This window comes from Schistocerca cancellata, chromosome 1 (genome assembly GCF_023864275.1).
Source record: "Schistocerca cancellata isolate TAMUIC-IGC-003103 chromosome 1, iqSchCanc2.1, whole genome shotgun sequence".
In the NCBI taxonomy this organism is placed as follows: Eukaryota; Metazoa; Arthropoda; class Insecta; order Orthoptera; family Acrididae; genus Schistocerca; species Schistocerca cancellata.
In genome coordinates, this window is record NC_064626.1 from 1,033,637,166 (window position 1) to 1,033,709,254 (window position 72,089).

The 72,089-nt window shown below is 40.2% G+C and overlaps 1 protein-coding gene across 1 annotated transcript; it reads left to right on the forward strand.

The window, feature by feature from the left end:
* The first annotated feature begins 743 nt into the window (after positions 1–743).
* On the forward strand, positions 744–57,048 carry LOC126089661 (elongation factor Tu, mitochondrial). The gene is made up of 11 exons (XM_049906928.1): positions 744–886; positions 2,518–2,570; positions 7,514–7,676; positions 7,761–7,927; positions 30,907–31,047; positions 32,438–32,582; positions 32,687–32,800; positions 32,892–32,996; positions 35,052–35,203; positions 39,090–39,235; positions 56,158–57,048. Exons 1-11 carry the CDS (start codon positions 850–852, stop codon positions 56,342–56,344), a joined length of 1,410 nt encoding a protein of 469 aa, XP_049762885.1. The 5' UTR covers positions 744–849; the 3' UTR covers positions 56,345–57,048.
* Positions 57,049–72,089: the final 15,041 nt, after the last annotated feature.

Genomic DNA, 72,089 nt, shown 5'->3' on the forward strand with positions numbered 1-72,089 from the left:
TTTGGAAATCTAGAAAGATATCTTAATGCTTAAACAACAAATACCTGACCCTTAACTAAATTTACTATAGATCGTCGTACTGTTATACATCCAACTATTCTACATACTTAGTCAAATATTTTGAACTAATGCTTTCACTGAATGAAACCACAGAACCTTTCGTGTTTCCTAATACTCTCTTGACATCGTCTACATATCTATCAGCCTCAAAATATCCTCAAACGCACAATTTTACCTTTCTGCGTGCTTATTGCTCACTTTAGAAGCGCTGTTTCTGCAGACGACTCCTACAGTAATATGAATAATAATATAAATAAAAATAATAAATATGAAATAACGTACACGAAAATACTCAGAGTGCTCTTCAGTTGTTGCTAGCTTACTTCGACGGGAACGCTATTCCGGGAATAACTAACCGGGGAATAAAGTGGTGTCAACAACGCGCGCTCCAAGTTAGCTAGTGGTTAGCCTTTTCCACGGTTAGCTATTCCTGGATTTAACCAGAGATTGTACAACTGACCCTTTTCTTGTAAAAACGAGTTGTCGACTGACAATTTTTGTCAATGTTATTGAGAGTGAGATGTCGCTTCAATATATCGAAGGTTTAACAAACTAGTATTGGCAATAAATATCTGAACGTGTGCAGGCCCCTTTTGAAAGGGTGTATTGGATGCCAAAGAGATTAGAATCGTAAACTTCAACTTCTTGTTGGATGCAGTGAGCTCAATACTGAAGTACCAAATATCTTCCTACAGCATTATCATTGGTCCAAGGAGCTTAGATGTGTAATTTCCTTGCGTTAACAAACAAAACAGGAGAACTAAGAGATCTGTGGCAAAGTACCTGGAAATGGCGTGGGTTACGACGAGAATTATTTTTAGTCCAAGTGAGTTGGTAAATGATGTAGTATGAAAAGTGTTTTTCATGACTGTAATCGAGAAAGACAGACAAATCGTGCTGCGTGTTGTAACAACCCACAAATCCAACAATCACAACACAATTTTAGGTTATGTTCGTGGAAATATACCGTTTAAATTAAGTAACTACAAAATGTTTTTGTTGTAAAGAGAGGTGTGAGACATGCACTTAATTCAATATACTAGGGCAGTCCCATTCTTCATTTGTTTCTCCGAAATCACGTTTGGCTACAATGGCTCTGCCGGTGTCTAAACAATGCAAAATACCTTAAACGGTTCTGGTCGTTGATTTGTTATATATAGATTCAATAAACACGGGAACAGTATTACTACATATTTCGTCGTTAGATATTTGATCAGTAGGACGGACAGTATCAAATTTCTAATTCGTTTTTATGTTCGACTAATCTATTTTTCTTATCAAGTGGAATGAAGATATTGGGTACCGGTAACAGATACATCATGGACCCTCTTTGCAATTTTCGAAGATTATGTACGTAATTTGTACATAAGTCATCGAAATACTCGTCGGAGACCTGCCCATTATGTAACGTAGTTTTTCTGAATTTATCTTAATGTATCACTTGCACGAAGTTTGGTGCGACCATAGACGTCAGTTTACGCCGCAGGTCAGTTAGTTTCAACAGCAAAGAGGAACGTGTCCACCATTACACACAATATACAGATGTCGATTTCCTTTAGTTGAATGAAGCGTATACTGTGTCATTTAGTATTGTGCTGCAGTGTCAGTATTCAAAATTTATAACAGTAAAAATTTGCAGAAATTCCTGCCTGACTACAGCATTAGTAATACATCCTGGTGCAAGGGTAGAATGTGTTCTTTCATGATTGTTGTTTCATTTTATGGAATAAACACATCATTTCTCAGTTATGGGTGCATTAGAAATAGGAAAACACCAGTTCATTTAGTTATGCTCAGAGGTATAATACATCAATAAACCACAATCCTGGTCACTACTTTGTGCACTGGTAGTGACCAGTAATACACCAGAACAACTCACTAAATTAAATTGCTGACTGCAGGTTATTTGGGCATAGTAACGTATACTGTCCCACACGTATCACACACATTTGATATGATACATATAATGGTCATATCAGCAGATGAAGTAAACATTATGGTGACAGTGATTAAGACACTGGACTGCTCCACACCAACAAGGAAATGAATCTCAGAGCAACATACTGATGTTTCCGTGTGGTTTCTTACATTAGACAGATGTTTGGATAATTTTGACATGGCTGTGGCTAATTTCATAACATGTGAAATAGTTCACTTTCTCAGATGACTTTGTCCGTGAGTCAGATTGGTCTTCCCCCCCCCCCTCCCCCCCCCCTTATGCAAAAAAGTAAAATCTGCCTTTGATACATAGTGTAAGTTGCCACACTCTCATGTGTAGCCTAAAGATTGACTAGTTAAAGTTTTTTCAACTTTTTGTTAGAGAATTCATTTACTACATGATCAGATTTACTTTTTAACTTTTTTGTTGCCTTTGAAATTGCAAATTGTCTCTTAATTTTATTATAAATAGCTATGTGATTGTACTATATTTAATATTTTACTATTTTATGATTTCAGTTCTACGACAGACAGTCAAGAAAGTTCTATTTGCAGCAGAAGCACGTCAGTTGGTATGTGAATTTTATAAACCACGATTAATATGACTCAACTGTATCTGTAACGTATTGTTATATATACCTTATTTTCATCGTGCAAGATTCAGTAGCCTGTTGAGTACCACGAGTTTGTATCCATTTATATGGCAGTTTTAAGCTGAAAGTTATCTGAGTTACATGAGGGCATTACAGGCAAATAATTATTCAGCCCGAGTGTCAGGAAGGAATGTAAATATAATTGTGACTCACACTGTATAAAGTGGTTATTTTTGGTCTTCAGCGCATACTGGTTTAATCAGTTCCACCATGCTAGTCCATCATATGCTGTGTTGTTCATATCTGCACAACTACTGAAACATATCCATTTGGATCTGCTTACTGTTGTTAGGTTGCTGTCTCTCTCGACAATTTTTTGCACCCCTCCCTCGGCACTTCCTTTTATTACCAAGTTAACTAATCCCTGATATGCCATATCAACCCCTCTTCCTTTAGTCAGGTTGTAACATAGAACTCTTTTCTCCTCAATCTGATTCTGTACCTGTTCATTAGATACTTGATTTATAGACCTATATCTAATATGCATTTTCCTGTAGCACCATGTGAAAAATCTTCCCTTTTCCTGTTGTGTCTGCTGTTTATAATCAATAATTCACTTCCATATCAGACTGCACTCTGTCAACTACTTTCAGCAAAGACACCTTAAGCCTTAACTGTAGCCTATGTTTGATATTAACATATGTCTGCCTGTTGCTATAATTATTCTTTTTACTGCCAGTCTTTGTTTAATATACTTTGTTTCTGCCACTGACAGCTATTTTTCTCCCTAAATAACAACTCATTCAATTTGATTTGTGTGTGTGTGTGTGTGTGTGTGTGTGTGTGTGTGTGTGTGTGTGTGTGTGTGTGTGTGTGTGTGTGTGTGTTTTCTAAGAAATATTAAAAATAAAAAAATCTACTTTTAATACTTATACAGTTACAAATTGTTGAAGCTTTTGTGGTCATTACTTGACATTTGTCTTGGGATCTTCAGTTGATGTTTGATGATTCTTCTGGTATTTTGTCAAGATGAGCAGTAGGTTCAATATCCACAGCTGGCGGGGAACTGTAGTTAAGCCTGCGGCCAGTGATGATGTGTACTTCTGCCAATTTTTTTAGGACCTTGCCTGGTCATTACTGCTGTGGCTCCTCCCCCCACCCCCCTCCCTCCCACCACTCTCCCTGTCCCCTATTACTTTCAGTGGTTGCTTACTGCAACACAGCAATTTAGTATCCTTTTACCTTGAGACTTTCTTCTTTATTATTTAATCTTTTATAAATTTGTTAATTTCTATGGCTTCTTTAATAAGTTGGCTCAGTAGCTCTTCACCACAGCGAAAACTGTCATGTTGGTAAGTTGTATAATATGGTCAGTCTCCCACAGCACGTACTCTGTCAATGGCAATTTCTCAACCTGGAAGGCCATTTATGTTTGATGATCTTGGTCTTGATGGAATGTCCAGTCATTCCAACATAGATCTTTCTACATGTATTAAGGTATGCAGTATATTCTGTACATTGCGATTGGCTCCTTTCTGCACTTTGAAAGTCTGCGACAGCTTGTCTCCCCCCCCCCCCCCCCCCCCTCCCGTATACAGCCAATCCTGTCTGTCACCCTGGAGATGTACAGCAGGAAGGCTGTATCCAACATTTCTTCATCCCACATGTCACTTCACCACGTGTTGTGTTTTGTGACTTTTTTTTTTATGGAAGTGGTGGAGTGCACATGCTCCTGAAAACACAGTACAGGTGTTCCATCTTGCATCCAAGATACTACAGTTGACATATTTGTCTTTCATGCATTATAAGCATATTAATTCTCCAACTGCAGGTAATTTTCATTCAATAATTAAAATAGCTATAAAGATCGTATGAAAGGAATGTAACAAGAAAATTAAAATCTGAATTTAGAAGTGATTTTTAATTGACATTTAACAACATATATAATGTGGGAAATATGCAAATTTTGTTAATCATCATAAGCACAAGAGAAACTTGCTGATAGTTTCTCTGAGTGTGGTATATCTTGAAGCAAAATACACAAGTTCAAGTTTCATCCTTGCATCAGGTTTTCGTTTCTTTCTGCATTTTTTTTTTTTCGCATCAGCATTTTTTCTGGAACAGCACACATTATATGAGGTTACTTTTTTATTGGATTTAGTGGTATGAGGGATATTAACGTGATTTTCTATCAATCTTGTTGCACTTGTATCTCCTTGTACATGTTGAGATAATGCATGTACGTATTTCTCGAAAATCACTTCAGTTACTTCCTTTATAAATTCCGAAAATGTTTTCTTTCTGTTTGAATTTTTTTTATTATAATAAATGTGTTGAACAGAAATTGATCAATAAGATGTTGAAATAATATACTTTCTTGTGATATTTCTTCTGCTGTTTCCACATGGTCTCATAGTAAGAAAGTTCTCAATCCGCTTTGTCAGTGCTACCCACTGTATTGTTATAGTCACATATCATCTTAATTTCATTATTCGTCACTTCTTTTTGCTTTGCCTTTGCCTGATTGTCCATCACTATCATGGAAGATTTTCTCAGAATGTTACTCTCTCTTCCCAAACTTGTAGAATCTTCAGTGGCTGCTCTATATTCAGTATCGTCAGTCTCATCACCAGAATCTATTGCACGTTTTGACATGTTGAGAATACAGGCTCACTGTCAACACCGATGCTGCACTGTTGAATATAAATTATTCTTTTCCATTGTTGAGATTATGCAGCTGTTGAGTGATAATTGAAGGAACATGTGAACACAGCTGCATTAATTTGTCATTTGCAGTTTGTCGACTACATTAATTTTCAAGTGACATCCAGTAGATGAAAATAACATCATTAGTTATACAGCAAGTGAAGTAATTTGACGCAATGTGCATGCAAATACGCTCTTACTAATGAGATGACTGACCGTGGTTTAGTGAGAAATCGTGTTAAGACTTTTCTTGCTGCTTTGCTGTAAATTTCATATTGTTAGCAACAGTTTGTTGCTTAAAACTGCGTGGTGCCTGGTATATATCCTACAATGTGATCAGACATATCATAAATTGTCCATTTCCACCGGCCGTGAATCCTGAGAATGTTAAAATGCAACTCCTGATGCTCCAGAACAACAGAAAAATATTCGATGGGTTATAGTTACTTCTTACATTCAGATATCCCAGAAATTGTACCCGACATAACAGCATGCCACACAGATTCATGCAGAAAGAGTTGAATGCACATTGCATGCTGCTCATAGGTGATGGTTTAATCATGCCCATTACCTGGCTTGGATAATGATTCAGGAGTTTGTAAAGATATGGCTCCATTTGTGTCGGATTTTGATAAATGCTGTGGCCCAGATTCTCACAATTCCTGGTAATGAGCACATGTAGAAAGGGGTAATTGTTAATTCTTTTCTACCCCCATAATAATCTTGATTGTTGGCATGGAGGCTGTTTAGCTGTCTTAGGAAGTCTCCAACCATCAAAGCTGACAAGGATTTCATCAGTCCAAGTTTTAGATTCTCCAGCTTCTCGAGGAAACGTCTAGTCTTTTGTGGATATGACGATCTTTCTCTGGTGTGGCTGAAACCAACTGACCAAGTTTGTCATCATTAACACTTCTCGCTCTCTTATGTATAAATTGGCAAGATACTTCACCACTCCTTTTCAGCCAAACGTTAATTTAATGTACGGTACTGGTACAGTGAAATCACTTTGCTCATGGGAAAAACTCAGTGACTCACTAAAGCATTTGAACAGTCTCTACGCCAACAGCAGACTTGCTATGGCACTAAGACTGGATCAACAGCTACCTCTTCTAAATGAACACATCGTGTATCGAAAACTAACACACATCGACCAATGTCTGCACAAATTCTCAAATCGTTCCTGGTGCCAGAAAAGAGGAATGATTAATATTCTCAAAACCTGTGGAAGACAAATGTATTAGCTGCAGCACCTCAAAAGCGAGATGCAGCATCTGGGCCGTGTTCTGAGGACCAGCGGGTACTACATCAGTGCTACAAAGCCTACAGAGTGACACATATGAAGACTACATGTTGGTTACAGGCGCTCTGCCTTACATCCCTAGGGTGACATATAAAATCAGTGGTATATTCAGCAAACAAGGCATAAAGACTATTTATGAATTGACCAAAACAATCAAAATGTGTCTCAGGCTGGCAAAGCACAAAATGGCCCACTGGCAGTGTTTGAAATATACTGCGTACCTGAGTACATGTAGAAAGCTGTGTTGAAATGACTGGACAGTCCATTGACACCAGGACCATTGAACATAAGCCGCATTGCAGGTTGGAACAGGTGGAAAAATCTGCCATGCTAGAGCACCCACTGTGTGAGACTAACCACATAACACAGTTTCTCAGCCATTTGTTCAGGGAAGCCATAGAAATTGACAAACATGACAACAGTTTCAACAAGAAAGAAGAAATCTCAGCGTAAATAATCATGGATTTCTCGTGCTACAATAAATGAGCATTTTATGTAACAAGTAACAATATCAAACGTACGGAAAAGCTCTTGGAGATTGGTAAGACAGGTACATTTCATCTCTGGCTGCACAGTGGACTAGTCTGTCACCTGCAATGGAGGTAGAATCTTCAGTTAACCATTCATGTTGGCACAACTCAGGAAAAATTATTAAACAATTTGGCCAAAGTTCCCGAGACAAAAGTCAACAGATGATACATCACTTACACATTTGTTGGGTTGAATATGTATCTCTTCAGTAAGTGGATAATGAATGAATGAATGTGAGTGAGTGAGTGAGAGAGAGAGAGAGAGACTAAATGTTTGACTGCTGAACAAAGAGCATCAGGAACGTTGTCAATAAGACTACTGTACAAATCTTACTTCTAAAGTGTTACATTATTTCAAAATCTGAATCAGTGTTGTTATTTTTCAGCATTGCCAAGTCAGTGTCAAGAAACTTTTCTTACCATCAGCACAGTTTACTAGGTCATATGCTGAGAAGAAAGTATTTACACGTGACAAACCACATTGTAATGTGGGAACTATTGGACATGTTGATCATGGAAAAACTACACTAACAGCAGCTATTACAAAAGGTTAATGTGGATCTTGAAATTTTCGATTTACTTCTGTACAAATATTGTTATATACTCATGTGATATTATTGCTCTCTCTTCTAGTCCTCGCTGACAAGAAATTGGCTCAAGCGAAAGGTTATGCAGAAATAGATAATGCCCCAGAAGAACGTGCGCGTGGTATCACCATCAATGTTGCACATATTGAATACCAGACTGACAGTCGCCATTATAGTCATACAGATTGTCCTGGTCATGCTGACTATATCAAGGTATAGTGATAATAGTTGGATTACTCACCTCACAGATATTATTAACAAGCAGAAGACACTGGACATGCCCAACTGATTTGGTATGTGGGTAAACATTACATAGTGTACACCCCTCGCATTTTTCATATATTATGCATGATATTTATAAATAATATGCATCAAAATATTTGTCTAAGACTTATCTATTACCTAATGTAGATGTCCTGACTTTACCTGCAGTTTCAGCTTTCATTATGAAGAGAATGTTAAATATGGTATTAATGTAGACTATACGCTATGCTACAGATTAATCTTTATCACTACCTTTATTTTGCACACATTTTCAATTCCAAATTAAGCTAGACCATGGTTGGTAAGTTCCTTTTGTACTACCTACACTGAAATTCTGTCATGATGTGCAATCAACTCAAAATTAACAGGACAGATAGATAAATGAAATCATTTACACCATCATGTATATGCGGTGTGCAAACCCATATTTCTAAGAAATCGAGAAAAGAGACTCTTACAACTGTCCCTTAATATTCATAAGATTAGTGCTCCAGTCATAGATGCATTCTGCAGTTTTTCCTTCATATTGATATAGATGAGAATAAGAGGGATAATAAGTTAAACAAATCAACAAGTAATACTAACGAGGTAGGCGAATAAATTCTGGAAACAAACAAGAAAAATCCAGGGAGGAATAATGACAGTGTTAGGAAAGGGATAGATAGCTACTCACCAAATAGAGGAGATGTTGAGTCGCAGACAAGCATAACAAAAGACTGCTAAATATGCTAGCTTTTGGCCAAAACGCCTTCTTGTAAAATAGACAAAACACACACACACGCTCACGCAAGCACAACTCTCATGCACATGACCACTGTGTCTGACTACTGAAGCAAGACTGCAAGCAGCTGCACATGATGAGAGAAGTAACCTGGCTGCTGGGGGTAAGGGTGGAGGCTGAAGCAGGAAAGGTTGGCAGGTTAGGAGTGGGAGTCAGTGAATTGCTGCTTGTAGGTGTATGCACGAATATATTGCAGGGAGAATTCCCATCTGCACAATTCAGAAAAGCTGGTGTTCGTATTATAAAGGATCGACAGGGTGCAGGCTGTGAAGCAGGCATTGAAGTGAAGAACGTTGTGATGGGCAGTATGTTGAGCAACTGGGTGGTCCAGCTGTCTCTTGGACACAATTTGTCTGTGGCCATCCATGCATACAGGCAGCTTGTTGGTTGTCATGCCCACATAGAATGCAGCACAGTGGCTGCAGCTGAGTTTGTAGATCACATGACTGTTTTCACAGGTATCCCTACCTTTGGTGCGATACGTGATGCTTGTGACCAAACTAGAGTAAGTGGTGGTGGGAGGCTGTATGGGACATGGGTATGAGTCTTGAGGCAAGGGGTTTGGGAGTAGGGATGGACGAGGATATTGCTTGGATTTTGGTGGGCGGCGGTATATAGAATGATAGTGAGTAGTATATTCCTCATTTCAAGGCACAACTAGACGTAGTTCAAACCCTGGTGGAGAATGTGATTCAGTTGCTCCAGTCCTGGGTGGAACTGAATCACTAGGGGAATGCTCCTTTGTGACCATACAGAGGGACTCTGGGAAGTGGTGGGTGACTTGAAGGATACAGTACTGGACACTTGCTTTTTACAAGGTTGGGAGGGTTATTTCAGTGAGGTTCTGGAGGAATATGGATTGGGTGACCTCATCTTCAATCCAGATCACAAAGGTGTCATCAATGAACCTAAACCAGGTGAGGAGTTCTGGATTCTGGGTGGTTAGGAAAGATCACTCGAGATGGCCCATGAATAGGTTGGTGTAGGATGGTGCCATACGGATGCTCGTTGGCGAACCATGGATTTGGTGCCTTGAAGACATCACTTACAAACAAGGGCTACTTTTGAAAGCAGTCAAGTGAATTACAAACGAAGCTGCAACCACTGTGCTGCATTCTATGTGGGAATGACAACCAACAAGCTGTCTGTCCACATGAGTGGCCACCAACAAACTGTAGCCAAGAAACAGCTGGATCACCCAGTTTGAGCATGTTGCACAACACAATGCTCTTCATAGCCTGCGGCATGTGGATCCTTACTACTAACACCAGCCTTTCTGAATTGCACTGGGGAACTCTCCCTGCCATGTGTCCTACATTCCCGTACCACTCTCTCCCTGTGCCAGTGTTCCTTAATTCCTGTCCTTCCCCTTCCCTGCCCCCATTCCAACACTACACATTTTTGCCAACTCACCCACAACCTTTTTTCCCTCCTCTAGTTCTCTTCTGGTCCCTTTTGCCCCTCTCCTCGAACCTCGTGACTGCACCTAACTGTCTTATCCCAGCCCCACCGCATCCCTACATCCTCCCGTAAGCCGCACTTTACTGTCCCTCCAACCCTACCCTTTTTGTCCCTCCCCTTCTCCAGTCCAGCCTTTCCCCTCACATGCAGTTGCTCATAGTCTGGCCTCAGTGGCCAGAGACAGTGGTCATGTATGTGTGAGCTGTGCTTGCATGAATGTGTGTCTGTGTTACCTACTTTAGAACAAGACAATTTGGTTGAAAGCTTACATGTTTAGCTCTTTTTTGTTGTGCCTGTTGTGGCAGAGTGGTTCTAGGCGCTTCAGTCCGGAACCGCGCTGCTTTACGGTCACAGGTTCGAGTCTTGCCGCAGGCATGGATGTGTGTGAAGTCCTTAGGTTAGTTAGGTTTAAGTAGTTCAAAGACTAGGGGACTGATGATGACCTCTGATGTTAAGTCCCATAGTGCTTAGAGCCCTTTGAACCTTTGTTGAGACTAAACTTTTCTATATGATGAGTAGGAATCTATCCTTCTCATAATATCAATTCATGAATCAACTTGGATTAGTGGAGAAAATTATAATTTTAGTCCTGCTTGTTTACACTTGCTTTTTCACTTCGTTACACATCCTTACATTTCTTTGTGTGACTAGCTGGATGACACTGTCTGTATAAACACTTGAAGCAAATACAGGGTGCCCATAATTAAATTTACAGTTTCAAAACACTTTAAAAAGAGAACCACTGTTCAAAATGACATCAAGTTTGAACAGCATATTACTGATGCAGAGGGAAAAGTTTTTTTTTTTTTTTTTTTTTGCAAACTTTCAATCAAATCACAACTAAGTCATCCGCATATGCAAGACTGCTTATTTTGTGTTCACATATCTTAATCTCACCCCGCCAGTCTATTGTTTTCAACATATGATCCATAAATAATATGAACAACAGTGGAGACAGGTTGCAGCCTTGTCTTACCCCTGAAACTACTCTGAACCATGAACTCAATTTACCGTCAACTCTAACTGCTGCCCGACTATCCATGTAAAGACCTTTAATTGCTTGCAAAAGTTTGTCTCCTATTCCATAATCTCGTAGAGCAGACAATAACTTCCTCCTAGGAACCCGGTCATATGCCTTTTCTAAATCTATAAAGCATAGATACAATTCCCTGTTCCACTCATAACACTTCTCCATTATTTGCCGTAAGCTAAAGATCTGGTCCTGGCAACCTCTAAGAGGCCTAAACCCACACTGGTTTTCATCCAGTTGGTCCTCAACTAATACTCGCACTTTCCTTTCAACAATACCTGAGAAGACTTTACCCCCAATGCTGATTAAAGAGATACCTCTGTAGTTGTTACAATCTTTTCTGTTTCCATGTTTAAAGATTGGTGTGATTACTGCTTTTGTCCAGTCTGATGGAATCTGTCCCGACTCCCAGGCCATTTCAATTATCCTGTGTAGCCATTTAAGACCTGACAATCCACTGTATTTGACGAGTTCAGACTTAATTTCATCCACCCCAGCTGCTTTATTGCACTGCAATCTATTGACCATTTTCTCCACTTCCTCAAATGTGATCCTATTTCCATCATCATTCCTATCCCATTCTACCTCGAAATCTGAAACATTACTGATCGTACTTTCACCTACATTGAGCAACTCTTCAAAATATTCCCTCCATCTGCCCAAGGCATCCACAGGATTCACCAGCAGTTTTCCTGACCTGTCCAAAATACTTGTCTTTTCCTTCTTACCTCCCTTTCGAAGACTGCTAATTACACTCCAGAATGGTTTTCCAGCAGCTTGACCCATAGTCTCCAACCTGTTTCCAAAGTCTTCCCAAGATTTCTTCTTGGATGCTGCAATCATCTGTTTGGCTTTGTTCCTTTCAACAACATAACTTTCTCTGTCTACCTGAGTTCTAGTATGTAGCCATTTTTGATACACCTTCTTTTTCCTTTTACAGGCTGCCTTGACTGTGTCATTCCACCAAGCTGTTTGCTTCATCCTACTTTTACACACTACTGTTCCAAGACGTTATTTAGCCACTTCTAGTACTGCGTCCCTGTACCTTGTCCATTCCTTTTCCAATGACTGTAATTGACTACATTCAACTAACTGGTAACCTTCTGAGAACGCTGTTATGTACTTGTGCCTGATTTCCTTATCCTGAAGTTTCTCCACTCTTATCCTCCTACATATGGACCTGACCTCCTGCACTTTCGGCCTCACAATCCCAATTTCACTGCAGATTAAATAATGATCAGTGTCATCAAAGAATCCCCTGAATACACGTGTGTCCCTCACAGCCTTCCTGAATTCCTGATCTGTTATATAGTCAACAACAGATCTGGTTCCCCTGCCTTCCCAAGTATACCGGTGAATGTTCTCTTATGTTTAAAAAAGGAGTTTGTGATTACTAAGCCCATACTGGCACAGAAATCCAATAGTTGTTTCCCGTTCCTGTTAGCCTCCATATCCTCTCCAAATTTACCCATAACCTTTTCATACCCTTCTGTTCGATTTCCAAACCTGGCGTTAAAATCACCCATGAGCAGAACACTGTCCTTGTCCTTTACTCTAACAACTACGTCACTGAGTGCCTCATAAAAACTATCCATCTTATCTTGATCTGTCCCTTCACAATGCGAATATACTGACACACTCCTGATTTTCTTGCTAGACACTGTCAAATATATCCACATCAGTTGTTCATTTACATACCTTATTGCAACTACGTTGGGTTCCATTTCTTTCCTGATGTAAAGCCCTACACCCCATTGTGCTATTCCTGCTTTGACTCCTGACAGGTAGACCTTGTATTCTCCCACTTCCTCTTCTTTCTCACCCCCTTACCCGAATGTCACTAATAGCTAAAACGTCCAGCCCCATCTTACTTGCAGCCTCTGCCAGCTCTACCTTCTTCCCAGAGTAGCCCCCATTGATATTAATAGCTCCCCATCTCATTACCATTTGTTTGCCAAGTCGTATCTTAGGAGTCCCTGGTTTGTCAGTTAGAGGTGGGACTCCATCACCTCCAAAGGTCCGAGGCATTTTGCTCTGATTGTTGCCAGCATCATATTTAAAGTACCAGGGAAGCAGGTTACTAGCCTTACTTGCCCCGAGTCCCATTGGGTTTTACCCCTAACGGTTGAGGGACTAACTGGTGGATTTGGTAGTCTTTGCCGTATGAGCATAAAGGTGACCACGACTCAGAATATGTCAGAGATGCCCAGCCTTATTCCAAAGTAACTAGTATCCCAACTGTCGGGACCACTTACTTGGCCACTCATACGTTGCCCATGGTTCATGAACTAAGACATGACTACAGGAACCCACACCATGAAGGTAGAATACATGTAAAAATGAAAGGTCTTTCGCTCTCCAACCAGGTGATTCCGTCAAAGAGCCAGCACTGCTTTCAGTGGAAAGGATTAATCTAATGCATATGTAAGTGGCAGTTGTATAATTTTTTTTCTATAATTCTGAAATAATCTTAGGGGTCTCATCCGAGATGTGGAGGAGGCCCTACCGGCGGCAATAGAGTGCACTGGGTGCACCCGACTGCAAATTGTTGCTCATGTCGGCACCAATGACTCCTGCCGTCTGGGTTCAGAGGTCATCCTCAGTTCGTACAGGCGGTTGGCGGAATTGGTGAAGGCGAAAAGCCTCGCTCGCGGGGTGGAATCAGAGCTAACTATTTGTAGTATCGTTCCCAGAACCGTTCGCGGTCCTCTGGTTTGGAGCCGAGTGGAAGGCTTAAACCAGAGGCTCAGACAATTCTGCGGAGATCTGGGGTGCAAATTTCTCGACCTCCGCTATCGGGTGGAGAAATGTAGGGTCCCTCTGAATAGGTCAGGCATGCACTACATGCCGGAAGCGGCTACAAGGGTAGCGGAATACGTGTGGAGTGCACATGGGGGTTTTTTAGGTTAGAGAATTCCCTCCCTAGGCCCGAAAAGACGCCTCCTGAGACGCGGCAAGGTAGGAGTAGGCAAAATGCAACAGGGAATAACAATATTAATGTGCTAATAGTAAACTGCAGGAGCGTCTATAGAAAGGTCCCAGAACTGCTCTCATTAATAAACGGTCACAACGCCCATATAGTACTAGGGACAGAAAGTTGGCTGAAACCAGACGTAAACAGTAATGAAATCCTAAACTCAGATTGGAATGTATACCGCAGAGACAGGCTGGACAGTGAAGGGGGAGGCGTGTTTATAGCGATAAGAAGTGCAATAGTATCGAAGGAAATTGACAGAGATCCGAAATGTGAAATGATTTGGGTGAACGTAAAGGTTAAAGCAGGCTCAGACATGGTAATTGTATGTCTTTATAGGCCCCCTGGCTCAGCAGCTGTTGTGGCTGAGCACCTGAATGATAATTTGGAAAATATTTCGAGTAGATTTCCCCACCATGTTATAGTTCTGGGTGAAGATTTTAATTTGCCGGATATAGACTGGGAGACTCAAACGTTCATAACGGGTGGCAGGGACAAAGAATCCACTGAAATTTTTTTAAGTGCTTTATCTGAAAACTACCTTGAGCAGTTAAACAGAGAACCGACTCGTGGCGATAACATTAGACCTTCTGGTGACAAACAGACCCGAGCTATTTGAAACAGTTAACGCAGAACAGGGAATCAGCGATCATAAAGCAGTTACGGCATCGATGATTTCAGCTGTAAATAGGAATATTAAAAAGGGTAGGAAGATTTTTCTGTTTAGAAAAAGTGACAAAAAGCAGATTTCAGAGTACCTGTTGGCTCAACACAAAAGTTTTGTCTCAAGTACAGATAGTGTTGAGGATCAGTGGACGAAGTTCAAAACCTTCGTACATTATGCGTTAGATGAGTATGTGCCAAGCAAGATCGTAAGAGATGGAAAAGAGCCACCGTGGTACAACAACCGAGTTAGAAAACTGCTGCGGAAGCAAAGGGAATTTCACAGCAAACATAAACATAGCCAAAGCCTTGCAGACAAACAAAAATTACGCGAAGCGAAATGTAATGTGAGGAAGGCTATGCGAGAGGCGTTCAATGAATTCGAAAGTAAAGTTCTATGTACGGACTTGGCAAAAAATCCTAAGAAATTCTGGTCTTATGTCAAAGCGGTAGTTGGATCAAAACAAAATGTCCAGACACTCTGTGACCAAAATGGTACTGAAACAGAGGATGACAGACTAAAGGCCGAAATACTAAATGTCTTTTTCCAAAGCTGTTTCACAGAGAAAGACTGCACTGTAGTTCCTTCTCTAGATTGTCGCACAGATGACAAAATGTAGTTCCTTCTCTAGATTGTCGCACAGATGACAAAATGGTAGATATCGAAATAGACGACAGAGGGATAGAGAAACAATTAAAATCGCTCAAAAGAGGAAAGGCCGCTGGACCTGATGGGATACCAGTTCTATTTTACACAGAGTATGCGAAGGAACTTGCCCCTCTTCTTGCAGCGGTGTACCATAGGTCTCTAGAAGAGCATAGTGTTCCAAAGGATTGGAAAAGGGCACAGGTCATCCCCGTTTTCAAGAAGGGACGTCGAACAGATGTGCAGAACTATAGATCTATATCTCTAACGTCAATCAGTTGTAGAATTTTGGAACACGTATTATGTAGTATAATGACTTTCCTGGAGACTAGAAATCTACTCTGTAGGAATCAGCATGGGTTTCGAAAAAGACGGTCGTGTGAAACCCAGCTCGCGCTATTCGTCCACGAGACTCAGAGGGCCATAGACACGGGTTCACAGGTAGATGCTGTGTTTCTTGACTTCCGCACGGCATTCGATACAGTTCCCCACAGTCGTTTAATGAACAAAGTAAGAGCATATGGACTATCAGACCAATTGTGTGATTGGATTGAGGAGTTCCTAGATAACAGGACGCAGCATGTCATTCTCAATGGGGAGAAGTCCTCCGAAGTAAGAGTGATTTCAGGTGTGCCGCAGGGGAGCGTCATAGGACCGTTGCTATTCACAATATTCATAAATGAGCTGGTGGATGACATCGGAAGTTCACTGAGGCTTTTTGCAGATGATGCTGTGGTGTATCGAGAGGTTGTAACAATGGAAAATTGTACTGAAATGCAGGAGGATCTGCAGCGAATTGATGCATTATGCAGGAAATGGCAATTGAATCTCAATGTAGACAAGTGTAATGTGCTGCAAATACATAGAAAGATAGATCCCTTATCATTTAGCTACAAAATAGGTCAGCAACTGGAAGCAGTTAATTCCATAAATTATCTGGGAGTACACATTAGGAGTGATTTAAAATGGAATGATCATATAAAGTTGATCGTCGGTAAAGCAGATGCCAGACTGAGATTCATTGGAAGAATCCTAAGGAAATGCAATCCGAAAACAAAAGAAGTAGGTTACAGTACGCTTATTCGCCCACTGCTTGAATACTGCATACTGCTCAGCGGTGTGGGATCCGTACCAGATAGGGTTGATAGAAGAGATAGAGAAGATCCAACGGAGAGCAGCGTGCTTCGTTACAGGATCATTTAGTAATCGCGAAAGCGTTACGGAGATGATAGATAAACTCCAGTAGAAGACTCTGCAGGAGAGACGCTCAGTAGCTCGATACGGGCTTTCATTAAAGTTTCAAGAACATACCTTCACCAAAGAGTCCAGCAGTATATTGCTCCGTCCTACGTATATCTCGCGAAGAGACCATGAGGATAAAATCAGAGAGATTAGACAGAAGCATACAGACAATCCTTCTTTACACGAACAATACGAGACTGGAATAGAAGGTAGAACCGATGGAGATACTCAGGGTACCCTCCGCCACACACCGTCAGGTGGCTTTCGGAGTATGGATGTAGATGTAGAATATGTTGGAGGACACTCTATATGATAATTAAAAATGCTTAATTTTAAATTATCTATCATCCCACTAACTTTGAGCTGATTGCGTGTCATGAACATTAGAGGTGGTTTCCTTGAAATAAGGGGTGGTGGGCCAAAATATCCCAGAGAACTTCACTTAGTCACCTGCCAAACACGAATTGAATCGGCTGGCTGCTTCTAAGGCCTTCCTCTTGTAATAATTATGCCATTGTATTTACTATGCCAACATATTTATGAATGACCTCTTTTGATAACTGTTGTTACACAGGTCTAAACATGTCACAAAATGCATGTGTTATGTTGAAGTACTAAATGGAACAGAATGAAAATTTGAAATGTATGTACAGTGTTTGGCACAAAAAATGCAGCACCCAATAAGGCTGTGTAATTATCTATTTAGTCAACGTGAAGCACTTAACTTTTTGAGGTGGGGTTATTGGCATTGCTTTGCGATCAAACAACGAAGTGTTGATTGTTTATTGCACTATCTTCACTTAATTTCCCGTGCAACGTGGAAAACACATCGCTGAATGTTAGCAAATAACGTTTTCCCACTCTTGTAGAGCTTACTCTTATACTGTGAATTGTTCCTCTTTCAGTCACACTGTTTGTAGGATCTTTCTGTAATTGTTGTAATCAGCTTTTTGGAGGAAATATGCTGTTAAGCTGAACAAGCTGTGAAAGCTGTTGCTTTGGTGGAAAATGGTTGCAGCATGCATTACGTTGCAGAAGTGTTGAGGACCATACCTTCCAGGATTTCCAGAATCATATGAAGGTACACAGAAACTGGAGGCTTTGCAAGTAGACCGGGAACAGGTCAGAGAAGAGCAACATTGGAGAGAGATGACTACTTCTTATGACTTCAAGTTCTTTGCAACTGTCACCCCACTGAACTGTCACCCCACCGCTGCTGAAGCACGAAACAAACTCCACCAGGTTAGAGGGGTGAATATTGGCGAGAAAACAATTTGACAACGACTGGAAGAAGATAATATTTAGTCCAGGAAACATTCTACAGGTTTGGAACTCATCAGAGAGCATTGCACAACTCGACTACATTTCATGAGGGAATATCTTGGCTGGACAGTAAAACAGTGGGATCAAGTGATGAGTCACAATTTGGCCTCCTGTCACCAGACAGAAGAGAGAGGAGCTGGAGAAGGCCAGGTAAAAGGTATTCCGCCTTGCACATTCTCATGAGGGCCCTTTTTAGGGTGGTTCTTTGATGGTGTGGGCAGGAATCAGTGCAGCTGCATGGATGGATTTGGTCTTCGTGGAGTGTAGGAGCCTTACCACACATCGGTATGTGGAGGAAATCCTTCTGTAGCATGTTATACCTTTTGCTTCATTTCTTGGTAGTGATTTTATACTATTGCACGACAATGGATCCCCACATGTTGTGAGAATTGTGCAAGGATTCTAGGATGAAATAGGGATTCATACTAGGGGTTGGCCTGCTCGAAGCCCTGATTTGAATCCTATTAAGCATGTTTGGGGCTGGCTGGGTAGAAAATCCCATCAGCACTATTCAGAGACCATACAGGACCTACAGAATGTCTGCCTGGAAGATGGGATCTGATTCATCAACAGGACATGGCCGCATTAATCAGGATCATGCCTGAAGGTTGAATGCTGTCATTGGTGCAAGAGGTGGCAATACCAGCTTTTGAAGATTCGAACAGAGGTCTCAGAGATCGTCTCAAAGGCTTGTGAAGGAAAGTGTGAAGTGTATAGTGTCAAAATAGACAGACATTACCTTCATGAGCATAGTCATAATTTCCTAGAAGTGTGTGTAAATTTGCTACATTTGTATATAATTGCCTTTCTTTTTTCATTGTTGGACACTTCAATGGGACCGTACCACAATATTCTGTCATAAGATAGTGGATTAGTGCCTTAAGAATGTTATAGATTTAAAATAAATTTCAGGTTTTGTAAGAAATTGAGGTGTTGCATCTTTTGTGTGGAAAGCTTTGCAAATACTGTTCTTTGAGCTTCAAGGACTAATTGTTTCTTTCTCCCTACACTGATTCACAGGGTTGGGCACCCATTTTAGATCAAACAGAAAATACTGCACACTAAATACGAGAGAATGCAAACAGAATGTTCCATCTCATTTTCTGTTCTTGTCCTTACTTTCTTTAGACCATATCATGCCAGCCTTATACCTTGCGTATTACTTTACATATTTTACTTCTAGGCCAGTATTCTTTTTCTCATATTTACCTCCCCATATGTAGTTTCATTCTGACTCTTGGTTTATCTTAGCTAGTATTTGTATATCCTCAAACTATGTGAACAGAAAGGAGAAAGTGTGCATTGTCATGTCATTCAGTTTACAAGGTAAGTTTAGTTAATCTGGCAGCTGAAAAAATCTATTGGACCCCTTCAACATTTTCTTTCCACTATGTAGAATTCCGTATGCCATGTAAATCTTTTGTCAATAATTGCCTTTTTCAATCAGGATTTCATTTAGAAGTAATTTCTGTTGACCACAATATTTATTGACTGCAGCCAGTTCAGATTAATCAGAATTGTGTGGAAGAGGCCTAAAGTGTTGTACGTTATTTAGCTTCAGATGCTTACTGCATCTTTGCATCACAGAAGTCATTAGGTCCTGATACATGTATTATGCTCAAGACCAAATATTTTTTAGGGTAAATTATTATGGAATAATTTTATTGTCAGTCATTTTGCTCCTTTTTTTTTTTTACCCCTTTGTTCAGACCTGATGTTGAATGTGTAGTCAGGTAAGTAGTGTGTGTACCTTATTTTTGATTAAATTCAGTTGTCTCCTAAGATAGGCCACAACATTTTTGATGGTTGGATTATTCTATGAAAGAAATTATGCTGGTTTTAAGATGAGCTTTTGAAGATTTGCACCATTTTATACAGGACATGACAATCTGCTGAAACCAGTGTGTGACTAATACATAACTGGTTGGCCTTGAATCAGGAGAGTGATATCTTGTGAGAGGCGCAAATTTTGCACACGCAAACATGGGAAATTGTTGGCACTGAAGTAATACTTATACGTAGCCCCTCCCAGTCCCTCCAAGACTAGAATTACCTAAAGGAAGGACTGAGTCCTTACCTCAGCACCCAACACTCTCACCTGATACAAAGTCCTTAATATTTGTTTCTGTTTGAATACTCCATATGTGGATCAGTCCATGTCAGCTCACCTAGGCCTCCCTGCTGGACCATTAAGGATTTGGATGAAATTTTATGTGAACATTCATCCATGTCCCCAGTGAACACTGGTAAAGTTTAAAGTTTGTTGAAGCAATACTGGCTGAGATATAGCCAATTACATGACTGTGTGACTTCGCACAGAGTGATGTGGATTTCTGGAAACTTTGTGTTATATCTCGGGCAATACTTCATTGAAAGGAATTAAATGTGCTCATCTTGTACAACTTTATGCATTCTCTAAAGAATGATAACGAGAACAGTTTTACAGGCCATTATCACCAAGAAAATACAAAATCATCCTAAAAAATCAGTGTTTGGCTTCTCATATTTGGGGGACTGAAAATATGAGTAACGGTGCAACTTGATATGTAGTAGATTAACAACACAAGGTTCTCAAATATAAATTTTCATTTATGTACTGCTTTCAAATACTCTGTAAATGAAGTGCAAAGTTGAAGTTTTTGTAAAAAGATAAAAAAAATGTATTTTTGACCTGATTTTACAAAAAAAACTTGCATAAAACAAATTCTATTCAATTGGCATGTTAGATTGCCGGAGTCCCAATGTGGTTGGAAGGCCCTGCACATAATGCTCCAAACATATTTAATTCGTACATGCCCTAGAATTTGTCCTTCATATTCAGGTATTGCTAGTTCACGTCAGAAAATTGAATGTGATTTCTGAATGCTTGAAAACATGCTCTTTCCAACTATAATAGATTTGATATCAATTATGGAAACCAGATTTTCTAAAAGTAAGTTGAATGTGCTGTGGTTTTGCCATTTTTACAGAAAAAATCAAGTTTGAACTGATTTTGTAAAAATTTAGAAAGCAATAAGGGATTGATACTTTATATTGTAAAACCTTATGTTGCTAAGTTATTGTTGTTGTTTTCCAAAGATTTAAGTTTATCATGCCTTTAATCAATGAGATGTAAAAAACAACGGTCAAAACTTTATTCACAATGAGATTTGTCCTAATGGTTTGCTTAAATTTATGTAGTATTGTTTGCCCATGTTGGAAATTACACGTACTGTTTGGGGGGGATGGGGTGGGGGAGGACCTTAAAACACAGTTTTAAATTAACCTGTTTTTGAAGATTTTTGCTTATAAAAGAAGTGTCGAATAATTTGTATTTTCATCTTTTCACAAAAATCTTCATCTTTTGATGAATTGGTAGATTACTGGAAAATAGTTCATGAATGAAATTTTGTATTCTACAACCTAGTGCTATTGACCTGTTGCATAGTTAGTTTCAGGTTCAGTATGCATTTACTCTGAGATATATAAGAATCCAAAGTTTACATTTTTTCATGCTGCTGTTTTCGTGCTTAACATTTTCAAATTATCTAATCTTGTTACAGCCTGTGTTTGATAGTCAAATGCCTTTTTTTAGTGGTTAAAACTTTGGTATTCCTAATGAGTGCAGTTTGGAAAGTTTTCTAGAACATAGTTTTTTTTTTTTACAAAATCAGGGCAAAAGTACCGCATTTATCTTCTTAGAATATCTTCAGTTTTGCACTTCTTTTTTTTTTTTTTGTATGGGAAAGTGCTATATAAATCGTTAATTTGTTTGTCATACCTTTGCTCCCCAAGATATAGGAAGCTAAATTTTAAAATTTTTTTGGGCACCAATTTGTTTGTGCAATTCCGTCTAAAAGTTTCTGGGTGAATATAGCTTGTAAAATTCTTTTCGTTATTATTCTTAAGGAAACACACAAAGTTGTACAAGATGGCCAAATTTTATTTCTTTCAGCAACCTGTTGCCTGAGGTACAATAGCTCAAACTCACCAGAAATTTGTGCAAAGTCGCACGTTGAGTAAAACAAGTCACTACATCAAGCCATTATTGCTTGGTGAACTTTAAACTTTACCAATGTTCATCAGGGACATGGACAAATGTTCACATAAAATTTCATCGAAATCCATGATGGTAGAGCAAGGATATGTTCCGAAATTAGGTGATTTGACAGGGAATGACCCATGTATTACCTACCTCTGGCTTTTCTATGATTACAGTTACTTTCTTTGTGAAGTGTACTGTAGCACATGTTAATTTCTACTGCTTCTTTTACTTACATTATCCCTATACACTGGATTGTGGAATAGGACCTTCGTATCTTCAAAACTCATCTTAAAACCTTACTGGTGCAAAATTTTTGCACATCTCATCTTGTATTCTGTCAAATCATGTGCACATGTCACTGAATGCACCATTTTCATTTTCTGAAGAGTTAGAGCACTGATCTAATGTATTGTTTGCCTAGTTTATGTGCTGTTTTGCTTGAGGTAGAGTCACAGGGTGGAAGGAGAGCTGTAGATCTCTTTTCTTTAGCTGAATGGGTCTACACTTTGATTTACCAGTAAACAGAGGTCTAATACAATTATATTTGTATCTGTTCTTCCTGAACACAAGCTCAAGTATTTTCACTGAGATTGTTGTGGTCTTGAATAGTCTGAGCTTTGTATACTAAAATCCTTAGCAAGGAATTATTCTGACTTAAAGGTGGCAACCTGCTAATACCAACTTTCTGCTTTAACTCGTGATGTTATCAAAAGGTACATTCACCACAGCTAAGTTTTCACATTAATATTTGCTGGCTTTGCCAACTTGTAATAAAACTACTGTTACTTGTTAACATAACCTAGATCTTGGGCTACTCTGCAGACCATTCTATCAGTACAGCTGACATTCCAAAACTAATATAAAAGCTAAATAAATATAGTAAGTGTTCTGTCCTATTTCTGAGTAAGAGCGACCTCATAGACCCAAACATCATTATGTAACAGGTGAAAACTGACATCTGGTATTGGGAGATTCAACCCACCCAATGCATTCATTTGTCTAAAGATTGCCACATGTTGACCTCTTGTGCACTTAATTGCTTAACCCACTGCCTAGTTTGCATTCAGTCAAAAAGGGAAACTTAGTTACTTTATCTATTTCCTTTTAAAACTTCATGAATGGATGTGTAGCATAAACGTAGTCCAAAAATTAGTGCAGCATATCTATTCCATTATGCCACATTGACATCTGTATGTAGGTACACACTGGCTGGACAGAGGGGAGCAGACTTTTAAAGCTTGCTTCTTAAAGTCAGGTGTGAAGTAGCCATCAGTGGCTGTAGATAACGCAGAATTCGTGGCTGTTATAGTAAGTCATTGTGTATTAAGCAATTTCTGCTGCACGAAAAATAGTCACCAGAACATGTTAAATGGGTTTGGTGAATCCAGATGTTAAGTGGTTCACTGATAGGTTCCCACTTGCTAATGACATCTTAGTAAATAAAGACACAATATCTAGGCTTATGGTATGTCGTTCAGAGCTTGATGTACATCTTAAAGCTATGGATATGATGGTTACAAAGGCCAGTCTTAAGCACCATTACATTAATAAAATACATCGCCACTCAGAAAGTAAGCAACCCATAGCACTGATGGAGGGTCTTATAAAATATGTAATTTTGGCAAACAATAGTCTTGTTGGCATGGGCAGTGGGAGCTGTGTATCGGGTAGGGCCAAAGATCTTAAGCTGTTCTGTAATTCTGAACATTTGCTAGACAATACACACCGCGCCTGAGTGCTGTGTTGAACAGACACAGCACGTAAAGTTCAGATACTTCAGAGAGTCCACAGTAGTGAAACATGAGACTATGAAATCTGGTCAGGGATGATGTGGCATGTTGTGCTACCTTCATTCTGATTTTCCATTATTGTGCTTGTCAATCACACGACTCTAGGTGATGGCATTCCATCTGCAGTAAGCTGGACTTGCTTGTGTACAGAGTGAGGTATTCGCGAGTCCAATCTTTTGACAATAAAATTGCGCAAATCCTTGAAAGCTTGTACTCAGATGTATGTTATCTTGAACATACATGGAGTTTTGCACGTAAAAAATACATCTTCAGTCAAAAGCTGCTATTGTACAATATTTTTTGTTGACCACTAGTTTTGATCTTTGGGATCATTTTCTTCTCAACATATCAATTTAATCATTGCCTGTATGGAAAGTTCTTCCATGTGAGATACATAGAGAGGTGGTGGGTTGCCATCATACTGAAACTGTGGATTTGATACACAAAGGCATACAGTAAATAACAGCGGAAAAGTTTTATAATAATGAAATGTCAACTGGTCATGTATTCATATGGAGATGTCAATCAAATGAGCTCACATCGGATACAATAGATATAAATGAAGTGAGGAAATGTTTCACATTGTATCCAAATTATGCTAAAATCGAACCAAGCAGTTATGAGACCAATATGGTTTATGTACTGATACTGTGCTAGAGTTGCGTAGCTGTTGATGGTACTCAGTTACAGTAGTGTCAGTTTGCGAAAGTGTGGCCTGATAATGTGTGTCTCAAAAGAATGTTGTGAGATTGAATGAGGTGCTTAATTGCAAATGCGGTAGCTTCCCTCTCCATTAGTTGTGGCAAGTCTAAAAATGATCACAGAAGCCATGTTATTGATATCACAGGTCACCAAAATAATAGTGTGCAATTTGGCAGTTAACTTTTATAGAAATTATCATGCCAGAGAGGTATAAAATTTGATGAGTGTTCCTTCCAGTACCCATTTTGCTCTGTACATCTACATCTGTAGTTGTAGGTCCCTGTACAGTGTTTAATATATGTTATGTAGTGCACTAGAATATTTTTTTTCCTTGACATATTCACTTCATGTAATTTAACCAGCTCTTTTTTGAATTCTCTCTCTCTCTCTCTCTCTCTCTCTCTCTCTCTCTCTCTCTCTCTCGGTGAGGAAGGCTAACTTCAAAGAGGGAGTGGCAGCAAGAGAATGCTAAAGAAGTGTCTCTGGTGATTTCATTCTGGTGCAGACATGGGAAGTACTTTGTGTTACCCAGTGAAATGAAGTTACGTGAATTGTGAGAGAGTTGGGTTGAAGAGAGGAAGAGGGAGATTGCAGAGAGAACACTGTTAGTGTAGATAAATGGAATGAAGTGAGAGGCATGGGGACGAGCTAGTGCACCTTGAGATCAAGGAGAAGGCAGGATCGAACAATATGCTTTAAGACAATTCCCACCTATGTATTCAGAGAAGCAAATACTGGACTGGGGAAATACAGATATCATATGATGAACATGTGCTGAGTCACTTGTTCTGCCGTTGGGTTGTTAAGACACTTTTGACCACGGTTTGGTAATGGCCATTTAATCAGCTTAGCAGCTGTTTGGGCACCACACCCACAAAAAAAGAGCTCTGCAGAGGTTGGGTTGCAGCAGGGTTGGTATATGACATGCCTCTGATATGATCAGATTGGGAGAGGTGGGAAGGATGTTCTTCACCTTCGGGGCTTAATAAAAAGTTGTCAAAGTGCTGGTGGACAAAGTTTTGCCTGTGGGGGGGGGGGGGTGGGGGGTGATACCGAATAATGAGTCCCAATCTCACACTATTATTCAGTAATTTGACAAATAAAGGTTTTGTAACCAACTTCCTTTATGGGTAAAATACATGCTTTGGAGGATTGTTCTGAGAAATTTGTCTAGTAAAAAGTCTCCCCAAGGTTATTTTTTTATTTTTTATTTTTTTATTTATTTATTTATTTATTTTTTTTTTGTGTTAGCAGAAGAGCCAACACCGTGTTAAGAGTGGAGGCCGAAATTCACGCGTTTTGGCTCATGCAGGCTAGCGTGAGAAGGGAAGAACTATACTGATGTGAGGTCAGGAACATGACAAGGAATGAGAATTCAGAAAGCGGACGTACTTAGTTTGATACTTAACTATAATCCATTAATGATGAATGAATGTTGCTCTTGATGGTACATGATTCAAAATATTATCTGTTCAGAATACATTCTTGAAGATAGTAATTATAGTAACTGAATATGGTGCCTTGCTAGGTCATAGCAAATGACGTAGCTGAAGGCTATGCTAAACTGTCGTCTCTGCAAATGAGAGCATATGTAGACAGTGAACGATCGCTAGCAAAGTCTGCTGTACAACTGGGCGAGGGCTAGGGAGTGTCTCTAGACTAGACCTGCCATGTGGCGGCGCTCAGTCTGTATTCACTGATAGTGGCGACACGCGGGTCCGACGTATACTAATGGGCCGCAGCCGATTTAAAGGCTACCACCTAGCAAGTGTGGTGTCTGGTAGTGACACCACAGATTTATGTATTGCTTTCACTTCTAATTACTGTGAACAGATATTAGTAGATATTTATAACTGATCACACATTGTGTAGACAAATGAAAAGGCACACTCACATTTTAATCTACCTGGCATCTGTTTACCAAACACTGAACATCTGCAAGTCTTCCTGCATTTCTTAACAGTCCCGTAACAGTGTGACCTCACTCTACACAACTGCTCAAAGGAAAATAATGTGCTTAATAGAGCTAGGTATTTGCTGAACGAACAAGTCCAAGGGAACAGCTCACAAAAGTGAACAGGGGGACTATGGAACGAATTCCAAAGAATGCTGATGCACCATATTTGGAAAGTCAGGGCAGCAGAAAAAGGGACAGGAACCATAAATGATACTTTGGTTTTCCTAAAGCCACATGTGGGCTATCACTGTTGGCAACCTGATATAGACATATGGAGTTTTGAAAGGATTCTGAAATCCAGATTCAGAGTTTTGGCTTCTGAAGTTACACAGGATCATGCTTCAACATAAGGAAAATGCAAACATAACAAATTACAGTCTGTTCTTGTGGTTGCAGTTCAGCTTCATCGAGGAACATTTAAGTTTTTGAATGCATAAATGGTTTTCGCTATCCACCTTGCATGAGGAAATATGGTAATGTACTGCATGAGGTGATTCTTCAAGAAGAGAATTCGGTTAATTTAAAAAATGTCAAAATAATGATCTCTCATATCTTTTGCCTGCAAACTAAATACAAGAGATCTTTTTCTAAAATGTCTTCAACCAGCACGCACACACAGCACACGCCTCTAAAAGTGGTAATATTTTATGCCCTTGTGACAGAGACTAATGATTTAGCAGAAAGCCATTCAGTGCAAGTTCCATGGACAACTTTTCCTGCCCTTTTCTGTAGTAAGTTAAATGACCGAAATGTTCATAAAATTGGCGGCATTGGACCAGTAGTGGATGAGGGTGTAGATGCCCTGGGACAGCCAGGAAACACCCGGAAATTTTTCATTGTTTTAGTTTTCAAGTAAATTTTTTGTGATTTTGACTGGTAAGAACTGATGCTCTAACAAAGAACATTACTACAGCAAGGAAACATAAACGAGGAAAACAGATAAAACTTTAGTTGTGAATTAAAGGCACCATTTACAACAACAGAGCACACTGCACACACAAGCGTCTGCCAACAGCAAATTGTGTCAAAGGCTGTAAGGTGAAGACTACATAATACTTCATAACAACAAACTGCTTCTGATGAGCGTGACATCATAACTGTTTACATTAGGTTCATTTGAGCAGTTACCAGTGGGCTCATGCACATGCATAGTTGACTTCTCCCGCTTCTGGCTTCTTGAGCGTGGCTGTTAGCTTTATCAGCAATAGCAACAAGAAGCCAGATGCTACCCAAAAAATTTTTCTGACAAGCATGAGCTGCCAGATTCGCTCATGCACAGAGCAATCTGGTTTGTAATGGGAGGGCGGCACACACTGAGAGACCCATGTTAATGTTTAGTGATTTTCCTGTTTCCCATTTGACACCACAGAAGCAGAATGCAGAAGATAACATGACCCAGCTAGCATGAATGTTGAACGACAACTATGGAATCGGACAGGAATACTGCTGGTCGCCTGTGGATATCCACAGGACCATTGGTAGCAGAACCGGCTGACTGTAAAAGCTGTCATTAGGACTCTGGCACCGGCCAGGCTGTGATGGTGAATGCCGTCTGCAGTGCCCCTGCAAAATGACACTGTAGAGGCCGACGACGTCCATAGACCCTGTGGAAAGCTGAAGCACGGTGGGATTTCACGTCTGCAGTACTCAAGGGGTTAATATGAGGTTGGGGTCTACTTCTTTGTGAATCTGGACATACTAATGTGCACTTTAAGCAAAATTATGCATTTTTAATATGGTTTATGAAGTTCCGATGCTCGTGAAGTATCCTATGATGTCCCGTTTCTTTCACGATGTAATGCAAGATCTCTTAATGCTTCTCTTAAAGCTTTGCACATACCAACGTATGGGCTTCCCACTTCATCGTAGCTGCACACGTACAGTGACTGACGCTTGTTTTCTGGCACACTCTAGCAACTGCTTAAATGAACCTATTTCTAACTGGTCGCGGGAAAATATTGTGGATTGAAAAGTGTTACTTTCAAAGGAAATTTCTTTAAAAAAAAAAAGGAATTACGTTACATGTGAGAACATGCGATGACACTCTTAAACCACAGTGTGTTTTGACTCTCATTTAAAACTTGAACACTTTGAGGACCAGCCACTTACAAGAATTTCAAGCCCAGAAGGCTAGAAATTTGTCATTATTTAAAATTTTATTGGCACATTTGTGTGATGTATCATAAAATGCTACCTATGTAAGAAAGACCAATTTAAATGTGAAAGCTTAGCTTTTCTTTAGCTTATTAATCTTAGTGACCAGTATTATATGTGAAAGTCAAGCTTTCCTTGCAGCTACACTGTACATATTAATTTAAACCATTAACATTTCCTGTTTGTGTGTTAGTGCTACTTAACAGTGATATTGCTGTTGGATGAGTACATCACGTGTCCTATGGTCTGAACATGTGTTGTCATTGGCTTGTGAGATCATGTGACATGACCCATGATTGGCTTACAAAGGCACATCACAATTTGATGTCAGTGCTTCAAAAATTAACGTGCTTCTGTGTTTGGTGGGATTCGAATGTAGACATTTGTAGTATGAAAATATGCAGCATACTTGTTGCTGCACATGGAAGATGTGATTTATTGGTTTGACTGCATATAAGATGGTATATTGGTTTATCATTTTCTCTTCCCAGTTAAAACTTCCTCTCTCTGCCATGGTCACTTCTTAAGATCAGTACTGCAACTTATGTTAAGTCTAATCTCTGTGTGTTGTGCGTAATGTTTTATGTTGCTTGTGTACTGTGTGCTATGGACACAGGCGGGAAACCATGTTGGGCATGTGCCTGGTCTATGTTGTTAATTGCCCACAGTGATGCAGCTCAGACTTTCTTAGGGGGCAAGTATTACTTCATTATACTTTATGGGCACATACTAGGAATTAGTCATCTCATGTTTTGTCAGTGTTATTGATCAATAGTGTGCTTCCAGGTATACACTGTCCCCATTTTATGCACAATTTCGGTGACCAACCCAGCCGTCTACTTCTGGTGCTGTGACTTTGTTGTTACATGTACTTGCTGCCTGAACTCCAACAACATCATGAAGTTCTGTTGCCATTGCACCACTATTTATAGCTGAGTTTGATTCCCAATGTCTACTACTCCGTTTCATGCTCCTTTGTTTTCCAGAACCTGCATTGACAATCTGTGAAGCACAAATCATCTCACTGTTTTCCAGCTTTGGTGAATGTGATGGCTAGCGAGATTGTAATAAACTGAGTGCTGAACCCCAAGTCTTGTTTAAATGGAAACCTCTGCTCCTGTGTATTGGGTTTTCTGATGTACTTACCTCTATAGGCTCCTTAATTCTCTGTCTCAAAAACTTGGCATTTGCACCTTAATACTGGTGTCATCATATTTCAGTTTATGATTATATTCAAGGTATTGCTTGGAAATAGCTGATTTGCCTAGTCAAGTTTGTCACTGATGTTCCTTGCATCTCTCGACCGCTCTGATAGCGTGCCCCATGTAAGACAAGTCAAATTGTCATGGAGTGGACCACACACACAGAGCTGTTGGAGACCTCGGTAATCTATAACATTACAAAGAAAACTTTACTTCTCAGTTGGAGTGAGTGAAAGGCACTGGAGTCTTCTGATCTTTCTAAATTCTGGGCTAGCAACCAGGAGATTTTTTGTGATTTTTGACTTCTCTTCCTTGCTCTTAGTTTCAACCTCTTTCTCAAGCAGTTCTTGATTTTGACTGCAATGCATGTTCAATTTGACAATTTAAGTACTCACTCCTTCAGAATACTATTCATAGGTCTTGTAATTCTTCAGTGGCTCTTCTTGAGTGAAAGTATTGGGGCTCTGTAGACTGGAGTCTTTTGCATCAAATTTTTTTTGTGGGGTGTGGTGATGCCTTGAGGCATCACTGTGCGTATGTCTTCTGTATACATTGTGATTCAATAACACATCAAGGAAAGGTAGTTAGCCCTCTTTTTCAAGTTCCATTTTGAATTTTATATCATGATGAATGAAGTTTATATGGAAACAGTAACTCAGCTGTATGCTTGGAAGTTCACCATTAATTAATTAATCATTCATTACCCAAACAGTGAATAAGTTCAGAGGACATTGGAAAAACAAACCCTCTGTTACAGATAACTTGCTGATTGCGGAAGTTTAAATAGGACTGTTTATAGTTGAAAAGAAGGGATTCCAATTAAAAAAGTTGCGAAATATTTTGCTGCCTTTGAGAGAAATATCTCTGGTACACATTTCATATTTTGCATTTCAGGCCAATGCACAGAGAAACCATCAAATTTTGTTTAATTAGTGTTTTACACTCTTTCATACTGAAATTTCTTCTTACAATATTTCAGAACATGATCACAGGTACAGCGCAGATGGATGGAGCAATACTGGTAGTTGCTGCAACTGATGGAGCCATGCCACAGACAAGGGAGCACCTTCTTTTAGCAAAGCAGATTGGTGTAAATCACATAGTGGTCTTTATAAATAAGGTCAGTTCTATGCAAATATGCCAGAAACATCATTGAGAGAAGAAAACTTTCCTTTCAGGTGCTTGTATAATTTCTGTCTTAAATAAATAAAATCGTAAAAGTGTGGATGTTTTACATCATTAATTTATGTAGTCAGTCAGTTTTTGTCTTGTAAAGCCACAGTCAGGTTATAAATATAGTAACAAGTAATTTTTTGAGAACATTTCTCATGGCAAACAGCGCTCTTCTTAGTACTTTAAAATTAACATAAACAGTTTCGACCACAAGAAATCTTTATTTTTGTTTTACCGGTTTTGGTTAGCTACTGACCATCGTCAGACCTTATACCATGATGAGAGGTGATGACAGAGAACGGCACAGGCATTAGGAACTCCATGAACGTCAGCAGTAGACACTCATGGAGTTCATAGTGCCTGCTCCATTCTCTGCCACTGTCTACCATCAGGATATGAGGTATGAAGATGGTCAGTAACTGATCGAAACAGTAACCACAAAAATAAAGGTTTCTTGCAATCAAGACTGTTTTATGTTACTTTTAAACCGCAATAATAGTTTGATAGTGAGCTCGCAAGCCCATAATCGTATTATTATTATTATTATTATTATTATTATTATTATTATTAGTAGTAGTAGTAGTAGTAGTAGTAGTAGTAGTAGTAGTAGTAGTGTACAATACACTTACACTGTCGCGCTTTATATTTATCAGGTGATACTTTTCTACCAAGCAGTGATAGAAGAATCAGTTAACAATAAGTCTATACCATTTACCAGAATTGTACATTTGTATCAGTAAAATTTGAGTGCTGTGTAGGTATCTGTAGTGTGATGTGGTGATAGTTTGAAAAAGTATTTTGTTTTGGAATTCTTGTTTATGTATTATTATATGGGATGTTCAAAAAGTCTCTCCGCAGTGCCGTATGATTGTTAGCCGTGCGTGCCATATGATTAGATGAATTGAATTGTGTATTGAACAACAGGGGGGATACTTTCAACATTTAATGTGAAAATTTGTAAGTAAAAATGAATATTCAATAAATTAATAACTTTTATTTCACCGAGTTTCATTTCAGTATATTCACTGCAGCTTACGGCAGGCATGGCTAACAATCATACGGCACGGCAGAGAGACTTTTTGAACACCCCGTAGTAACATAGAAAAACAGTTTTTGCAACTAGATATACACTGTACATCTTGTGGAATGTTTCATATTTCAGGAAGTAGTAGCCTGGAGAAATTCAAATTAAAAATTTCATGTAAAGATTTGTTCAATTTTCCGCAAATTTTTCCCAGCTTGCAACTGAGACTGTTAAGATAACTATTTATAAATGCCTTTATGTATTGATACACATATATGGCGTTTTGGAAAAATAAGCTTTTAAAATATTTTAGGTTGATGCTGCAGACAAGGAGATGGTAGAATTAGTTGAAATGGAAATGAGAGAGCTCTTGACTGAAATGGGATATGATGGTGATAACATACCAGTGATAAAGGGTTCTGCCCTCTGTGCACTTGAGGGCAGAAATCCTGAAATGGGTAGGTAAATGCTAATTGTTGTAGGAAGCTTTTGGTATGAAACTCTCCATGCTTCAGTTTGTTGTTAAATCATAAGAACTGAATATTGAATTGTAATGCAATAGGTGCCGAGCCAATTTTGCAGCTTCTGGATGAAATTGATAAGCACATACCTACACCCGTAAGAGAACTGGATAAACCATTCATGCTTCCGGTGGAAAATGTTTACTCTATACCTGGTACAGAATTTGTTTAATTTCATACAGTTTGCTTTAATTATTCAAATTGCACTTTTTACTTTTGTCAGTAATTCTCATTTTCTTTTCTAAGGCCGTGGCACTGTAGTCACAGGACGGTTAGAAAGAGGAACTCTCAAGAAAGGCGCTGATGTAGAATTCATAGGCCACAACAAAAGTGTCAAAACTACTGTTACTGGTATGTAACTGAACAAAAACATATTACACCATTAGATTTCTAATGTCAGTAGTGCTGCATTTGTGTTGGAATGAAGCCTATGTAAGGTGACAGTGAAAATTCATAATTATCTTTTGGGCTGTTGCAATTGAAAATATTTGCAGTATGTAATCAAAAGTCCTAGTGTGTGTGTGTGTGTGTGTGTGTGTGTGTGTGTGTAAGCTCTTTACCATTTCAGCATTTCAGTTGCACTCATATTTCATTGTTTTATTGGGCACCAAAGACCCAGAGAATTTATGTTGTCATAATCGATATTAAATAACAGTCATGTTGTTTCATTGTCGTACACCTGTGATTGGGTGACTCAAAATTAAGCTTTTGCGTGTACGCGAATCACTTTAAGGTAACTTGCCTGTGAAAGCCTGTAAAAGTACTAACAATTTTTACAAAGTTTACACGGCTCTAACATAAAAATATAAAACCTTAGGAGGATGCAAATTATAGTACAACATGAGAGTTCCTTGTTGAACATTTTGGTACACAGTTAATCACATTAGTTCACATATCCAATTCACTTTCTGTAAAGAACAGTGAATTCATTTTTCATTTGGTGGTCCCTACTTGAAATCCATGCACTGAATATATATCTTATTTAAATGAATAAACTTTTAAGTACACATTAACTACTTGATTGTCTAAAACGTAGACTACAATCACGTCATTTCAGTCACAAGTTTCTATTCTAGAAGTATTTACATCAGATAATCAAAATTAATGTTAGTTTTTTTAAGTAATCAGTATGTATTTTTCTTCCTGTTGATAGTACATTGTTGGAAGTCTGCTTTCATCCAAAAGGTATCCTAAAACATCCCAAAAAGTTTCAGAATTCTAGCTCAGATAAATTTTTTATGCATAAAATAAACAAGAATTACATTTTTTTATTTAATTCTTGGGAAATTCAATTTAGAGTTATACTCTTGCAACTATGTAAGTTTCACGTTCATTGCACACCACAGTGTTTTCATAGACAGATATCACTTGACTAAAGCTGTCAAAAAGTAACTGTGTATACTTCATAAGTCTTGGAGGTGATGGCAAATCTGTGATAGCACAAAATGTTTGAGCTGCTCTTTCATCCTTCTCAGTATACTTCATTCCTTATGCTAGTCTAATGTTTGTATTATTAACTCTTCCTTTGCACAACCCAGAATAATACCCAGTTTTAGTTACTCCACAGAAATAGCAAAACATATGAAGTTTACTGGCCACATCTTTCGTGGCTCATGAGCTTGTAAATTCTAATGGCACCGTTTCCACAGAGTGCACGCACAGCAACATCCTTTGGTAGCCTATACAAAGCATTTAGTTAAGCAATCATGGTACCACATTTTGTTGCATTATCTTGATCATTTCTTGTAGAAGTGTTGGCTTATCTCTAAATATTCTATCTTGAGGCACTCGATGGTGTCACTTCACGTCCATTCGGTTTGTAGATGTACCTACACAATTTCTACTTCCTGGGAAAATAAACTAATTCCCATAAAGTGTAAGTTTTCCATTACCAAAAATACTTTTTTGAAGCCCTAATAACTTTCGAGGATGACAGTGTGTAGCAAGAAATTTGAGGATGATAAAATATAGCAACAAGTTAAACTACAGAAAAGCTTATAACCAGAAAATGCTGAAGAGCCAAAGATATAAAAGGGAAGAAATAAGGTCATCACAAGTTGGATCTGCTAACAGGACTGCCAACTGTAAATACAGTAACAACTATACCTAATCTAATAACAAAAATGACAACATGTTACATGTGAAAGCAGTGGAAACATGGATGTGGCAGCACATCAAGAGATCTTTAAGTTGTTTTTCAAACTACTTTACAATGCCCAAAACAATTGTTTTAACTACCATTTTGTTAAAAAAAACTCTAAACATCAATTTAAGGTGAAAGACAAATGAAATTGATTTTTGAAGTGGATTGCTATTTTCTTACTACCAATCAATTCCTCATCCTCATACATTTATAAAATTTGATCATTCATATTTTAATTTTAGTCAGTACTTGTTTGTTTGCAGGCATTGAAATGTTTCATCAAATACTGGAAGAAGCTCAAGCTGGAGACAATCTTGGTGCATTGGTAAGAGGTGTGAAGAGGGATGAACTTCGCCGTGGGATGATAATGTGTAAACCTGGTACTATGAAAGCTGAGGATCATGTGGAAGCTCAGGTACAGTAACTGATGTCAGAAAAATGCAATGATAATTTCAAGATAATAGTCATAATCAGTGTCATGCTTATCAGTACAGCTAGACCCCATACAAACAGATACATTATCTGCATTTTTTTATTTTTATTTTTTCATCTATGCGAATTAAGTTTTCTGCATTTTTTTTATTTTTATTTTTTCATCTATGCGAATTAAGTTTTAAGTCCAGTGCTGCCATTTGTCAACAGTACACAAAAGCTGTAAGTAAGCCCTAATGCGTTAGTGCAAGTTGTGTTTGTCAATATGTAAATACTCAGCTCAGGTTAATAGTGTTGTGAAGTTTCACATGACAGGGTTTGTATTTAAAGTATCAGGTGAAAGGAAGGAAGGTGTCCCTGTCAAGGGAAAGAAGCATGTACAAAAGTCTTACTCATTAGAAATAAAGTCAAAAGTTCTGGATTGCTGTGAGAAAGGAGAGCTTATTATTGACATTAAGCTTGCTTTTGGACTAAGTGAATCCACAGTGAGAAATATTCATTACTGTGAAGAATGTGTTTAAATAGTGATCAATCTTCAACTAACGTAAGTGCATCTCGAGTGCCCAAATCTCGCCCAGAAGTGATAGAAAGACTGGGAAAAATGCTAAGCCATTTATTTGAGCATCACGTCCAACAGCACATTCCTCTCCTTGGAACTGCTACTCAAATTACAGCCAAGGGCCTGTGTGTGGATTTAACGCAAGAAGAGGAAGATCCAGCACATGTCGTGGCCAGCTCATGTTGGTTTGATCGTTTCCAGCAGTGTTTGGCTTTCACAGCATTAAAATAATAGGACAGGCCACTATAGTGATGAAGTTGGTGCTAAGGATTTTAAAGAGGCTAAACTGTGAGGCGTGGTTTAAACCTTGATGAAATGGGTGTATTTGGGAAGTAATGCCTAGCAGCACATTCGTTTCTATTGAAGAAAAACATCACCTGGATTTAAGGCTGCCAAGGTCTGATGCAACCTTGTTTTTGGAGGAACTGTTGAAGGGATTGCAAAGTCAAGCCCTTCATGGTCTTCTGCTGTCAGAATCCTAAGATTGTGGTGGGCAAGCTGGGATGGAGCAAAATAGTTTGAATGATTTCTGCTAATTTCGGTGGCTGTTTTGTTAATAAACTGAAGAGATAATTGAGAAAGAAAAAATCTTCTTCAAAATTCTTCTCATTTTTGATAATGTTCTCAGTCACTCACTCTCCATTATTGGTAGAAATCAAAACAGTGAAGTCCATTTCTGCCACAAACACTACATATGTACTGCAACCCATGGATCAGGGATTTATTTCTGCATTAAAGACATACTATCTGAATAAAACTTTCTCCAGTCTTGTAGAAGGATGTGATCTTAATGTTGAACTTACTGTTGAGATTTTCTGGCAATAGTTTAATATTAAGATGGCAACTGATGCCATTATAAACATATGAACTAATACCACTCCAAAACTTGTGAATGTGAAAAAAACTATGGCCTGATGCTTATCAGACCTAGAAGATGAAGTGATCCCACTATTTCAATGAGAGAAATTGCAGACACGGCACAGCAGATTGGATCACTGATGACGACGAAGAGAATGTCAGAATGTCTGTGACCTTGGCCTAAATTCCGAGGATCAGAGCAACTAAGATAGCCATGTAAGGAAATCCATTACGGAGAATGAATTGTCCACAGCACTATCAGATTCTTTGAATGTAGATGATCCAGAGGCTATTTAGGTTGCAGATGGACTTAACGGAAATGAATTACTGTGTGTCATATTTTTAAGTGTGTTAACTTTTCATTAAAATGGGTTGCAGAAAGTTGTAATGGTTATTGTGAGTAAATGCGAATCAAACCCCTTAATATACGTGTATAATTACTCTAGATTCACGTGAACTCGGTATGTGTGGTGATTCTGCAAAACATAGCTGGTGCATATAACAAGATTTACCTGTACCACCAAATCAAGTGGTGCATTGTTAAAGCTCCATACTTGTAATTTGAGGCTCAAAATCTCAATCTGGATCCCATATTTTATTCTTTTTGTTTGTTTTTTTTATTTCTGTAAGTCTGTTGAGCAGCTGTTCAGATGATTTATTTTGTGTAGAGCAAAGCTAGTTGCTTCCCACATCATGGCCTGTTGAAGCTTTCTAAGTATTGGGATTATATGTATGGATTCCTCATAACTTCACATACAATTTTCCTACTTGAAAGTCTCTATAAACAGTTAAAATTATTGTATTTCTACCGTTTGCCCTGCCCCCACCCCCTCCCCTTGTGTCTGTGTCTGTGTCTGTGTCTGTCTGTCTGTGTGTGTGTGTGTGTGTGTGTGTGTGTGTGTGAGGGAAATGTTTCTTACAATTAGTACAACTTTCTAATTTGTTCTTGGTATCCACATGAAAGCTGGAGGAGACATAAAAGAAGTTTCAAAAGACTTCGTATGGCACAGTTTGCAAGGGAAAGAAGAAAATAACAGCTAACATTGTTTTGTAAATTCCAAAGATAGTGTTTGCTTATTGCTATAGCAATTAAATACTGCATAGATAAAACATAATAAGCTGTTCTCAAGATGTGTGGTCAAGTTTCCAAAGACTTTGCATTACTGAAAAGGTCCCCAATAATTACCAGAGACCAACACTCTGTAGCAGGGCCTTTGCTGAAGTCACAAAAATTCTGGAAGGAAATAAGTTACTTGTAGAACCTCTAACTTGTGACCATTTTCTGAAAGCAAAATCTGTAACCTTCAACAGTTCTAATGTATACAAGGTGTGATTCAGAAGTTTCTGCGTAGGGGAGTGCGTGTGGACCGGTTCCACCAGGTGGGGGGTCTCAGGGAATGAACTGATGCTGCGGCAGTTGCTTTGGGAACCCTGGAGAGTGCGCATCACTTGCAGCATGAGTGTGTGTCATTGACCTCGGTCAAAAAGTGGGAGAGGCGGAAATGGAGCAGCATTATGCGAGTAAATTTTGCGTGCGACTTAAAAACTGCCACGGAGACTCTCAGTATGATTAAAGAGACCTATAAAGAAGAAGCCATGTCCCGTGCAATGGTTTTCATGTGGCACAAACGTTTCAGAGGTGGCCGCGGGAATGTTGAAAACGATGTCCACTCTGGGAGACCATCGTCAAGCCGAACAGATCAAAATGTGGAGAGTGTGCAAGAACTTTCAAACAATGAGTGTTGTCTTAGTGTGAGTGCTCTGCCCGCTTGAGGGATCAAGTTCGCTGCATCCGCCCGGCGATCAAGGGCGATTGGATTCTCCACTACGACAACACGCCCGCTCACACGTCGTGCGCCGCTGCTGAAGTTTTGGTCAAGTTCAACGTTAAGACACTGCTGCCGCCACCCTACAACCTCGACTTGCCTCCGAGTGACTTTTTCCTCTTCCCCAAATCAAGACAGGCCCAAAAGAGAAGTGATTCAACTCCATCGACGCCATCCAGCAGGCTCTGACCAGAGCCCTAGACAGCATGACATCCGAGGCCTTCCAGAAGGGCTAAGAGCTGTGGAAGACGTGCTGGCAGTGCTGTGTTGATGCTGAAAGATCATATTTTGAAGAATTTTAGTCTGCTGTACTTAAATGTCCAATAAATTTCTTGTTCTGAGTTAAGTCTTGAAACTTTTGAATCGCACCCTGTATAACTTTCCAAAAGTAAAAAGATCTCATGACAGAAGTTCTTCAGAGGAGCTAGCTTTTATTTGCATCAGCTTTTTATGACAGCTCATTTCTGCAGGAGATTGTGAAATGTATGATTGGATTGTAACCACTTTTTATGTTTGATGCTTGGCCAGTTGTTCATCAGTTATCTATCAAATACCTACATTTAGTGTGGATATTTGTTTCTTTCTAATATAGTCCAGTTGGTAATCGAATGAACTTTGATTTCCAGGTTTACATTCTGAGTAAAGAGGAAGGAGGAAGACATAAGCCATTTATGTCGTATATTCAACTGCAGATGTTCTCAAAAACATGGGACATTGCATCACAAATTGTAATACCTGAAAAGGAAATGGTAATGCCAGGAGAGGACGCAAAGTAAGTAATAAGTGAGAATGTTTGTTCAGTGTTTTCTACTTTGGTCTTGTGATGGTAATGGTGCACATATTCTGACAGTGATGAGAGAAGTGTTTTTCTACAGCATTATATAAAGTCATCGTTTTTATCCGTAGAGGTCTGATAGCCTGTGAGAATTTAAGGAATAATGAAAAGTAAGCAATTAATCACGAACGATTTTGTTTATTCTCATGTTATGACAGCACATAGCAAATTTGTAGTCTAATTTCTCAGTCTGTTACCAGACAGATTCGGTCACATTCACTCATGAAGGAACTGCACGGGCTCCATAGATGAGTGATGTTTAGACCATATGTCCCAATTCTGCAGCTACAAGATTTACCTAGACTTTGCAGTTCTTGATGGTTCTGGAGCATAGATGATCGAAAATAAAGGAAATGAAAGCATTAGAAGACAGCAAAACTTGGTTTTGATGATCAGCTGGATTGGTTGGATAAGGAATGAAGACAATGAGAAAAAAGCATAATAAAGAATATAATTAAAGAAATGAAATGTTTGTGCACATATTTGTGTGTTGCTGTTGAAAACTGTAAATGAGGGAATGATGGAAGGAAATAATTGTGGGAATAAATTTAGAAATGAGTACATAAGGCTTGTAGTTGATCATGAAGGATGCACCAGTTATTCTGAAGTGTAGAGAATAACTAGCAGGTGGGAGGTCTTGAATGCATAGTTGCGTATAAATGTCTTATAAAGAGAACACTGTTTTGCTGTCTAATTAAAGTTAAATTTACTGTTACTTTGTAATGTAAATATCGTTTACATGCAAATTTGCATATTAGCAGAATTTTGTTTGTTATATTGGGAAAGGTGGAACAGTTTTTTATTTCAGATGTGATGTAGTAATGCAAGTAGTATGGAGGTAGACTTAGAGGAATTCAAGGGATGGTAATTGACTCTTTCAAAGTTCTTCACTATTGAATAGTTTTGGCAAGATGTTCAGTGACATGGAAACTGTGCAGTCATTGAACGGAGGCAGTAGGTTCACACAATCTCAAACAATTGTTGACCCAACACCACTGTATTACGTCTCAGTAATAGTAACTCAGCTGTTTAAGCTGATTCTTTTAAGCTGTGTGGGTTGAGCACCTAATTACATCTTAGTGAAGACTGAGGGAAACAACTAGGTAGAACCCAATATACAGTCTGGACATTCAGACCATGTATCCTTTAGAACTGCAGTGGGTTGAGAGGTTGCAGTGACTGCTATGGAGGGATGGAAGACTCTTTTCTTCTAGTGGTCGGGATACTGATGGTATCCCATCTGGGCATTGAGGACTTGAAGGTTGTCAAGGGCTGCAGGAGGCCAATATGAGAAGAAGGTGATGGCAGCAAGGCAGATGGTGTGCATGTAAATGCTTTATTAATCCAGTAAGTTAGAGCAGTTAAAAGTGCTTGCCCTCGTCCCATGGCTGCAGGGCACTGTAGATCCTGACATCCACGTTCCATAGTTTTGATTTGTGATCAGGCATCGATCACACAGCACAAGGGAAGCGATATGTTGTCTGGGGGCAGTATGATGACCCGGTGATGTTGATGCACCAGGAACTGAGTTGACTGCTGGTAACTAAGGGCATCCTCCCTGAGGAGGACTGGCGGTGGCTAGCGAAGCCCATAGTGCCATGCAGTGTAGAGACAGTGGAACAGCGCCCGAACTCAGGACCTCAGCATACAAATGGTGGGCAGATAACAGCTGTCCAGAGGATGCTGGAGCAGTCCAGCAGTACAGTGGCTGTTGGTTAGTCACCAGTTTTAACTTCAGCCTGGTCGCTCCAGTGGTGACTATCATTAGCTCTCCGGTGACTGTTTGGCTGTCTGGGGGGTGAAGGAATGCAACACCAGTTGGTACATAGCCGTGTCAATGTCTTGTTATGAGAGACTAGTCACACATTGACATAATGTGTGGCGCATTCTTCGTGTTGATTGTGTCATCAGCTGTGCTCCTTTGGGACTGTAATTGGAACACCAAGTCCCAAATTTCGTTGATGTTGCAGTGTGCCACAACACATCTTTCCTCTTCAGAGAAATCGGTCCTCAAATTTAGTTTGGCTTCACTGGCTCATTCTGAAAACCATGCACAATTCCTGTAAGGTGACACTAGGATAGTTAATGTATGCTACTACACATTACGTCCAATGCTTACTTTTGACCACACCGTTTATGCTTCGGTTTACTTTTCAAAGTCTGCTCACTGCTTTATGCAATGTTTCCTTTACTGTCCCACTGCATCTCTAGGCGAAGCTAGTACATAAAGCAGTTGCAATCCTTGACAATCACATGTCCATTTGGCAAAGCGGTAAACAATATCATAAGGGCAGCAGTGGTGAGCTTTGGTAGGCATCATACAACATTATGAAGCTACGTACCCACTCTTTGCCGTGTGCTACCGTTTTTGACTCTTATACTTCCTGCAAAAACGTATCACTTAAGCTAACCTAGTTATCACACTTCGCAAAATGATTGACTTGTTGCAAAATGTAACATCAGTACTTCCCTACCAGACAAAATTAAGCATGCCAAGTTTACACTACACATATTGCAGTACTATGCATTCCCCATAACTGGACGTCACACCAAGCATTTAGTTTAACGTACTTTAACTGTAGGAAAAGTCCCCTTTATGCTCCTAGGCAGGCTTCTTGCGTTAATGCAACACAATCTACAGTTTGAATCTCATCATTCTTAAATGCATCCATAGACCTACCCATAACATATACACACACATTCAGAAGAGCAGCTTAATCTAAACTAGCTACAAGAATTAAGCGAGCCATAAAAAAGTCACTACAGTCACGTTACATTGCCCATAAGAACAGAGAACTATCAATTAAATCTTAAAATGTACCTCACATCTCGAAAGACTAATCCAATGCATCGTGTTGCAGGAGATCTTTGATATCATAGACTTACAGATCTACTGCCTCTCTTAGCACACCTATCATACTCCATAAAATTCCCTAGTACATGGTCTGTTCTCCTTATACTGTTTCTGACAGTTATCCTAGGCAGATTTTCTGTTATCACGGGCACTGTTTCACGACAGACCTGGAGCAGTTCAAATGATTAAGTCCGGGCCAGTGACTCATTTCGGATCCGCATGGTGCCTTCAGTGTCTTTGCTACTTTCGAGTCAGTGTCACATGACACAGACAAAAAACCCAAACCATAAGATAACGTTGTAATACTGATGTACATTGCACTTTCAGTGCTGTCCTACAGTTTGCAACTGCCTTAAAAGAAAGTAGTATAAGTTGCAGGAGTGGAGAGCAGAAACAGAAAGGAAAAATGAAACTTTAGACACAACTCGGGCACTCTGTGGACATCAAACCACATGCCTGCTAAAGACCATAGGAGAGCTCTTAAACTAAGAACTTACATGACAACATTAAGTTAGGTCTACAGCTGCTGGAATGGTTCTGCAGCTCACTGGGCACTGATCAGTTGCCAGCTTGACTCTGCCTGGTGGCTGCAATGATGCACATAGTCAATGCCCCATTGACTATTTGTTTGAATGTCTGAGGCTGAAGGAATGCAGCACTGGTTGGTGCGTTGCTACATCAATGGTTTGTTATGGGAGACTTACCACACATTGACATATTGTTTGGCTTAATCCACGTGTGGACTGGGTTACAGCTGCCTGCCTTCAAGATGTTAATTGGAACACTTTGTACCAAATTTCCTTGTCATCATAGTGTGCTGCAACAGAATGATGGGCAGCTATATGGAGAACAAATACGGATGTGCTTCTCACCTGTTCATGTTACTTACAAACCATGTATCAGTGTGATAGCTATATCACAGGTGACAGAAATACTGAGTTACTGTTGAATGACATTATTTATTGGAGGCTTGACTCATGATCAGCATGTGAACTGGTTGCGTTGATCCGAATCTTTGAGATTTAGGACCCCCTCAGACCAGCACAAAGACAGCTGTGAGTAGCTCTGTCAATGTTTTAACAGTCTCTTTCCATACTCTTTCTGGCTCTAGCAAGGTAGTGTACCATAGATAGGGTTGCCAGAGGCCCTGCAAATTTCTGGGAAATTAGTATTCCAAGCTGGCAAAAAAATACTGGAGTAATGGACTGAGAAAATTGGAGAAATGACTTACGCCCATGGGGCCTGCCAAACTAATATTTGGCTAAATAGAAATTGAGACCTATGGAAATCCGGTGGCTTCTGTTTTAAGGGAAATAAATTGTTGTACTGTAAATACCGAAAATAGGTTAGTGTAGTTGAAAGAGAAGTTAAAATAAGATTTAATAGAGTGGAGTTATCAGAAGTGCAGTAAACATTCATTCCAGATGTAATTAAAATTGTGACGTGTTCTACAGCAGAGGAATAAGGTAATTGATGTTAATCACACTAAAACATAATGATCAATTTTTATGCAAGAGCTGGACAAAAGGTAATGGAAGCTTTTTCAGTGGAAAACTTGAGATATAATACCAGAAATGTCACATGACATGTCAGAAGAATCTTTTGAGAAAAACAAAACAAAACAAAAAAAAATTGGCGTTAACACATTTCTCCTTACAAAAACAAATAGGTGGATGAGGCAAGGAACAAATGGAAATGAAAATTAAGTTGACTGCATTTTATTGGTCAGTAAAAAACAATTAGGGTACCTAATCCATTTTTTAATTTAAAATGATCATAAACTTACAAGATACAAAGCTAGCAAGAAATAAACTTACTAGACAGGAACAGATTGAGACTTTCTGTAAGAATAGGAGGGAATAAAAGATTAAATTCACAAGTTCAGCATCTTAGGGAACACAGTTTATACAAATGTAGATAAAAGGAGCAGTTATAAATAAAAAAGGTGTTTATGCAAACAGAAAAATCTGGAAGGAAGCAACAGACTAGAAAATCTCAAATTGAACAATGTGGGTATTAGAGGAAAGCTTCAAGCAAATAATAATGGAAATATGATAAAGTATACTGAATTTGTAAATATCTTAAAAAATATGTGAGAAGATCCATTAAAATTTGGGAGGAACAATAATTGAAAGCAATAAGATTATGAACACAGTTATGCTGGCTGGACATCACTGTTAACCATGTAAGAAGGCAAACGTCACAGCAACTAAGAATACTGTCAACATTGTACAAACATGCAACACTCTAAATAAAGTTTTTGTGGTTGAAGATATGAATCAGAAACCACAGATAGTGAATAATCAGAATAACACAATTCCAGAAATTTCATAAAAATTTATTTGTCGTTCAAAGATAGTGAATACTCTTGAAGGTGATACTGTTTTAACAGAAAAGATTAAAGCTAAAGGCAGAGTAATATAAAAGGAAGAAAATTTCCAATATCTCAAATGATGCTGTAATTATTCTAGTTCACAATACAAAGGAGACAATTTTAATGTAAGAGATATTGTACAATTTTCACCATCTGCATACCAAAATGGGATTATCAGGTTGTAACAGGCAAAAGGGGCAATCCAGTTTTAGAACAGTTATAGCGTCATGGAGTATTTGCAAATAACTACCATAGTTATGAGTATACATCACCATTTTGTCTGAGATTCATATATTTTGAAAAAGGCTTGCAACTCAATTCAGACTGTGCTAACAGGCCTTGAGAAACAAGACACTGACTGAGCACAGACCAGTATATTAAAGACTTGTTTAAGAAAGTTAGAGAATAAAAACTGAAAATGGATTCAGACAAGCACATTCCATACCACCAAAATCCTTCTGAGCAGTCCTTGTGGATTTCAAATCCCTAAACTGGGAAAATTAAGAAGGGAAATGTGTTAATGGAACATATCTGAATCGTCTTCACCATGCAGATGATGCTGTACTGTTTATTTTTAGTTCAGGTAAATTTCATGAATGAATAGAAAAATTCAGTAAAAAAAAAAGTATGAAAGTAGGCCTGAAAATAAGTTACAGTTAGATTAAAATGTACAGTAAGCACATTGAAAAGAAAATACAGTAGTACAGATTAACACTGTGAGATTACTAGGGCACACAGGAAAACCAATATACACTCAGGGACATTGAAAATAAACACACCCAGAGGGAAGAAAGGTACAAACACGAAACTTTGCAAATAAGTACTGTGAGATACAATTTGCAATTTATCCAAGTTTGGTGCCAGTGTGCGTGCCCACAGATCGTGCAGTGATACTGCAATCGAGCAGGGGCGCTATTTAAATGGGTAGTGGACAAGTCATACATGGCACAATTGCACCCAACTTGAGGAGGATGTTAGTGGTGCACAATGCCAGGTAAACATGGTAGATTACATTTCTCACATATAAGCCAATTTGATAAGGGCCTAATCATTGGCCTGAAACAGAATGCTGCTTGACAAGTTATGTGGCTCACCAGGTCGATCATTTGGAGCGTTTCTTCAGACAAGTTGGTTATTGAAGGATTGTGCAGCAAGTGATCAGGAATCCTACGGACTTGCTCCACAATACAGGCAGCTGTACGGGTGCTAGTTGTTCCACAAACCATTTCCAGACACTTGCAGATGCAAATTGGCAATCCAGGTGCCCTTGTCGTATACTGCTGTTAACATTGAGACATCAACAACTGCTGTCTAGTAGTACCACAGCAGAATGACTTGGACAGCCACAGATTGGTAATATGTGGTGTTAAGTGATGAATCCCGATTTATTTTGGGATGGATAATGACTGCATATGGATGTGAATGCAACCTAGTGAACAGTACAGTTCCACCCATGCTGTCACACATCACATGAGCTACACAGCTTGAGTAATGGTCTGGAGGGCCACAGCCTACAGTAGCTGGTCCCGTCTAACTGGGGTATGTGGAGCCTTAACAGGCCAGCATTATCCCCCCAGGGGGTCCACAACTCTTTTGTGGATATGTGCGTAGCGAGCACGGGACCCCGAGCTAATGTGGCCTTCCTTCCTTTCCGGGCTGCATACCTTCCCTTTCCGCATCCTTCCCCATCCCTATCTTCGCCCCTCCTCCCCTCAACTCTGGCGCTTTCCTTCCCTTTCTCCCCATCTGGGAGTATGGTTTGTGCCTACGTCCGGAGACGGACGCTCGTAAATGTACTGCATTCTTCGCCTTCCTTGCTTTTATGTCTTCTTCCTTCCTTTGTCCTTCTCTTTTCCTTACCTCTTCTCTTTCCCTTTTCTCCGCTGCAGCGTTTGAGACCTCTCTTCTTTCCTTTCCCTTTCTCTTTCTTCCTCTCTGTGCGTGTCTGAAGGCCGACCCACGCCTTTTGTGCGTAGCCGGTGACGGGGTAACGCGTAATTCCCCGCCCCGGGTAGACAGGTAGGACACGTACGTACCCCCTGGTAACGGCCAGGCCCAGGGAAGGGTGATTACCCGAGCTGATACCTTCCGAAAGTGCCGATTGGTCCCTCCGTCCGTTTGTCGGGAGGTGTGACCTGAGGTGTGAACAATCACCTAAGGCGGGAGTGCCCTCAGTGAGGGCCCCCACAAGGGAGGAGCGCGCCATCGGAGACGCTGGTAATCATGGGGGATTCTTCCGCAATGGTTTCCTCACCTTCCACTATGTCTGCTCACAAACGTAAGTATACTGAGTCTCAGCCACAGACAGTTCTTCCATCGTTGCCACAGTTCCTTGTTGTTTCTCGGTCTGACGAAGGTCACGACTTCTCCACTGACGAAGGTCACGACTTCTCCACGGTCAACCCTTTCATTATTCAGAAAGGTGTTGACGCAATTGCAGGTCCTGTAAAGTCTTGTTCCAGATTACGGAATGGCACCCTGTTGTTAGAAACAGTCAGTGCCCTCCAGGCACAAAAATTGCTGCGTACTTCTCTGCTCCACACCTTCCCTGTCCGGGTGGAACCGCACCGTACCTTAAATTCCTCGCGTGGAGTCGTTTATACACGCTCCCTCGATGGTTTGTCTGACGAAGAAATACAGCACTACCTGTCTGACCAGGGCGTAACGGCTGTTCATAGAGCTATGAAAAGGGTTGACACGAACATCATTCCAACCTGCACTGTCTTCTTGACATTTGACAAAGTTCAACTCCCATCGAAAATCAAAGCAGGCTATGAGATTATTTCCGTTTGCCCTTATGTCCCAAACCCTACGCGTTGCTATCGGTGTCAGCGGTTCAATCACACCAGCCAGTCCTGTTCCAATCCGGCCAAATGTGTTACGTGTGGCACGGATGCCCATGAGGGTGCCTGTCCACCTCCATCCCCTCGCTGCATCAACTGTATGGGTGACCACGCTGCTTCCTCTCGAGATTGCCCCGTTTTTAAGGACGAAAAGCTCATCCAGGAAATAAGAGTGAAGGAAAAGGTGTCGACCTTTGCTGCTCGAAAATTATTCGCCAGTCGCAAGCCCACCGTGCCTCAGACAGGAAAATACAGCACTGTCCTTGCTTCTCCTCGGCCAACAAAGGAGGCGGCCACGCAGACTTGCGACCTCACCTTTAGTGCCACGGTCGTCAGATCGGCCAGCGCAAAGATCGCTCGTTCAACCTCACCACTTTCGCCTGCCCACTCTATGGCTCACCCTTCGTCGGGTTCTGCTAAATCTCGAGCCCACAAGTCAGACGCCAAGTCTTCGAAAAAAGAGCATACTCGTGAAGAGTTTTTACGTACCGCAACTTCACAACCATCGGTTCCTCCTTCATCTAAACATCATACTTCCAAGAAGGCTACAAAGAAACCCAGTTCCTCTCCTTCTCCGCCAAGGCGTGTCCCATCTACAGCACCACCTGGCGGAAATCGCCCTCGGCCGTCTTCTGTGTCGCCGAGGCGCACTGCTGGTGGCCGGTCAACCGGCCGATCGCTGGTGGCAGGGGCTGCTCCTGACCAACCTATGGATCAGGATCTTCTGCCTTCGGCTGAATGCCATTCCATGCTGTCGGTCGCAAGCTCTGAGCAGTCGTTGAGTTGACAGCACCCTTGGTCACATTCCTCCATTTTCTGTTCACCCTATGTCCATTATCCACTGGAATATCTGCGGCATTCGAGCCAATCGGGATGAATTGTCGGTCCTCTTACGATCCTACTCGCCGGTCATCTTCTGTCTTCAGGAAACAAAGCTGCATCCCCATGACCGCTTTGTTCTCCCTCATTTTCAGTCCGTCCGATATGACCTCCCCTCTGTTGAAGGCACTCCAGCCCATGGAGGACTCATGATTCTTCTCCATGATACTCTCCATTATCACCCAATCCCCTTAAACAGTTCCTTCCAAGCTGTCGCCGTCCGTCTTTCCCTTTCTGGATACACGTTCTCTCTTTGTACTGTATACATTCCATCATCCACACCCATGGCACAAGCTGATCTCCTTCATCTTCTTGGTCAGCTTCCACCCCCCTATTTGCTGGTTGGGGACTTCAATGCCCACCACCCGCTTTGGGGATCTCCACATCCTTGTCCACGTGGCTCTCTATTGCTAGACGTCTTCCACCAAGTGGATCTAGTTTGCCTCAACACTGGGGTCCCCACATTTTTGTCTGCCTCCACGACAACTTTATCTCATTTGGACCTTGCGGTCGGTACTGTTCCGCTAGCTCGGCGCTTCGAATGGTTCGCCCTTGATGATACACACTCGAGTGACCACTTTCCATGTGTCCTTAGACTGCAGCCTCCACTGCCATATATGCGCTCGCGACGCTGGAAATTTGCCCAAGCCGATTGGACACTTTTTTCGTCTCTAGCGACATTCGATGACCGTCGCTTTCCCAGCGTCGACGATGAGGTCACACATATTACCGACGTTATTCTTACAGCTGCGGAACGTTCAATACCATGCACCTCCGAATTGCCCCGGCACCCCCCAGTTCCTTGGTGGAACGAGGCATGCCATGACGCAATACGTGAGCGGCGACGTGCTCTTCGCATTTTCCGTCACCATCCTACTATGGCCAACTGTATCCGCTATAAGCAGCTCTGTGCGCGATGCCGTCGCGTCATCCGCGATAGCAAGAAGGCAAGCTGGAAATTCTTTATTAGCTCATTTAACACCTTCACTCCCTCTTCGGAAGTTTGGAGTCGGCTTCGACGGTTCTCAGGCGCGCCTAGTTTCTCCCCGGTCTCTGGGCTCACTGTCGCGCATGATACCTTAGTGGACCCCGTCGCAATTTCTAACTCGTTGGGTCAGCACTTTGCTGAGATTTCGAGCTCTTCAAATTACCCGCCAGCGTTTCTCCCGAAGAAACGTGCAGCGGAAGTGCGACATCTTGCTTTCTCCTCTCAAAATCACGAAAGCTACAATACTGTTTTCTCCATGCGGGAACTCCAACATGCCCTCTCTTCTTCTCGCTCCTCCGCCCCAGGACCGGATGGTATCAATGTCCAAATGTTGCTGCATTTATCAACCCATAGTCTGCGTTACCTCCTTCGCCTTTATAATCGAATTTGGACAGACAGTACCTTTCCCAGACGGTGGCGGGAAGCTATTGTCGTTCCCGTTCCGAAACCTGGAAAGAACAAACATCTCCCCTCTAGCTATCGCCCCATTTCTCTCACGAGTAGTGTCTGTAAGGTTTTGGAGCGTATGGTGAATTACCGTTTAGCTTGGTGGCTGGAATCCCGCAGTCTTTTAACACCAGCCCAATGCGGATTTCGGAAGCATCGTTCTGCAGTTGACCATCTTGTTGCTCTCTCCACTTATATCATGAACAATTTTCTCCGGAAACGCCAAACGGTAGCAATATTTTTCGATCTGGAGAGAGCATACGATACCTGTTGGAGGACAGGCATTCTCCGCACACTGTTCTCTTGGGGCTTTCGAGGCCGGCTGCCCCTTTTTCTTCGCGAATTTATGGCAGAGCGCACTTTTAGGGTGCGGGTGAACACTACTCTCTCCCGTACTTTCTCCCAAGAAAACTGGGTACCCCAGGGATATGTGCTGAGTGTTGTACTGTTTGCCATCGCCATATATCCAGTTATGGATTGTCTCCTTCCTGATGTCTCGGGCTCCCTCTTTGTGGACGATTTTGCGATCTGCTACAACTCTCAACGGACCAGCCTTCTTGAACGACGTCTTCAAGGATGTCTCGATCGCCTCCACTCGTGGAGCATCGAAACCGGCTTCCGTTTCTCACCCAGTAAGACCGTTTGTGTCAATTTTTGGCGACGTAAGGAGTTTCTTCTGCCCTCCTTACATCTAGGTCCTGTCAACCTTCCGTTTTCAGACGTCGCTAAATTCTTGGGTCTTATGTTTGACAGAAAACTGTGCTGGTCCTCCCACGTTTCCTATCTTTCGGCTCGCTGTCTGCGATCGCTTAACACCCTCCGTGTCCTGAATGGTACCTCCTGGGGAGCGGACCGAGTGGTCCTTCTCCGCCTCTATCGCGCCGTAGTGCGCTCGAAATTGGATTACGGAAGCATAGTCTACTCCTCTGCTCGGCCGTCTATTCTTCGGCGTCTCGACTCTATCCACCACCGTGGATTACATTTAGTGTCTGGAGCTTTTTACACTAGCCCTGTGGAAAGCCTTTATGCTGATACTGCTGAACCTCCGCTGTCCAATCGGCGAGCAGTCCTCCTGAGTCGTTATGCTAGCCATCTGTCTTCCATGCCTGCTAATCCAGCCCATGACCTTTTTTTCGACGCCTCCTTTGATGTAGGGTATGCAGGCCGCTCCTCCTCCTCCCTACTACCCCCGGGAGTCCGCTTCCGTCAACTGCTCCATTCTCTTTCCTTCCGCTTTCCTAAAACCTTCTTGACAACTTGGGGTACGGCACCGCCTTGGCTCCGTCCCCGGATCTGCCTGCTCCGTGACCTTTGTCACTTTCCCAAGGATGGTACCCCTACACTTGTTTATCGTCGGGTATTTGCTGCTCTATGTGCAGAAATGACGGACGCCACATTTATTTACACCGACGGCTCGAAAACATCGTTAGGTGTAGGGAGTGCCTATATTGTTGGCGACACCCCAAATCGCTTTCGGCTTCCCGACCAGTGTTCGGTTTATACTGCGGAGCTTTACGCTGTTCTCCAGGCTGTCCACTACATCCGCCGCCATCAGCGAATACAGTACGTTATCTGCTCAGATTCTCTCAGCTCTCTCCTCAGTCTCCAAGCTCTTTACCCTGTGCACCCTCTGGTCCACCGGATTCAGGACTGTCTGCGCTTGCTCTGCCTGGGGGGCGTCTCGGTGGCGTTCCTCTGGCTCCCGGGACACGCTGGTATCTGTGGGAATGAGGCGGCCGATATAGCGGCCAAGGCTGCAGTCTCTCTTCCTCGGCCAGCTATTCAGTCGCTTCCCTTCACCGATCTACGGAGCGGTTTATGTCGCAAAGTTGCTCATTTATGGCATGCGCATTGGTCAACACTTCCCAATAATAAATTGCGGGAAGTGAAAGCCCTTCCTTGCACTTGGACCTCTTCCTCCCGAACGCGTCGTCGGGAGGAGGTAATTTTAGCTAGACTCCGGATAGGGCACTGTCTTTTTAGCCATCGACATCTTTTAAGCGGTGATCCTCCGCCACTCTGTCCCCACTGCTCTCAGCTGTGGACGGTAAGACACCTTTTAATTGAATGTCCCTATTTTAATCCGTTACGCTCCCGTCTACAGCTATCGCCTGATCTATCGTCGATTTTAGCAGATGCCACGCGCTCAGCCGACCGCGTTCTCCAGTTTATTAGTGACAGTGAAATGACGTCAGTCATTTGGAGCTTTTTTTGGGGACAACCACCCCCTTTCTGTAGTGGATTTTTAAGCATTCCTTCTACTTTTAGTTTCTTCAATTTTATGACTTTGTTCCCATTGCTGCTGGTTTTCAATTTCGGTTTTTTACTGTCTTAAGTCACGGGCTGGGCGCTAATGACCATGGAAGTTTTGCGCCCTAAAAAAAAAAAAAAGAAAGGGGGGCCGCCAGCATTATGTTGACAATATTCTTCAACCCGATGTGGGACCTTCCCACACAGTCTATCAGCGGCACTTTTCCTGCAAGACAATGCTCGTCCTCATATAGTTAGAATTGCTGAAGACTTCCTATGCCATATTCCAACTCCCTGGACATGTCCCCTATAGAGCATGTGCAGGACCAGCTGAAATGCCAGATGAAGCGTGTTGCGGCATGTATTGCAACAAAAGATGGTGCAGCCAGTTATTCGTGTTGTGCTGTATCTGTCTACTTGTATGTACTGTACGTTTTCATGTCTTGATTTTGGGATCAAGTCAACGTTTCATCTGTATCATTATATGTAGTAAATTTAATATTAATTTGATGCTCCCCTGTCTGTGTGCTGTTTTTGATGTTAAGTGTATAAAGAAACAAAGTGCATTGGAAGACCTAATTATGACTGTAATGAAAATTAAATGGAAGCAAGCATGATGTAGCCGTATAAATGTATGGTAGGCGTTGCAAACAAGTAATCTGATGTGTTACCAGAGATAAGAAAAAACTATTGACATTGTAATGGGTGGTGGGCAGAAGACAATAAATATTCAGTGTGCAGGAGCAACATGGATACATATTGTTAAAGACCATAATGCATGGTGAAGGCTAAAAGAGGTCTTCATCCAGCAGTGGATATCAAGTGAATTACAGTTAACTTTGTCTGTCAGAATTGTGAACAACCTTAAATTTTCCAGTAAATGGTAATTATAGTGCAGCGTACAGAGCCTCACAGAATATACAGACCGTCAGTACTACCCCATGTGATAACCCTCTCTTCGACCTGTCCCGCTGTTGCAACTAGTTCCTGTTTTGAAACTGGTAGTGATTTGTTAGACATGTTTGCCTTGCTTCTCCAACATCAAAGGAAGGTGCTTAAGGTAACTGGTAAAGTACCTGCCTGTTACTTATTTTGAAAGTACAGTTGATTGCGTTTATAGCAACGTCGCTTTTAACCATGAGTTAACATAACAGTGAAATCCAAACGTCCCGTCTAAATCATTTGTAAATACTATATTTAGAATAATAATTTAGTACACCAACAACTTATTGCAACTTCTTGTATAAAATCTTTTTTACTACATAGTCAGAAACGTATATCGGCTATAACATCCACTGTTCATTTTTATTTGTTACGTATTCGGGGATTACTAACAATAATATAAAACTTACTTTCAAACTCGTTTTCTGTAGATTCTTGGTTTGAAATTGATGTGTGTTAAATAGTCACTCCAAGTACCACCTTCAAGATGTCGCAAAAAAGAGGAAAGTACAGGGTTATTACAAATGAGTGAAGCGATTTCACAGCTCTACAATAACTTTATTATTTGAGATATTTTCACAATGCTTTGCACACACATACAAAAACTCAAAAAGTTTTTTTTTAGGCATTCACAAATGTTTGATATGTGCCCCTTTAGTGATTCGGCAGACATCAAGCCGATAATAAAGTTCCTCCCACACTCGACGCAGCATGTCCCCATCAATGAGTTCGAAAGCATCGTTGATGCGAGCTCGCAGTTCTGGCACGTTTCTTGGTAGAGGAGGTTTAAACACTGAATCTTTCACATAACCCCACAGAAAGAAATCGCATGTGGTTACATCAGGAGAGCGTGGAGGCCATGACATGAATTGCTGATCATGATCTCCACCACTACCGATCCATCGGTTTTCCAGTCTCCTGTTTAAGAAATGCCAAACATCATGATGGAAGTGCGGTGGAGCACCATCCTGTTGAAAGATGAAGTCGGCGCTGTCGGTCTCCAGTTGTGGCATGAGCCAATTTTCCAGCATGTCCAGATACACGTGTCCTGTAACGTATTTTTCGCAGAAGAAAAAGGGGCCGTAAACTTTAAACCGTGTGATTGCACAAAACACGTTAACTTTTGGTGAATTGCGAATTTGCTGCACGAATGCGTGAGGATTCTCTACCGCCCAGATTCGCACATTGTGTGTCTGTTCACTTCACCATTAAGAAAAAATGTTGCTTCATCACTGAAAACAAGTTTCGCACTGAACGCATCCTCTTCCATGAGCTGTTACAACCGCGCCGAAAATTCAAAGCGTTTGACTTTGTCATCGGGTGTCAGGGCTTGTAGCAATTGTAAACGGCAAGGCTTCTGCTTTAGCCTTTTCCGTAAGATTTTCCAAACCATCGGCTGTGGTACGTTTAGCTCCCTGCTTGCTTTATTTGTCGACTTCCGCGGGCTACGCGTGAAACTTGCCCGCACGCGTTCAACCGTTTCTTCGCTCACTGCAGGCCGCCCATTGATTTCCCCTTACAGAGGCATCCAGAAGCTTTAAACTGCGCATACCATCGCCAAATGGAGTTAACAGTTGGTGGATCTTTGTTGAACTTCGTCCTGAAGTGTCGTTGCACTGTTATGACTGACTGATGTGAGTGCATTTCAAGCACGACATACGCTTTCTCAGCTCCTGTCGCCATTTTGTCTCACTGCGCTCTCGAGCGCTCTGGCAGCAGAAACCTGAAGTGCGGCTTCAGCCGAACAAAACTTTATGAGTTTTTCTACGTATCTGTAGTGTGTCGTGACCATATGTCAATGAATGTAGCTACAGTGAATTTATGAAATAGCTTCAATCATTTGTAATAGCCCTGTATATAATATTGAAGAAAAGTCACATACTGTAATATGACAATTAGAAAATGGGGAAATATATGTCAGTATCGTAAAGGAAATGGGTGGTTCACTCTCAACAATTTCTACAGTTTGGATGGACAGAGAGGAAATCCAATCTTTTTTGAACACAGTTCTTTAAAAATAAAGTAAGTGATATCACCTGAGCACAAAGATACTGATGAAACTTTACGTAATGGTTTAATAAGCAAAGATCAGATAACACACCATCAGTGGACCTATTCTTCAAGCAAAGTCCAGTGAATTTGAGTGTCTGTGGGGAATTCGAAATTCAGTTGTTCTGTATCTTGCGATACATTTCCGAGCTCGCCGTCATAATATCGCTGGGAAAATTTATAGCAAAGCTGCCAGTGTACGAGATGGCATAACAGATTAGTGGCTATCTAAGAAGTGGGCTGCTTTGTGAGAAGGTTACTAGACAGATGATACATTCATTGCTGATGAAACTGGCTTGTTTTGCAACATGGCACCAGATAAGGTATTGCAATTTAAAGGGGGACATGTCTAAAGGCAGAGAATCACAGTTATGGTTGCCCCATAAAATGACAATCGTGTAAAGAAAAGCTTTTGGTGATACAAAAAGCAAGAAAACCTCAGTGTTCAAAAACATTCACACCCTAGTTGTGCCCCCCCCCCCCCCCCCCCCCCCCCCCCCCCCCCCCCTGTGTGTGCGTGCGCAAGACCGATTTGGTTATTGTTACAATGCCAGATCAGTCGATCATCCAGTCTGTTGCCCTTGCAACTACTGGAAAGGCTGCTGCCCCTCTGCAGGAACCACACGTTTGTCTGGCCTCTCAACAGATACCCCTCCGTTGTGGTTGTACCTACAGTACGGCTATCTGTATCGCTGAGGCACGCAAGCATCCCCACAAACGGCAAGGTCTATGGTTCATGGGGGGGGACATATACTGTAAGTGTACTGTATTTCTGCTACTATTTGAAGTGAATGACAGTTTAAATTTGGAGATGATGAAATTCCTATTTTTAAAAAAATGGGGGGAAAAGCAATGGTTTGTGAGACTGTTGACTGTAACGACTGTAAACAGTTCATCTCTTTGATGTTATCATCGGTTTTGACTGTATAACTATTCTTATCGTTAGTTATAATATTAATGTTTTGAGTCTCCCACCCTGCTGAAGGTCTTTGACACCATTTTGGTAGCTTGTGTCATTTACACTGCACGTTTCACGAGGCAACTTCTCACGTATCCTCAGGAGCGTGAAAAGGTGTGTGTGTGTGTGTGTGTGTGTGTGTGTGTGTGTGTGTGTGTGTGTGTGTGTGTGTGGAGAGAGAGAGAGAGAGAGAGAGAGAGAGAGAGAGAGAGAGGTGTGGTGGACAGATTCAACTGACTATATTGCATTACATACATTATTGATTTCTTCTTCAGGTTGGAGTTGAAAATGTTCAGGCCAATGGCACTAGAACAAGGGCAGAGGTTCACACTCAGAGATGGAACTGCGACACTGGGAACAGGTGTTATCACAAAAGTACTGAGTCGGCTTTCAGAAAAAGAAAGGATGGCATTAACAGGAGGAAAGAAGGCACGTGATAAGCTTGCAGAAGAAAGCAAATAAATAACACAGACATTAATAAAATTAATGTAGATTCAAAATAGACTGATTCTGCTGAAACATACAGTCTACAGTGGCCATTGTACATATGAATTACTACGTAATTCTCCAGTCACTGTAAAATGTTCCAGAAAGAATTGCAAAAGACAGTGAATGTTCTGAACAGTGCATATATATTGTGAATTGTTTTGTGTTTTACCTGTTGCTTCTATTGTGAATTGTTCACGAATCATAGTTGTGTACTGACGGTTTTTTACATGTAATGTTTGTCTAAAGTGCATTAGCATCTCTGATTCTGAGCTACACATTAAGATGATATGAGCCTGGGAAATTCGAAGTCTTGTGAGGAATGGTTTAGCTACCATTTCTTTCATGTATTCTGTTAACCTATCACATCAGGAAAAACTTCAGAATTTTGTGTTTTCAACTAAAACAGTTGATGTGTTAGCTACACATTAATGACGACAAACTTTCATCTCTGAATAACATGCATTATTGTGAAAATACGTTTTTTTGATCAAGTAATGTGAACTCATAATATTATTCTTATAATGAAATTTATTACTTTCTGTGGTAGTTATTGCACTTAAATTTAAGTTGTCACAGTAAATGGACCTTGTTTCACCTTTTCCAAGTCTATAAATGTTACAACTGGCATGTGTACTGTTTGACAGAGTATATAAAAATTTCCACTTTATTATTAATAAGCTGTTTTCTGAGGTATCTATCTCTGTCCTTTCCTATTTTGTCTGGGACTTCGCTTATATTTAGTAATAGAATTATATTTGTCCTTGTGTGCTGCTATGTGGCTTTTGAGACCTGAATGTTAAATTCTGCCTGTTAAAGAAAAAAAAAATTCTTCTGCAGACTGAAAGTTGATGAGATTTTTTATGCCATTCTCTCTCTCTCTCTCTCTCTCTCTCTCTCTCTCTCTCTCTCTCGCCACACACACACACACACACACACACACACACACACACACACACACACACACACACACACAGTGCCCCTAATTGGCGTGCTGGTTAAACAATCTGACGATTGTTATTTAGAATAGAATATATAGTGGTTCAAACAATAGAAACTCCTGGTTGGAATATCAATGATATTAGGATAAGGACAGATTACTACTCATCATATAGATGTCCTGTTGAAATGCAGACGGGCACAACAACAAAATGTTGCACTTCATAGCTTTTGCCAAAGCCTTTTTCAGCAAAGAAAACACACAAACAAGCACAACACTTCCACATATACCACTACCTCCAGCAGCTCCAACGGCTCATGTTACACAACACTATTTGTTTATGAAATTAAAATAGAAATGATCAAAATCATCAGAAAAATGTGTTTGTGCTATGGTACATCTGTATTTTTGGACATAGACATCGCCATGGCCAAAGTGCACAAGCTTTGAACTAATTCCCATCTAAACAGTTCCCCAGATTTAGCCTCGTTGACATTTATATTCTAAGAAATCAACTAGTGGCTTGGAGGGAAGGATTTCTCATGTTTAAGAGGTAATCATTACTGTAATTGTGTGCATAGATTGAGCTTGATTGCTTTTCTAAATGATTGAAGAAATTGAAATAGTGGACCAGATGCATTGAACTAAATGGATATTATTTTGAGAAACAGCTGTGGTGACTTTTCTATTAGAATTACTAATCTGCAATTGTACTGTTGAAAGGAAATGACTATTTGCATTGTAATGTGTTTGGTTAGGTCACAAAATAAAGAAGTCGTCATAAAGAAATCATCATAAGAATAAACCTGGTGTAAACATTGCACTATGTATTCATCTGCATTTGCTGGAACCTCATTGGATTTCCATTTCACATGGGACTGCAGCCAAGCTGTCTCGAGTAGTCAAGTATGATAATAAGGGTACGTTTTGTGCTATGCATTATGTGCACATCGACTTTGCGATAATACAGGCCAACAGATTTACTGGTGAATTTAACTTGGACAGCACTGGCCGGTCAGCTGGTACAGCTAGCATGCAGTGACGTGGCCGGCTGCAGTTCACACACAGAGAGACAAGCAGAGGAGCAATACAGCTTGAATGAAATAATACACTGTAAATCTCCCACAATACGTTCCTTTGACAACTAGACGAAAACCACAACACATTATCATTTTTAGCTAACGTACTATTGTAATTAAAAACAAGAATGATGAAAATTCCTGACTTAACCACAGGGTAATCTTTCTGCGTAAGCTGTGTGTAATGTAAGAAAGTACTGAAGGGTTTCATGGTACAGTTAAATATTGAAGCCACTGAAGGTATTACTTAGTTGTCTGGTAATCTCTTAGCTGCTTCCTTATTCGAATCCAAGAAATACATTTCAGTTCTGGAAGTGTCACATGCTACTTTCATAATGAGCCTACCAACAACAGAATCCACAAAGCCAACCACGCGCAGCGTTTTCTCTTTTATGACGAGCCGTTCTGTATCTCACCAGTGTTCAGCAGTGATGTGTGGAAAAGCTGCATGCTTTAGTTCCAGTATGTCTGGCAGCTTAACAGTCTTGGTACTTCTCGGGCCAAATCCCGCAGTTTGGCTCCAGATCAGTTATGTTGGGTTCATACTGTAATAGTACAGTAGCAAATGTAAAAATGCAGCATTTGTATGGTGTACTCGATGCTGTGAAAATGATTGTTCATGTTTCTACGGTACTTACCTACCACTGTGGTATGAAACTGTGGACACACTACAAATAAAGAGGATTTGGTTTTTCATTTTTGCCTTAAAAATTAAATTGTTTTCTTAATTTAAACAACTTTTATGAGCAGTCTTTCATAAAACATTGATAATTAAGAATTTGTCATGAAAAGGAAGTTTTGCATCCAGTATGTAATTAGAAATAAGATGATGTGCATTATTCATAAAAAAGATGAGTTTTATAATGACGAGATGTAGGTATTTCAAATTGAATGAGAAAAAATAATTGTATAAGAGATTTGAACCAACGCATGAATTACTGCACTTGGCTGACATTCCATTACGCTACCGACTGCGCTCCATGTTCACTGTACGTTTGTTAATCACCTGCATTATTTACAATCGTGGGATAGCATCAAAGCCGATTATCTCTGTAAATTTATGAAAAAACATTAAGAACGGCCTATTTCTCAGCACTTTTTAACCGTGTTCCACGTGTGTTTCACTACAGAACAGAAAGCAGCCTCAACCATTTTCATACTGTGCATTAACAGTGCAACAATCTGAACACAATGCTGCAGAGGTTGTGACTGTTCACAATTTTTGAAATAAAAACTACACAGCTAAAGTGCAAGTACGAAAAATGTTGATGGCTGTTAATAGATTTGAATATCTTAGTCTCATTTAACGTAACGTAGTAATAAGATATCTTATACATAAGTAGGACCTACTTTCAAGAGCGAAACGACACCATTGTGTGCGTGCGCGCTACGGCTTCAGACCAATCGTCATGGTTGTTTCTTTTCATCAGGTTTATTCTTATGATGAATGGATTATAGTGTGGTTAGACCAGATTATGAAGCTGAAAATGTTTACACAAGATTACCTATTACTAACTGCTGCATCAGAGTCGTCCTGAAACTGCAACAAAGACATATGCCAGTTTTCAATGCCCCTGGAACTGGTGATGTCCAATGCACCCACAACAGCAGCCAACCCACTGTGTGTGCTGAACATCCAATAACATGCAAGCTTCCCATAATAAAAAGGTTTTACTGTCAGTTCTTTGACAGTTTATCTTCCAGGGCTTATTCAGATAAAAACTATCCAGCTGATTCTACTCGTGGCCCACTTACTCATCTCAGTTTTAAAGTTATTGATGCAGACATGGGGATACCTTTCCACTTTGGTTCTTACCTCGTTATTGTACATATTTTTTAGTTAATTTGTGAACTGTATCCCAAAAATGGTATTTTCATATGTACAAGACAGTGGTGATGATGAGAGAATTTACAGATATAAATGAACTGTGAAGTCTCACCAAGTACATGACAATGAAAGACAACTACAGGTATCTCCAGTTTCAAACCTCATAACCACTTCTTTGAGAGGCAACAGAAGAATGATATTACCTGTCATCTGCAGCAGCATCTCTCTGCTTGCTGGAAAAGATACCTTGGTTTTCACTAGATATTATAGATCTGCATAAAAACTTATTCCTCTTTGGGATTTCAGTGTATAATATGTCCGAGGTATTTGCGTGCTTCCATTTTTGCATTATGAGCCGGAACGTCAGATTGTATCCAGTCACCTATAATATAATCATTGTAAGAAATTAACTGCTGAAGTCTGTCATGAATGAACAACAGATTTAGACAGATTAAATAGAAAGTGTAATTTAAGCTTTGTAAAACACAATTGCAATCAGACCTATGCAGATGTTCGTATTTGCTTTGTTCAAACAGAGAATTGCTCTCGTAACACAGTTCTGGGATTTCTCATGGTTTTGAAAATTGTCCAAGTGACAAAATTATACTGTCACACACTGGAAGACAACTAAGTGTTTTGGTCATACCACATCCTCAACAATACTTAACATCTGCCAAGTCATCTTGCACATTCAACCCGGCCATTGCAGTGTAGGTTGTGCAGTGTCGGAAACACCTTGTGTAGTAACCAACACCCTCCAAACTCTTTTTTTTTTTTTTGCCATAAATCAAAATTTTTATGGCAGTAGCAATTACCACTCAATGCACTAACCATTTCAAGAAGCAACTAAGATTGATGTGTATTTGCAGCCATCCTTGTAAATCACTTTCAAATGCCTGGACAAGTGTACTTCCTATTATATCACATCTTAGGGTTTCTAGCAGTGGTGCGAGAATTTAACTGGTGCAGTACTCCTGAATCTTCCTTTGTCAAGGAACGTATGAAATAAAATATTTCTGCTTTTGCTTTGATTCCAGTAGCACCAATGAGTGTTTTTCATGTCGTTAACATTTGTAACATATTATCAGTCTCTGGGTTTTGTGTGTTTGTCTTTATGTAGTATTATACAAGGAAGTGCCAAAGAAACTGGTACAGACACACGTATTCAAATACAGAGATATATAAACAGGCAGAATACAGTGCTGAGATTGGCAATGCCTATGTAAGAAAGCAAGTGTCTGGCGCAGTTGTTAGATCGGTTACTGCTGTTACAATGGCAGGTTATCAAGATTTAAGTGAGTTTGAACATGGTGTTATAATCGGTGCACGAGTGATGGGACATCTCCGAGGTAGCAATGAAGTGGGTATTTTCCCCGCACGACCATTTCACCATTGTATCATGAATCCAGTAAAACATCAAATCTCTGACATTGCTGCAGGCGGAAAAGATCGTGCAAGAACGAGACCCATGATGACTGAAGAGCCGTTTAACATGACAGAAGTGCATCCCTTCTGCAAATTGCTGCAGATTTCAGTGTAGAGCCATCAAGAAGTGTCAGTGTGAATCATTCAACGAAACACCATCAATATGCGTTTTCGGAGCCGAAGACCCACTTGTGTACCCTTGATGACTGCATGACACAAAGCTTACGCCTTGCCTGGGCCTGTCAACACTGGCAATGGACTGTTGATGACTGGGAACATGTTGCCTGGTTGGACAAGTCTCATTTCAAATTGTATTGGGCGGACTGATGTCAGCAGGGGACTGTTGAGGCTGGTGGAGGCTCTGTAATGGTGTGGGGCATGTGCAGCTGGAGCAATATGTTACCCCTCATAGTCCAAATACAACTCTGACAGGTGACATGATGTCTGATCACCTGCACCCATTCATGTCCATTGTGCATTCCGATGGACTTGGGTAATTCCATCAGGACAATGCAACACCCCACATGTCCAGAATTGTTACAGAGTGGCTTCAGGAACACTCTCCTGAGTTTAAACACTTTGGCTGACCACCAAACTTCCCGGACATGAACTTTATTAAACGTATTTGGGATGCCTTGCAACATGCTGTTCAGGAGAGATTTTCAGCCACTCGTACTCTTATGAATTTATGGACAGCCCTGCAGCACTCATGGTGTCAGTTCCCTCCAGTATTACTACATACATTAGTTCAGTCCATGTCATGTAGTGTTGAGATACTTTTCCATTCTTGCGGGAGCCCTACACGATATTAGGAAGGCGTACCAGTATTTTGGCTCTTCAGTGTATTACACTAGTCATTGAATACTTCACCCATTGCCCTTTCAAAAGACAAATGCAGAAACTTCATTTACCACTTTATACTTGTAAATATAAGCTTTGTTTTACATTTATTGTGTTGTAGTCACTGTTTCTTTATAGAAATCAGTACTATGCAAGGTCTTCATCTGCGTCCATACTCTGTCAGACACTGTGATGAGCATAACAGTGTGTACTTCCCATTGTATCATTCATTAGGGTTTCTCCCCATTCACTATGTGTGTGGAAAGTGGGAAGAATGACTTTGCCTTTATGCACACAATAATTATATTAATTTTGTCTTCAAGATTCCTGCAAATATATATGCAGGAGGTTGTTGTATGTTCCTGGATTCCTTACTTAATACGGGTTATTGAAACTATGTGAGTAGGCTTTCCTAGGATATTTGGCACCTGTGATTCTCTCCCAAGGGTTAAAGACACTAGTGATCATTCACACTGCCATCCTGTTGTACATTCAGTTAACACTATTTGGTACGAGTCCCACATGCTTGAGCAATATTCTAGGACGGGTCACACAAATTTTTAGTAAACATTTTTTGTAGGTTTATTGCATTTCCCTAGTATCCTACTAATGGACTCAACGTTGCTACCTGCTTTGAGTCTGTTGGATCATTCCAGATAATATCCCCACAAACTGTTACATCCAGGTAAAAAAAAAAAACACTGAATAACATTGATGTGTAAGTGAACGACAGGCTGCTGTGACATTTTGTTTTCTACTCGGTAAAAATGCTGTTAATGTTATGGATACGACCCACAAGCAAAGCAACAGACAAGCCAGTGGAAGATGTTATCATAACGCCATCCAGAAAAATGTCGTCAAGTCAAATCAAACATCAAAAGAATGCTTATTTGCTTTTTTGATGCCAAAGGTGTAGTTCATTCAGTGTTGTTCCCCCAGTCAGACCGTCAATCTGACCTTTGATTTGGAAGTTTTAAAAAGATTTCGCAGTGGTGTTTGTCAAGAGAGACCCAATTTGTGGCAGCAGGAGTCTACTCCCACACACCTTCGTGTGAATTTATCTTATTTCCATGCATGAAATGGGGAATGAAAGGACACCTACTTGACAACATTGAAGAAGTCGTTCATCTTGGGAATAAATAAAGTTAAATTTTCTGTCCCCTTTAACATTAAAAAAAAATATTTGCAGTTGGAAATGACCGTGCGTACAATTGCCTTTATGGTAGCAAATTGTGGTTGGTGGTTACTGATGATTAGTGAAAAGCATCAGATGTGATGCCTTTTGAGTTGCCAATGACAACATAACTTCAGCTGCATGAAGCTTTATGCTTTTTCTTTTCCTGTATTTAACACAGAAAGATGTTAAGTTTAAAGCAAAATCAATTCCATATTGAGAAGCTTACCAAAGGCTTAAATTAAATGAGTTGTAGAATGAGATTTTCACTCTGCAGCAGAGTGTGCGCTGATATGAAACTTCCTGGCAGATTAAAGCTGTGTGCCCGACCGAGACTCGAACTCGGGACCTTTGCCTTTCGCGGGCAAGTGCTCTACCATCTGAGCTACCGAAGCACGACTCACGCCCGGTCCTCACAGCTTTACTTCTGCCAGTATCTCATCTCCTACCTTCCAAACTTTACAGAAGCTCTTCTGCGAACCTTGCAGAACTAGCACATTTAAATTAGTTGTAAGTTCTCAGTACAATTGTGTCTTGAACAAGAATTCTGGGACTGGGTGAGTAGAAACACTATTCAAAAGATAGAAATCTAGGCTAGATCAAAGCTGATTTTACTACCATGTCCAGTCATTTAGGTGTATGTAGAAGTTACACCCTCAAGCCAAGATTATCTTGGAGAAATTAGAGCAAGCTTTCAAAGCAGTGGTTTATAAACACACATGGGATTATTCAATGGTCTTATTGCCACTTATTCAGAATTGTCTAATAGTGTTGTTGACTATTTGAACAAAATCATTTCAGCTGCTCTCAATTTAAAATAAAATAAAATAAAATAAAATGTGAAGTCAGTCAAGAGTAGCTTGGTACACTGTGTTCACCGGTTTGCCTGAAATGTACAAATTGATGAAATTAGTAATTGAAAGCAAGAATCATTGCAGATATAAAAACAAAGCTTTTACAACACCCATAGAATAGCATTCTGTACAGGAAGAACTTCTGTTCAAGGAAAACACTAAATTGATATAAGGGGCACTGGTGCAGATGACTGTAGGTGTTTTAATGTTCATTTTATATTGAACAACCTTCCACAAGTGGAAAGACCAGATATTTCATATGATGATAACAAATCAACATGGCAGTGACCCACAAAATCAACACAGCTTGTTGTGGAATGAGTTTTAAAGCATTTTAAGTGAACTGAAGTTATAAAACTGTGTTTTACTGAAGAAGACTCCACAAAAATAACTGTTGATTGTGATGCAGACTCGACCTGTGATCCAGCAGATACCAGGACCTGTACTGGCTACATTTTTCTGTTCCGGATGGCTGGTATATGGAGTTTTTGCAAACGGTGAGCTGTAGCGCTTTCTACGGCAGAAGCAGAATACAGGCAATGACATTAGCAGTACAGGAAGCTCTGTTGCTTCAACAGCTGCAAAACGAACTTTGACAATATGGGAATGATGCACTAGTCATACATTATGATAAGCAAGATGTAGTGAAGCTGGCACCTACAGACTGCTATCAACCAAGAGCAAAGTATGTACATGAATCTGGGCTTTATAACAGAAAACATTTCAAATTCAAGAATGAAGTTTTTGGTCGTTAAAGGGTGTAACATGGCTGACATGTGAAACACATTTGTGTTGTATCACTAAAATGCATTTGCATTCTGGTGGGAAGTTAGATATTAGAAAGCAAATCACTTCATCCTCTCTCCCTCGCTCTTGATACTTAAATATTCTGTCGCTATGATGATATATTCTGTGTTATGTAACATTTTGGAGTAGATAAAATTACATTTTCTGCCATCGTCTTTAACAGTTGAAGGTCGTTTTCTTTTCAACTGCGAATAATCACATAGACTTCCTTCAAGCCCATATTCAAAATAAGATCCTACATCTTCCCTACAAAGAAATATTCAATCGAGTCATAAATTTCAATTACAGTACTCTTTTTCTAAAAATAAGCCTGGGGGTATTCTCACAGTAGATAAAATGGTGTCCAGAGATTTGCTGACACACAGACTTGCGGATATCGGAGATCTGCGGTCGCATAAGGTTACGTAAAAATATGCAGCGAGGTAGCAGTTACAAGTAGTAGGACTACTGTTTAAGCTAGCTACATACAGCAGCTGGGTTGCCAGGTTTTCGCTTTTTCTGAACTGTTCGGTATTTCAGCCCTGTGTTCAGTACCGAGATATGAGTGGTCCTATATTTTTACAATTTCATTCATATTACCAATTTATTTAGTGATTTTCAAAATTATGAAAACGATAATGGTGACTCCATGCAATAATGCCTGTGTGGAAAGAGTCACATGTATTATTTATGGCCTGACACTAGAAACAAACTGAGTGTTGAAATGGTAAAAGCAAAATTATATATTCGTTGCAATTTGAAATTTGTGACTTATAAGACAGTAAGGGCAACAAAAATATGTTGAAAGCTGTAAATAGCATATATAATTTTTGGTGTTTACTGTTTTATTGAATTCACCGTTAGACAAGCAGATCCTTTCATCAGGCAATGTTCGGTAATTTTTTAATTTAACCTGGCAGTCCTGTTCAGCTGTGACTTCCAAGTTCACTCCCACATGATTAATACGAATACCTAACAGTGCATCATGAAAAAGGCAAATTGTTCAAATAGCAGTCCGTTTTATTCTAGTTTATAAACAAGCTGGAAGCGATGTTTAGCCTCATAATATTCCTGAAACAGCAGTATATGCATCCATGCTTGTCTAGGTACAACACTTCTCAAAAAATTCAAACTGAGGACACAGGTTTTTGCTTTGTTTTAATAGTATCTTAATACAAAATTCATAGGTATGGTAGCTTAAGTCTACACAACAATAATTACATTTTATGTTTCGGAATTTGATTAATAAATAATTCTATGGGACATTGCTTTTGTTTTCAGTATCAACACCATTCCAGCTTGTCAAATTAAATCACAACAATATTCCACATTCCATCTGCCAAAAATTGCTTGGGATATTCCATGTAAAGTAGGACACACTTATGATTTAAAAAAATTTAATGGTAAATTTAATATATTGTTTAAAAGGGCTGGACTTTTATTGTATGGCAAAAATGATTTGTTGCTCATTATTGCTTTCCTTCCATAATTTGTAGGCATTTTTATAAGACCACATGTTTTTCATTTTGGATCTTCATTTCACAATATTGGCAGGTATAATTAGTATATCATTATTTATATTACAGTTACATACCCTAATGTATTGCATAAACAGTATAAAACTGAAGTATGTAAATTATAGATTAGGATAAATAATATAATACAACAGCTAGAACTTTTATGTAACATGAGGCACTTTCATGTACTTAAGTTTTTCCTAGGCACGTGCTAACTGGAATCTACTGTTGTGGCCTCGTTAGTCGCCAGTCACCAGGTGGCAAGGACACAATAGTGATTAGAGAAAATAATGAGAAGACAACATTTCCTATTCGTCACTTAGTCATGTCCATCATGGAAACATGAGAGGCATTCAAACAGGAACACACTGAAATTCTAATTGGGTAATCTAAGTTCGCAGAAATACAGCCACCACATGTTCAGTTAAGGAGGAAACTACCTCATAACATACGTTTGAGTAAATATCATGAAAATTTCATAAATCCTATCAGTAGTCTTCATAAGAAACATGATAATATTCCAGCTTACATCAGCACATTTGTATCAAATATCATATGTCAGCCACCCAGTGAGTTTTGTTGGCAGAATGAATGTAACACAAGTCAGAAAGATAGAGGTTTCAACAAAGCCTATAAAACTGACGAGCTGGAAATTGTGAATTTAACACGGTATGTTTGGAAGATGGAAGAATATGGCTCTAAAATTATTAAAGTCACAGAAGAAGGCCCTACAGCTGACACAGTAAAATACACAATTTCCATAATTCCTTAGTTTCTTCTTCATTGTTATACAAAAAAGAGCTCAATCTGCGTCTTATGATCGGCATAAGGAAATGGTTCCAAGCCAAGATACGAAGAATTTGCACTGCTGCATATTGATTTTGCTGAAAATTATACTTGTGTTTATCAAGATGAGGTGCACGTTGGGCACAAGCACAAGTTAGTATTGTCATTGTGGCGTTCAGGTTCTCATCACCCAATTGTTGTTGTTTTAGAGAACTTAACCCATTGCAATGATACTGTGATTGTATACATTAGCAAGGCAACTTAACTTTGTGTTCTGACTTAAGGCAGGTCTTGTCATGAGGGAAGCCTCGGCAGAGAGGTCCACCGCATGAGCATCTAGGGAAGTGATTCCAGTGGTGGTTTCCCATTGCTTTCCACTCATGATGATGAAATGATAATGAGGACAACAACACCCAGTCCCTGAGTGGAGAAAATCTCCAACCTAGCCAGGAATCAAACCCGGGCCCCTTGGCGTGACAGACCGCCACGCTGACCACTCTGCTATTGGGGTGGACCTTAGCAAGGTACTGTCAACTATATCTGAAAATGTGAAGGTAGTTTCAGTCTGGTCAGATGGGCCTGCTTCATAGTTTAAAAACAAATACATTACTGCTACAGTACTTCAACTTCAATCATTCCACAATGTGGAAATCTATTGGAACTTTTTTGCTACAGCCCTTGGTAAAGGAGCTGTAGCTGGAATTGGTGTAGTTGCGAAATGATAAGTTTGGAAAGCAGTAAAAAGGCGAAAATTTATAGTAGATGATGTATCAACTTTTGCTCAGGCAGCTGCAAGAACCACAACTATGCAGGTTTTTCATATGTCTACTGATGAAACTGAAGGAATCAATGTAAAACTTAATCAGGCTCAAATATTTTCTTTAGCACCATCAATACCAAACATAAAAAGTATTCATTGCTTTCACCACAAGGAAGGAGTACTACAAACATATCTGTTATCTCCAAAGAATTTTCCTGCTGCAGATCATACTGAAGAGACTATAGAAAGTGCTAAAATTTAGACTGATACAAAGTATAATATGATGGTAAATTCTATGCTGGAGAGGTACATGCAATTTTTGGAAACTCTTATCTAATCAATGCAATGGAGAGTGCTGGTCACTACTGGAAGTGGCCTGCAAAATGTGATGAAATACTGTACACACAGGACAAAATTATAAAGAAAATTAATCCACCTGATGTTGTCAATGCAAGAGGATATTTTAATTCTCTGAATTTTAATTGAATTTACCGTTAATTTTCCTTGATGTCATGCTCTTATAATTTTTAATAGTGTTTAAAAAATGAAATGTTAATGTTAATTTTATCTTATTTGGTAAGTAACGTCATTTTTATTTCTCTGCTCACAGGAAAAAGTTTTTCCAATAATAAATTGCAAGTAACATGAGTCACGTAACATTGAGTCATGGTATAAATATTTTTAGAAATCTGTAACTGTATCATTTGAATGCCAACATAATTTACATTTTCTGTGATAAAAATCAGATCCATACTCCTAACAGTTTGGGGATATATTTGACCTAAATTCTACATTAGCAATAGGATGTCCAAAATTTGTAACATGGTGGTGAGGTCCAATATTCGGAGGAGCGTAGGGGACGATGCGGAAGACCCACACCACTGCATTTTTAACATGAGTCACAATATAAATTAATTACTTTTTTGTTCTTTATTTTTAACGATCTTCACTGCTTAAACATTAATTCAAGACTTTGCCTGAATATTACAATATATGATGATGATTTGCAAAAGAGAATATAGGTTTATAGATTGACAAAAAGTCAACATAATTAACCAATGATTTCAAAATATAACATGAGTCACCATGGAATCTCCTGCTTCCACTTTTTACAGCACATCGTATTTATATAATAACTGGTAGTATGTAAAATGCGCACCAGTCTCACACAATTATTGAAAATAATTAAGGAATCTGGACATCCAGCTGTAAGATACTTAGTTACCTGCTGGCGAAACTCCAAATCTGTATCTAATTAAGAGGTTTACCCCAATTTGTTTATACAGCGTATGGCAGAAACAATGATTTTAAATTGTGCTCCATTGCTGAACACCTTAAAGGAGGAGTCCGCAAATCTCCAGCAAACCCTGCTGTCATCATTTCTCTGGCATTCAGACATAATGCAGCGACAATTACTGAGGTTTTACTTCACTATTCACTCATGGCATCACTTGCCTTTCTTAAACCAATAGCATATATAACTCACTGACTACACTGGCATCATTCATATTGTCACGTAGAAGAAGGTGAATGACGAACTCTAACTTCAATTAATGAAGGTTTATTCAGCACTTGCACATACAGGAGTGCAGAGCGAACTGCCTCTGGCCAGAACACATACAGTATATATACAGCTACAGAACATTCCAGTACAATGATTCTTGACATCTGTGGATGATTCTAGAATGTACTCAAACCGACTAGAGAAGTTAAAATTGTACAGTCCACGTTAGCTTTGAACTCACGACCCTCCATGCAACAGTTTAGTATCATAACCACTACACCATGGTGCTGCTCAGCTTCTTCTGCGACATTCCTCCATCCTTAAGAGAACAGTGTCTCGGTTTTATGTCATCCTAGTCCGGGAACGAGTCATCGGTCCTGCATACTCCAACTCACGATGGCTGATGTTCGCCCTGGTGGTGATCTTCTTAGAAGTTCTTTTGCCGCTACGCTCTTCGTCACCTTTCCACTTGTTGCCTGTTGCTGGCGCATCGAATTTACCCTGGGTTGCAGGATCCCAGTAGGGCTTCATTCGAAGGACATGGACCATATCTCTGATCTCTCGTCGTCTTGTGTCGGGGTCGAAATCTTCAACTTCATAAGTAACATCAGACAACTGTCTTACAACCTTATAAGGTCCAAAGTAGAACCTGAGGAGCTTCTCAGAGAGACCAAACTTCCGAACAGGAGTGAAGATCCAGATAAGGTCGTCAGGCTGGTAGACAGCAGCTCATGTCATACCTTCAGCGATCGTTTTCTTGAGCCTGCAGCATGTGGAGTCGAGCTAATTTCTGAGCTTCCTCAGCTCTGGTTAACTCCTGGCCGATGTAGTCAACGTCCACATCATAAGGATATAACAGAAACACAGTGTCCATCGTCGTAGTCGCCTCACGCCCATGCACGAGGAAAAATGGCGTAAATACTGTGGTGTCTTCCTTTGGCGGTGTTGTAGGCAAACGTCACGAAAGGTAGCACTTCATCCCAGTTTCTCTGCTCAACATTGACGAACATTGATAGCATGTCGGCAAGATCTTTTTAAGGCGTTCAGTAAGCCCGTTAGTTTGCGAATGGTAGGCAGTCGTCGTGCGATGAGTAATGTTGCACCGATGGTTTATCTCTGTCACAAGATTCGATTGAAAAACTTTCCCTCGATCCGTAATTAACGACCCTGGGCCACCGTGTCTTCCTCGATGAATTTGGCTACCTCGGATAATTCGGCTGTTTTCACGGCTTTTGTAATGGCATAGCGTGTCATTATCATTGCAAACAATAATCCATCTATTACCACTAACAGACGTTGGGAATCGTCCTAGGAGGTCAATCCCAACACGCTAGAAAGGCGTTTCAGCAGGTGGAATTCGTATAAGTCGGCCAGGTAGTTTCCGAGGAACTACCTTTCTCCCCTGGCACTCTCGACAGTGCGACACATAGTGACGGACACTCCCAAATAAACCTGCTCAGAAAAATCTCTTGCGGATTCTATTGTATGTCTTAATAAATCCTAAATGTCCGGTATCAGGTGTGTCATGGAATTTCTGTAGAACATCTAAGCGCATGTGTTTAGGAATTACTGGTAGCCACCTCTTTCCAAACGGATCAAAGTTTTTCTTGCAAAGTAATCCATTAACTACCTTGAATTGCCCTTTCACATCCTCTGACCGATTTAAGGCAAGCATAATTTGAGATATCTTCATCAAAGTCTTGATAGTCTTCCACAGGGTTTCTTGAGAGACAGTTGGCATCTTGGTGTTTTCTTCCACATTTGTACACTATGGTAATGTCATACTCTTGAAGACGTATTGCCCACCTGGCGCGTGGTCCTGTTGGATCCTTAAGACCCGTCAGCCAACAAAGTGAATAATGGTCTGTAACAACTGTGAATGGCCTTCCATAGAGATACTGTCGAAATTTGCATATGACCCAGATCACAGCAAGACATTCTCTTTCTGTAGTTGAGTAGTTTCTTTCGGCTTTTGAAAGTGTTCTAGAAGCATATGCTATAACCTTCTCTTTTCCATCCAAAATTTGCACCAGAACAGCACCGATCCCATAACACTGCTATCTGTGTGTATTTCCGTAGGCGCTCTCTCATCATACAGACCAAGTACAGGGTCAGTCGTCAGAGCTATTCACAGAACATCGAAAGAATCTTGTTGAGCACCACCTCAGATAAATTTAGTATCAGCTTTTAACAACTCTTGGAGTGATCTGGCTTTGATACAAAAGTCT

Bases quoted from the DNA above. Each gene is read 5' to 3' on its own strand.
- LOC126089661 (XM_049906928.1), top strand. From the start codon at position 850: ATGGCGTGGGTTACGACGAGAATTATTTTTAGTCCAA. The intron at 2,571-7,513 runs GTATGTGAATTT...GTTATTTTTCAG, and splicing joins CAGCAGAAGCACGTCAGTTG to CATTGCCAAGTCAGTGTCAA. The intron at 7,677-7,760 runs GTTAATGTGGAT...TCTCTCTTCTAG, and splicing joins AACAGCAGCTATTACAAAAG to TCCTCGCTGACAAGAAATTG.